The 60,948-nt window shown below is 37.8% G+C and overlaps 3 protein-coding genes across 6 annotated transcripts in view; 1 reads left to right on the forward strand and 2 right to left on the reverse strand.

Annotated features, from left to right (window-relative positions):
- LOC117411471 (heterogeneous nuclear ribonucleoprotein L-like) overlaps positions 1 to 14,791 on the reverse strand; it is a 32,801-nt gene extending 18,010 nt beyond the window's left edge. The window contains exon 1 of the mRNA XM_059025061.1: positions 14,365 to 14,791. Within this exon, the coding sequence (XP_058881044.1) occupies positions 14,365 to 14,586 (222 nt within the window). The 5' untranslated portion in view covers positions 14,587 to 14,791. The remainder of the gene's footprint in view (positions 1 to 14,364) is intronic.
- A 9,262-nt stretch (positions 14,792 to 24,053) lies between these two features.
- Positions 24,054 to 44,823, forward strand: galm (galactose mutarotase). Its single transcript, XM_034017099.3, has 7 exons — positions 24,054 to 24,550; positions 25,656 to 25,810; positions 32,226 to 32,432; positions 33,071 to 33,152; positions 36,462 to 36,615; positions 39,124 to 39,298; positions 44,643 to 44,823. The coding sequence occupies exons 1-7, from the start codon at positions 24,364 to 24,366 to the stop codon at positions 44,718 to 44,720; spliced, it is 1,038 nt and encodes a 345-aa protein (XP_033872990.1). The 5' UTR covers positions 24,054 to 24,363; the 3' UTR covers positions 44,721 to 44,823.
- Positions 44,824 to 50,910: 6,087 nt separating this feature from the next.
- LOC117411185 (serine/arginine-rich splicing factor 7-like) lies at positions 50,911 to 59,811 on the reverse strand. Of its 4 annotated transcripts, none has more exons than XM_059025062.1 (9): positions 59,710 to 59,810; positions 56,210 to 56,390; positions 53,642 to 53,818; positions 52,606 to 52,680; positions 52,318 to 52,392; positions 52,077 to 52,124; positions 51,735 to 51,779; positions 51,277 to 51,312; positions 50,911 to 51,145 (listed from the first exon to the last, which is right to left on the reverse strand). In XM_059025062.1, the coding sequence occupies exons 1-9, from the start codon at positions 59,798 to 59,800 to the stop codon at positions 51,091 to 51,093; spliced, it is 783 nt and encodes a 260-aa protein (XP_058881045.1). In that variant the 5' UTR covers positions 59,801 to 59,810; the 3' UTR covers positions 50,911 to 51,090. The 4 variants fall into 4 exon arrangements, with proteins under 4 accessions (XP_058881045.1, XP_033874346.2, XP_058881046.1 ...); XM_034018455.2 differs by having other exon boundaries at positions 52,077 to 52,130; positions 59,710 to 59,809; XM_059025063.1 differs by lacking the exon at positions 51,277 to 51,312 and having other exon boundaries at positions 59,710 to 59,811.
- Positions 59,812 to 60,948: the final 1,137 nt, after the last annotated feature.

Genomic DNA, 60,948 nt, shown 5'->3' on the forward strand with positions numbered 1-60,948 from the left:
TATTTTATTCATTGAAAATGTATTTTTGGGGCAACACAAAACTCAGCCATAGTTATTAATATGTCCATGTACAACTCCTAATATGCTTTTATTTTTAAAGTCTTACATTTTGTTTTTTATTCAGTTTTTTTCAAAGATTGCTTTCCTTTCGTGATTTTATTTACCGTTGTATCGGCTGAAAGTATTCGCTGTATGGGAATAATGAAAATCTATTTTCACAAAATACTACACGTCTACCTGTTGTTCTTATGTAACCTGGGAAAACCACATAGGGGTAAAGGGTCCTCAGTGCAATGAGAACCAGAAGGTAAGTACTCCCAACAGCATATGGACTCTCATAAAAATGGGACAGACGCCCTGCTTTTTCTTGCAGTACAGGGAGATCAAATGGTCTGATTGTGTTTTAGCAGTTCAACAAAAATGAACGAAGGCCAATGCAACAATACCTACCGCATAACTGTAGCGATCAAATCTCATCATACACTGCATCTTGAGAGCAATGCAATTTACGATAAACCTAAATGTGGTGCGGCTATTTCCTATTCTATAGCTCTCCCCAAGCACACTAAATAAAAATCCATGATCTTCCCTCCACTTTTATTTCTGACCATTTTTCAACAAAGAAAAAAAATTCAGTTGAGTTGCAAATGAGAGGGAGGTGTAAAAGTGCATATTAAAGATTATGACTTCTACATAATACTGTATTCAGTTAAATTATGTAATTTTATTTGTTATTAAATTCTTTTTACCATGGATAGCAGCAACAGTGCTAATATAAGTCACAATCTCATTCTACCTAAAAAAATAATAATAACAATTGAGTTTCTCTGGCAGTGATTTTGCAAGATGTAGCACGTAGCAGACAGTATGTTTGCATTGCATGCCTGTGTCTGTGTAACTACTGGATTAAGGTTCAGAGAAAAAAGGCTCTAATCCAACATTGTTGCTATGACAACATGTCCAGTACAGCTTTGTACATTTTTGTTTCCATCACTGAATTAACCTGTGATATATTGTAAATTATTTAGTAATTAATTTTGGATGGTTGCAAGTGGCAATGTAGTCACTGAATAAACAAACAAATAGATAGATAAATAAATAAAAAAAAATGGTGTGCATTAAAACGTTTTTCAATTAATCTTAGTGGAAAATGATATTATTTTGTTCTTAAATGTTACTAAATCTGAATCTGGTAAAGTAATTATTGTCATTACCATTAACAGCATCAACATCCCAGATCAGGTTTGCGATATCATTCTACAGTATGCCCTCAGCTTTCTCCTCGGGTTTAATGAAAAAATCATGAAGGTTCTTAGAACCTTGACGTGTTCCAACGCCTCGATTTCTCACCTTTCTGCCTCTTGTTATTATAGCCTTTAAATTATTTTCACATGACATTGATGACAATCATTGCTTTACCATCTAAAAGCAGAAAACATGGTCTATAGGTAGAATTGCACATAGTTGTTATTATTATTATTTTTTTAAATAGTTTTTTGTATAATTGAGTGTTTAAAGTTGTGGATGAACATACACTAAATACAATACGTTCCTTTCTTAAAGTAAGTTAGCTTTAATTTCTCTTCACACAGGAGTGTCATACAATATTAATTTAGTATTTCGATAAATAAATAAATGTTTTGGGTGGTTTGAGAATTATTTTTTAAAGTATAGGTCTGCAATGTATTTATTACCACATAAACGTTTTCTACATTTTTTATTACTATTTTCAAAGTAGGTTAGTTTAGCACATTTGGGGCTACCCTTAGAATAATTTACTTTGACATGAAAGAATGATCAGATCTTCTTCTGGTATGAGATCTTCTTCTTCAGATCAGCTTTGAGAATTTTCTGCATTGCGATGTGGTCATCTGCAAGACAACCCCAAGCTGAACATAAAAAGTATTTCTAAAACTATCAATTAACCCCAAGCAGACAGGGTCCACCTGATTGCGATGAGCTTGCATTTCGGCTTGGGATCCTAACAAATACATGTGTGTGGATTGTAAGCACAACACTTCTAAAAACCTGCAGGCTTTTCAAAAGTCGGGCTGACTAACGGTCCAATTACCTGTGCGTTATTTCACATGCACTTCAAAGCGTTTCAAAGCAACTGTGGAAGTCGACAATCTGGTGCACTGCAGTGTGTGGAGGAATGTGTTCCACTGTTTACATGCATAAAGCCAGAATTAGTCCCTTGGAGAACATGCTGCAAGTGTAGCATTCACAGTTTTGCAACCATTAGTGTAGCATTCACAGTCATACAACGATAAGTGCAGCATTCACAACTGCAAAAAAAACAGCATAGAGTTAAAAACAGAAGAGCCACAAAAGATGAGACAGCCCTTTTCTCACAGTTATTTTTTAACTGGCAGTTATGAGTGATTCACATCACGTCATAAAGCTCAAGTTATCTACTGTGACACATGACCACTATACATTAGTTAGTTTGTTTTCTTGTATTTAAAGCAACAACTGGTGATCTCAACTTAGTCCAGCTAATCTAGATTTGTCACCACATAATTTGGAACAACTACCACTGGGCATCTTTGCAGACAGTCTAAAGAAAATGAGGCCAAGTACTGTATGAGCTGCAAGCTGTACTGCTGCTATGCATATGTGCTACTCAGGTTTTTTCATATGATCTTTTATCATACTTCCCAGGAAAATTATAATATTGTACGCAAGGTTCAGGACATCAAGAAAACACCCCTAAACGGAAGTGAAATAAACATGTTGTATTATTGTCTGCAACCCGTTTGGCTGAAGGATAATAAGCTGGTCATGTGGACGAGGCATTCATACCACTGCACGAAACAAAACAAAAAAAAAACACAATCGCTAGCAAAGGAAGAACATGAGTTGTTTTTTTGTTTCTAAAAATATCATGAGGACGAGGGTGCTATCGTGAAGATGGAGCTACATGACACACAATCTACAAACACAATTAGCTGAGACCATTTTAACTTCCATATTTGTGTTTGTTACAGTTACATGAATGCATTTTCACATACAGTACAGCTACAATTATGTACATACAGTATACAGCTTACAATTACACAAACTACATTATTGCAAGGCACAGAAATCCATGACTGAAATCAAAATAGAAATTAGCATTTTGTTATGGAGTAGGGTGTAAAATAAGGTTAATGTGGCATATTTGTACAATTAGTAGGATTTTTCTAAAGAGTTTTTGTGTTGCTTAATTAATTATTATTATTTATTTCTTAGCAGACGCCCTTATCCAGGGCGACTTACAATTGTTACAAGATATCACATTATTTTTACATACAATTACCCATTTAAACAGTTGGGTTTTTACTGGAGCAATCTAGGTAAAGTACCTTGCTCAAGGGTACAGCAGCAGTGTCCCCTACCTGGGATTGAACCCACGACCCTTCGGTCAAGAGTCCAGAGCCCTAACCACTACACCACACTGCTTAAGAGATCTTAAGTATAGAAACACTAAAATTAGGGGACAAAGCAAGACAGTGTTAAAAATAACCTAAAACAGAAGAGACCCAGTGAATGGGGGTGATAGTTTTGGTAATCCTTTCATTACAAATCGCGTTTAATCGCTAATAAGAAGTTACTGGACTGGCAAAGGACCCAGACGGCTAAAATTACACCAATAGCACAAGCTCCAGGAAGCATCTAGCTTTAATTATTAATCTTGTTCTTTATTTGTTATCAGATATCTCTTTGTTATCTCTTTGCTTTTAAATGAGGATATAATACAATACAAATATGAATCCAGAAGGTGCTAGTCGAGTACTGTACAGTGTGATTTGTAGAACAGCACTAGATGGAGAAAAAGCAATACTAGATATTTTTTCTCCATCTGGGAAGAATGTAGAACTCCTGCACCTGGGAAGAATGTAGCCTTCCTATAATGCTTGGTTAAGATTCATATTTCAGCATGTGGAAAAATGGGTGGAAAAATTTGCAACCAATAAATAAACCTGCAATTACTATTTTGACAAATCACATTGCAACATGTCCCGAATATGCAATAGACTTGTTCTGTTGCTGCTGTTTCCAACAAAGGGTTAACCACTTCAACAACAGGATCTGTATGAGCAGGTTTTCATACTGCATCAATCTCGTCAGCTGAAATATCTCAAATCATGCAGCTGCATGACGAGAGATAGCGAGGGGACGGGAGGGCCATTTCAAGAGAGCACAGGGCAACAATAATGAATTTGTATCGGATATACACTATAAAAGAAAACATGATTAGAAGCATTTTGATGGAAAAATCATGCGTTATGTGAAAGGGTACTACAGAACTGATCGCTAAACAGTCTGCATGCTGCTATCTGATGAGTAACTGACCTTGACAACGAGAATACATTTTGCCAAATCATTTTCCAAAATCATTTCCCAGTGGATTTTTAAAAATAGTTTATAGTTTCTATTTTTGTACACAAAATGTCCATTAAAATATTCAGTTAAAGCACAAACGTACAATGTATAATTTTTATCAAATACAAAGATTGTTTATTTAACAAAAAATCAACTGTTTTCCAAAACAAGTTAAATGAGATGATTAGAGAGAGAGAGATAGGATACCATTATGCTATAGCCCAACTGAAAATATTGAACTTATTTTATGAGTTAGCCATGGCCTCTTCACCTTCACGAGTGGTAAAGAGAAGTGGGCCATCGCTAGGCTGAATATTTTTTTTCATGGTTATCACGGATTTCACGATTTCTGTGAAATGTAACCATTGCCATGTAATATGTAGTTCCATGTGAAAATATACATTTTTTTATCACTTAAAAACAAATACAGAAAACGTTTGCCTTATTGACGCACTACCTGTTACACTGCATTTAGTAACCTGGTAGCCAGTTTAGTTTGCTTCCGGTAATGACTGAACACACTGCATAGAGCTGCACGATTTCTTTAAAATGTCTTCAATGAAAAAGACACCAGCTGCATCAAAGATCAGAGTACATGAAGGGAACATGTCACGTGTCTGTTGTTATTTTTATATTTATTTATGTTTTGGTTTGATAATTCACTGATGGTGAAAATAGAATGTCTTTAAAGAGGTGGTTATAAAAAACGAAATATTCTCCATTTTAGCATTTACTGGGTTTTTTTAGGGAAGCATTTAAATATTGTGTAATTACTTCAGAGAAAATTTTTGATTTTGAATATGACAATGCTATTTTTTTCTGCTTTAACAAATATTTAATATTTAATCAGGAAATATCTTGAAATACCTATTTTCAGACTGTGAAATGGCATGAAAGAAGCAATTTTGACCACGAAAAAATACAGCCCCTACACATGGCTAACGTCTTAAAATATACTCTATACCTAAAAAATGACACCAAGATCAGATTAAAAAAATTCAGCGATTGCAAATTGAACTGACAAGAATGACAAAATCACTTTCTGTTCTCCTGCTCAAACACAACTAACTATAGAAATCTAGAATATATTTGCAGTAAAATAGTTATCCTTGTTTATATATATATATATATATATATATATATATATATATATATATATATATATATATATATATATTGTCACAAAGACGGCCAGAGTGGGTGGCGTCAGACCAGACAGGAATACACAGACAGAGACGGTGGTTGTGATGAGCTGAGTGCAATGGCTGCACTCAGCGTTTAATAACAAATAAAAGGTTTTAAACAGTACACAAAACAGGACACGGCACTATATGCCAAAATAAAAGGACAAACAAAACGGACTAGACAGTGCACAACACACAGACGAACAAACACGGTGAGTGAAAACACTTTAACTATTATTCTTCTTCTTATTATTATTATTACCTCCGTCTCCAATCCCGTTCTCCACTCACCGAACACCTCCCTGAGTGCAAGAAATGTGCGTCTATATATACTATTGTGCTGGGATTCAATTACTAATTAATTATTCACTTGAATCCCAGCACGTGAATTAATTCTGTGCAACCCTGTGCTCACATATTACATTTAACCAGCACGTGAAGTGATTTGTGCTCTCCTCGTGCCTAAATACAAATATACACTTTTTAAATACACGTGAAACACAGACCCGTTTATATCCCGTGTACCAATGACTATACACCAACATTTACACACGCAACATACAACACAACACACACAAATACACACAGGGGCGGGGCGCATTGCCACATATACCCCCCCTTGTGCGCAGCACACATGGCCTCAACGGCCACCTCCCCCCTTAAAAACCCAGCAGTCCAGGACAAAGTCTCGGGCTGGGAAGGGAGGCTTCAGTGGGCCCTTGGCTGGCAATGCTGTCAGCACCCCTGCCGGTAGTGGCACGGCTGACAGCCTGTTGGTCCCGTCCTGCAGCGAAAAAGCTGCGGGGGCAGGTGGTCCCCCGACCTCCCCCTTCTTCATAGCCGGCAGCTCCCTCCTGTGGGGCTCCGGCCACAAGAACTCCTGCAGCGAAACTGCTGCTGGGGAAAGTGGTCTCCAGACCTCCTCCCCCTTCTTCGTGGCCGGCAGCTCCCCTTTCTGGGGCTCCGGCCACCGTACTCCCTGCGGAGGTACGGGCAGCAGAGGCAGCTCCTGCTCCTCTGCTCCGGGCGGTGGTGGAGGCAGAGGCAGCTCCAGCTCCTCTGCTCCTGGCGGTGGTGGAGGCAGAGGCAGCTCCAGCTCCTCTGCTCCTGGCGGTGGTGGAGGCAGAGGCAGCTCCAGCTCCTCTGCTCCTTGCGGTGGTGGTGGCGGAGGCAGAGGCAGCTCCTGCTCCTCTGCTCCTTGCGGTGGTGGTGGCGGAGGCAGAGGCAGCTCCTGCTCCTCTGCTCCTGGAGGTGGTGGAGGCAGAGGCAGCTCCTGCTCCTCTGCTCCTGGAGGTGGTGGAGGTAGAGGCAGCTCCAGCTCCTCTGCTCCTGGCGGTGCTGGCTCCCTCTGCTGGGGCGGCTGGGCACGTGCACGCCGTGCTGCCTTCAGCAGCATAGCGAGAGGCTGCTGGGGGACACCAGCATCCTGCCCTTCTCCCCCCCAAAAATTTTCAGGGGGTTGAGCCTGTAACTCCTCCCCTTCTGGCTCTTGGGACGGCACCAGCAGGTATTCACCCTCTGCTGGTGGAGGTGGGACCAGCAGGCATTCTCCCTCTGCTGGCAGCTTGGGTCCTAGGGCTGTGGACGCACCGACTTCCCTCTCTTCGGGCTGTGGACGCACCGACTCCTCCCTTTTGGGCTGTGGACGCCCCGACTCCTCCCTGTTGGGCTGTGGACGCCCCGACTCCTCCCTGTTGGGCTGTGGACGCACCGACTCCTCCCTGTTGGGCTGTGGACGCACCGACTCCTCCCTGTTGGGCTGTGGACGCACCGACTCCTCCCTTTTGGGCTGTGGACGTTCGGGCTCCCCCCACTCAGGCGTAGGACGTTCGGGCTCCTCCCACTCAGGCGTAGGACGTTCGGGCTCCTCCCACTCAGGCGTAGGACGTTCGGGCTCCTCCCACTCAGGCGTAGGACGTTCGGGCTCCTTCCGCTTGGGCTGTGGACGCTCAGGCTCCTCCCATTTGGGCTGTGGACGCTCAGGCTCCTCCCATTTGGGCTGTGGACGCTCAGGCTCCTCCCGCTTGGGCTGTGGAGGCAAAACCAGCAGGCATTCACCCTCTGCTGGTGGAGATGGGGACAGCAGGTACTCACCCTCTGCTGGTGGAGATGGGGACAGCAGGTACTCCTCTGCTGGTGGTCCTGCTACCTGGGCTGCTGTTCCATTTATGGTTGCCTCCAGGTAGCTGAGGACAAACTCCACACCTTCCTCCAAGGTGTTTGGGGTGTGTTCCTGCTGATAGGCCTCCCATCTCTCACTGTCCATCATCCACAGGGCCCGGACGACCATGGGCAGAGACTGGGCCTCCAGCCCAGCATTCTCCAGGAACCAGCCCCGCAGTTTGATGGCGTCTTCTGCCATTATATATTTTTTTTTTTTTTTTTTTTTTTTTTTAAACAAAACCCCTCCTGGTCTGACGCTTGGAGGCGCGGCTATCCCACGATGACACCACGTGTCACAAAGACGGCCAGAGTGGGTGGCGTCAGACCAGACAGGAATACACAGACAGAGACGGTGGTTGTGATGAGCTGAGTGCAATGGCTGCACTCAGCGTTTAATAACAAATAAAAGGTTTTAAACAGTACACAAAACAGGACACGGCACTATATGCCAAAATAAAAGGACAAACAAAACGGACTAGACAGTGCACAACACACAGACGAACAAACACGGTGAGTGAAAACACTTTAACTATTATTCTTCTTCTTATTATTATTATTACCTCCGTCTCCAATCCCGTTCTCCACTCACCGAACACCTCCCTGAGTGCAAGAAATGTGCGTCTATATATACTATTGTGCTGGGATTCAATTACTAATTAATTATTCACTTGAATCCCAGCACGTGAATTAATTCTGTGCAACCCTGTGCTCACATATTACATTTAACCAGCACGTGAAGTGATTTGTGCTCTCCTCGTGCCTAAATACAAATATACACTTTTTAAATACACGTGAAACACAGACCCGTTTATATCCCGTGTACCAATGACTATACACCAACATTTACACACGCAACATACAACACAACACACACAAATACACACAGGGGCGGGGCGCATTGCCACAATATATATATATATATATATATATATATATATATATATATATATTGTAACACAGCAGGGAGGGGGTTAATCCTCCCTGCATGGAAGAAAACATGTGCAAATGCACATTTGTGTTAATTGTTAATTATCCCCTGCACCTGGTAATTATTGTTAAATTAGGACCAGGTGCAGGGTATATACGAGGTGCAGTCAGTCTGCTCAGGGCTGCTGTATAGAAGGAGGCAGATAGTGTGCTCTGTCTCCGAGCAGTCGTACAGAAGTAAGTGCTGTGTCAAACCTGTGTGGTTTTAGTTTGTTGGGTTTTGTTTGGTGGGGAAACGGCTTAGCCGTCCTACTTGTAGTCAGGGTGTTCCTGAAAGCTGAGTTAGTGCTCGTAAAGAGCTAGGTGTTTGTTTTTTATTTTGTTTATTTGATTGTGTTTATTAAAATTAGCGCAACCGTGCTGTCAAAATCCATTTCTGTGTGTTGGGTTTATTTTTAAAGGGGCAAAGAACCCGAGTGAGTTGCGAATATATTTATATAAAAATATATAAAATAAGCACCAAGGAATGTGTAATGCAGAATCACTTCTCATATTCTGTGTAATTCTACTAGAATTACTGACTTTAAAAGCAATGTTTTTATTGAGTTCCTCAAATATTTGCAAAATGTACTTTTTTTCCCTGTAACAGATAGTTCATTTGTTTTGTGCTAAAAAATATCTGCCTTTTATCAGAAGAAAGGAACTAATTAAGGGTTGTTCAATAATGGATTTTGTGACAATCCAAAAACAGGGCTGATTCAGACTGCCTGACAGAGGATGTCTACTGTAGAATCTCACATTGACAGACAGGTATGCTGCAGTGAACATCAAAGGCTAGGAACATTACAGCACTCCTGAAATACAGATACAATCAAGAGTTACTAAATCTAATAAGATAGTGTGCTTCTGAAAATATGCACACTTTCACTATATAATGAATTTCAAGGTCAATACAGTTTCCGCAGTAAAAACATACCTAAGCGAACATTTCTATTTAAAATGCCGCTATATTCTACAGAGTAACACTGTATTCATCTGGATCACATATGCTATTGTGACAGAAATACAAGTCTTGGTTGTAAATACGAGTCTTGGTTGTAAATCTCCCTCCCGACCTGTGAGGACGCTAAGCAGCGAGAACAGCGAGAGAGTTCTTTGGACGGCCTGGTCTGACAGTTCTTTCCCAGGGTCGGGAAGTCGGACAATCTGGATGAAGGCCAAGACTCCATTGCAAGAACGCATTGACCCGGAAGGTAAACGACGTGGCAGCCACAGATTGGAGAGGTGGTTGCACTCGTTTACCAAGGTCATGTGTGACAGCATAAAAAGGGGACGGAGAATCGTAATCTGTTCCTTCGTTTTGGGTAAATGTATTGGAGACCAGAAGGACCCATGTTAAATGTACCGTGAGTGTTTTGTCTTCATTTGTCTGTTACTTGTCTGTTTGTTAGACAGCTAAACACAAGTTCCGGAGCTGTCGCCAGAGGCCAGCACCCACCCGGAACATCACTGCACTAAAGCACAATATCGTTATATTCACCACTAGCACTACTGCACTCACTAAAGGACTGGTGACCAAGTAGGTTTTGTCTGTGTGTGTCTGTTTGTTTGTGGATTTGTGTGTTATCATTTGAGACTTCCCCGTGCATTATTTATACAGAGCAGTACCAAGCATTGAGTACAGCCTGTATTTCATTATTGTTTTCTGTTGGTCAGTTTCGACTATTGGATTTAAAATAAAAGAACCATCATATCACCAGTACTGTGTTTGTTTGGAGCACTGCATCACCTCTACACCTGTGCACTATAAACCACTTTGCCACAGCTATATATTAAGACAATGAGTTGGCTGAATGCTTAATCCTTTCTTCCCAGTTAGCACAACAGTTTTAGCAGGGGTTTTCGGAGATGCAACTCTGCTCTTATTTTTTACCTCACTTTTTATTTCCGTGGTTTCAGATTCACAGTAGTTCCAGTTTAACAAAGTATGAGGTGGGTGTTATTATCTAGGATATGATATATAAAATCAACTACAACTGAATAAAATGTCAAGATTTTCACTCCTCAACCAATGTACATACTGTAAAGCAATAAACGACTTTCTTACTCAACCATTAATTTGTGCAGCCCAGAAACAGACTGACTGATAGTATTAATTACGGATGGCAAGATGAAAGCACAGAGGATACAAGGCAGATTGAAGCAAATTAGCTTTTTGCATATCAAGCTCCCCTTACTGCATGCTTGGAATACATTTGCCTCTTTTCTCAAAACCCACAATCAAAGGACCAAGAATAGTACAAAGGCCTTCAAATCAGCTTCGACAGTGTACGCCACGCTTGCAATCAAAGACAATCAAAGACTGCTGGCGTTCTCTCTAATAACAGAATTTATTAGGCTGCTACAGTTTTAATCAGTGAAAGGTATACTTGTCCCTTGCTAACACATTGAATATGCCTCCTGTTCTTGTGAATCTTAGTGATCCAAACACTTTCTTAAATATCAGGGTTGTTTTTTTAATGCAATACCTTTTTTAATAATGCGTGTGTGTTTGTCAAGAAGCCCTGCATGATCTAAATGTTCTGAACCATTGCTAAAAATAATACAGTATACAAAGGAGACCAACCTAATGCCAATGAGATCCCAATTCTAATCACATGTGTGAAAAGCACTATTTAAACCTATACTGCTAATCAACCAGCAGCCCCACAGTACAAGTAAAACTGGGTCCCTTAGACCTTTGTTCTTTTTCTTACCAAGTGCGTGTGATTCGGTACCAGAGATATAATAACTCATCAAGATATGGCATTTTCCGCTGTCTGCTTGAGCTTATTTACACTAAAGATAGCTTCAGTCTCATTAGCGTAAGGCTAGCTGACTATCCAGCCAAAGCTGTATGAATGTGGCATCATCACAGGTTACTTTCCCTGAAACAAACTGTCATTTGAAAGCTAAAGGCATTCACTTTATTTTTCAGGAAACCTTGTAGCCTACCGTACATTTATTTATATTATATGTTCTCAGCAGAAGGGCTTACTCTTTGTTTAGAATTAATCAGTTTTACTTGGTACCATACTGCATGTCATTTCACCAAAGAATTGCTAAGGATTGCTTTAAATAGGCCTACACTTAATAGGATTCATTTATTTCAGACATGTATGATCTGTTTGTAGGTTACAATTCCTGACTTTGTATGCTATCATTTTCTCTTTTATGACAAATGTAAAAGCGATCATAAAACAGGTAATGGTACTGTATGTGCACTAGGAGACTAAGAAGTGAAACCCTGCATGACGATTGTACTGGTGAATGTATCTTTATTAATTGTAATGTAAAAAACAAAATCAATCATGCACAGGCAGGAGGTGTCGCTTTGCAGGCTGTCAGGCTATACAGCTTGAACTAATATAAAACCTTCACATATGATTTCCGCTACAGTAAAGTGAACAGCCAATAAAGAACTACAGCACACCAGACCTTCACTAATCCAAACTGATTTATAATTCCAAATAATGAAATGCATGCTCGAAAAAAATAAATGCAATATTGTAGTTCTTTTAATAAGGGTGTAAAATATTTATATCTCTCTGCAATATTTTTCAAAGGGTTATTCCTGATATTAGATGAAAAAACTAGACAAGGCATTTTTAGTATAGTACAGGTTATGAACAAATCACTACTGTCTGGTGGCAACCGATTCAGATTACGGAGAACTGCAGAAAAACTACATTTCTCCTACTTAGATAAGAGCTCTGAGGGTGTTTAGCAAGCTGGTTGTGGAGAACACCGTTTAGGCCATTGTCAGTGTGGCTTTGTCACCTGCTGATGGCAAAAGCTGTTCTGTGGTCCAATTTTATTATACACAGTAACGTCATCCAATTAAGGATATCATCTCTACCAATAAGAGATTCACACAGTTGTATAAAAATGAACAATACACTCTAAAAAGAAAATGTACAATTAAGGACAACCAAAACATGTTAATGGCACCACAGAAAACAATGAACTGTGTTATCTCACAGCAGTATTCCCTACCTTTCCTGGAGCAATTAATCAGACCTAAATGGGTTTTAAAATGATAAGCAATCAGTTGCCTATTATAATAATCATTGTCATCTGTGATCAGGCAGCACAGCACCTGCTTGGGGCTGAGGAATCAAAGTGTTGTCTAAGTGATTAGAGAAAGCTGATATCCAGTAAAACACTTGTGCAGCCTCAGCTGCAAATTATGTACTGTGGCACTTTGGGACGCTAATCCAAGTAATAGGCCCACGTTCATTGCTTCTTCGTAACTGAGGCGAAATTAAATTGGAAAACACCCAATTCAAAAGCTCTTAAAGGATTTTCTATACCTTAAACTACTGTACAGTATATGCTTGTGCCACCAAGCTGCTCTTTATAACATGTACATTTTAAAGCTTTGCACCAGTCAAATCAAACTAACTTGAGACTACAGTTTATTAAGGGTTTGTCTTCAGCCTTGCACTAAATGATTATGAAATACAGTAAATAATCCAATGTTTATGATACCACGCTATCATTAACTAACTTTGTGCACCCAGGAGAAGGACATTTTAAATGTTAGGATATGAGTAATTTATAATAGTCATTTTAAAAAACTTGATAATTATGGTTATTAGCTTTTATAATTTTCAAAAGTACATACATTTGTTTTATGTTTCAACTTGTATGTACTGTACAGTACGTTCAATTTTGTTGTTAATTAAATAAGCAGAAATGTGATTTGCCATTTTTGTTTCAGAATTGTATAGGCTTACTTAACATACAACGCATTAAAAATATCCCCCCACAGTGTGAACACGTTAGTACTGAAGATTGTATGAGCTGAGATACTTGCTTTAAATACTGCTTGTAGTCCAAGGAGGCTGTGAAAATATCCACCCAGTAAAGTCGTGCAGACGCGTTTTTACCATGACGCGAAGCCAGGTAAAAACGGAGGAAGCAAAGATCGTTGAAAGACGGAGATGCGATTGTGAATGATAATGCTAATATGAAGTCACTTCTATTTCCCCACAGGAAAACACAAAAAAACTCCCCAAAAAAACCGCATACCTCTTTGAATTAAATGCACTTAACCTAACCCCTTTGTGCCTCTGCGGCGAATCGAAGTATTTAAAGGGTTAATTCTATAAATAAGTGCTGTGTTGTTACAACAAAGCAGGGAAGGGTTGGACGACGTACACTGTAAGTGGACTAGTGCTAAAATATATGGAACAATTCTATTACATTTCCTTAGCTTCTTTATCTTACAACACAGATACTATGACTGTCTGCACAACCCTAGAGAAAGCAAAACGTTCCTAAGCTGAACACATTTCCCGTAGGAGAACGTTACTAGCAACGCTACTCGGAATAAATTCAACAGCATTTTAAAATAAGATTACTGAAACTAGAGGTCATACACAGTGTTATTTCATTCTAAACAATATAATCAGAAACAAGACTAACATAACAACCAACGTGATGATGGGACACCAAGGGTTTGCTGTGAATACTGTCGTTAACTGTACCGTTACCTATAAATTCAAACGCAGCTGTATTACAAAAGTTGTATCAAATATATTCCACTTATCTGTCCTATGCAATTATTATTATTATTATTATTATTATTATTATTATTATTATTATTATTATTATTATTTGTATGATATTCTTACAATACCGTTAACACCAATATGTTTTATTTGTATTCTTTTCTTACCCTTCTATTTGATCCATATTTTGATGAAGACCAATGGGCCTTTTTTTCTCCTCCACCTGCTAAGGGTGTATCATCGTCCCCAAGCAGCAAGCCAGGAGATGCTGAATCCGAGTCCTCTCCCTCTTCTAAGTCCTCTCCTTCCTCCAACTCTACCTCTACAGTCTTGAGTCGCTTGGCAGCTCTCTCATACTCCCCTTCTTCGTATTCCTCAACCACAGACATTCTTCTGCCAATTTAACAGCAAACAGCAAAGCAAATAAAAAGGTCTCCGCTGTGTTAAATCAATTTGCGCTGCATTCAAAGTTGCTAAGCGTCGGCTGCACCGTTTACTTCTTCAGTCAGTTCCCTTAGTTTCCACAGCCTTCACAGATATTGTCATCCAAGCGCCGCCAATGCCCTCTAACTATCAATCAGCTATGACTATTTTGTTCATATTAATGTACGGACAGGTAAGTCCCGCCTTTTGCCCTTCTTATTGGAGGTTCTCGCTTGTCTGCGGTTACACTCTCAATTCTAATTGGCAATCGCCGTTGTCAGAAGGTAGAGGGCGGGGAATCCGATGCTTCCTGTGCGAAATATTCTGATGTGTGCGCTGTCTGTCACAGTAGTCAGAATTCAGGACAGAAGTTGTTGAGGTACTTGCTTGGAAGAAATGCTCAGTACAACATCACAGAAGTGTAAAACCTCCAGGACCAACAGTTATTTACATAAGATAGAACTGCATAAAGAAAGCGCAACTCCGAAGTAAAAACTGATACCCGCTTCTTCCTGAAGTGAGGCGTTTACCATTATGAATACTGCGCATCTAGCTACCCCAAAATGATTCTTGCTTGGGCTTGCACGGGTTGTTTTCACCCAGTCTGAGTGCTAGAAGTTTAATTTTAATAAGTGATTTATATACTTGTCTTTTCTAAGCTATTGTTCATCTTGTTGATGGTACGCATACGATTACATGTCGGTCTTAAGGTGTGTACATTTACAAAGTACAAAGGTATACAGGTAGAACTGTTGTTCTGTTTGTATACCGGTATGTGTGTGTGTATATATAATAGTTATTCTAACATATTTATCGAGCACTAAGACAACCCATGAGGACATTATTCAATAACACCGGCGAATCGTTATTAGTTTGTTATCATCGTTGCATTTAAAGATTCTAATCAAGCAGCACAACACCTGTCACAAGGTAAGGTTACTTATTTTCCAGTGTAATCTAATTCAGAGTTGCAACTCCACAATAATTGGGGGTTGTATACAAATCGGTAAATAAGCATGATTTTTTGCAATTTATCAAATGTTTAAGAATACAATTGGAATTATTCTTTGGCATGTGTTATTATTATATCCCAGCTTACTAGGTTAATTGCATCTTCCCTGTTAATTTAGTAACTTCAGAGTTTGCTTTAAATCTGAAACAAAAACACATTGGAAATGTGAAAAAAATGCCAAGCTATCAAAAGTGCCCAGCCATTTAAAGTGGAGATATCAAAAACACAAGCCAAGTTTCAAGAAACCATTGGGGCAACCTTGGCCAGCACCAAGCAAATAGGCACAACTGTAAAAGCGGTGGGGGTCAAGGTTGCCCCAATTGTTTCTACTAACTTGGCTTGTGTTTTTGATGCAAGTTCAATCCGCTTTTATTGTGTCTGAAAAACACAAGCTAGCAGAAACAATTGGGGAAACCTTGACCCCCACTGCTTTGACTGTTGTGACTATTCTTTTGCATGCAATACGTGCGACTAGTCCATTTTAAAATATCAGTAAATCATTTAATATAAATGATATATACGCCACAATAAGTGTGTTCCCTAGTATATTTCCATGTTGACAAAACAAGTTAATTGTCATTAAACTTGACTGTCCTGTAATATACATATGCCTGGATAAAAGTGCCTGGGAGAAAAAAAATGACATTTTTACCTTTCTTTGGCGACTTATTTCTCTTAGTCTAGGACAGGTGTTGACTTTTTTTCTACATTTCACCTAAGGGTGTTGGGAACTACAAATTGAAAGTGATTTACTTTTGCTGCGCCAATACCCTGATAACACGTAAACTATCCGTGCTGTATAGAGAGTCTCTGGCAGTTCTTGCTGATAACTTGGCATGAGGAACTACTGTTCCTCTCAATTAACCGGTGTCATATGTGTACTCTTTTCTAATATGTATTCTTAGCTTGGGACTAATAACATGACTGTTTCACCATTTGGTCTATTGGTAATGCTTTCATTTCCTTTTCTGTTTTATGAGAAGACTCAGATCATTTCTCAACATGTGTGCTTTAATTTGCATCAGTAGTACTAAGGGGATGATATTATTATAGTTTGCAGTAGTACTAAAAAGAACATTAAAAAATAAAATAATAAAATCAGTGTATGTATAATGTGATATTGAAAAAAAAGTTATCTTATCCTTGAAGATGGTCAACATAAACTTTACATAAAAAGCAGATTCCTTACTAAAGTTGATGTGTAATTTTCAACATCCCGGGTCCCTGACCATTAAAAGAAGAAGTGACTATTCTGACTCATTCTTTCAGTTGCTGTTCCAAATGTAAGAATTTACTCCCTGAAAATAATCCAAATACTGTTGTAATCACCTAACTCATGCTGCAACTTGAAAAGGACAATCTTTCTGAAGGTTGTTTTTATCAGTTAAAGCATTTACAAACCCGTAGAAGCAGTTATTTGTTACATAATTTCAAAGCCTAAAAAAAAAATAAAAAGTAATTATGATACACTCAACAGTTTGACCAAAGAAGGTTCTTAGCAAATTTGAGTGCAACTGGAAAACCGTTTCTTTTGATAAACAGTATGCTACAACACCCCAGGATTATGATACACTCAATTATTTGTGCTAAAGAAGGTCCTTGGAAAGTTTAATCCCAAGTGGACAAGGTTCTCTAGACATATACAATACTCAAATTGTCACAGGCCATTGAAACATTTCTAGAATCAACCCTGTCCACTCACCCCTCACCTGACTGTACGCTGAAGCCTGCTGAAATAGCAGTCAACCTAGAAAACCTAGCTTAAGGTTTATATACTACATTTGCCTGTGCTTCACCATGATTTAACTTTTTTTTGAGACTATTAAAAAATCTATAAATTTCTGGTAAATTCACTAGACCTCTGCATGTCACATGCCTATGCAGCCTTTTGGCAGCAGCGTGGAGTAGTGGTTAGGGCTCTGGACTCTTGACCGGAGGGCCATGGGTTCAATCCCAGGTGGGGGACACTGCTGCTGTACCCTTGAGCAAGGTACTTTACCTAGATTGCACCAGTAAAAACCCAACTGTATAAATGGGTAATTGTATGTAAACAATAATGTGATATCTTGTAACAATTGTAAGTCGCCCTGGATAAGGGTGTCTGCTAAGAAATAAATAATAATAATAATAATAATAATAATAATAATAATAATAATAATAATTGGACACTACTCCTCAACTGAGTGTTGTTCATGTTTCTGAGTTGCTTGTCAAACCTTACAGGAAGCAAAACAAGTGATTTAGACATTTGATGTTGCCTGCTTGTCAGCCACACTACTGCAATGAGATGTGGAAGTGGGAAGTGGGAAGCGTTATATGGTCCAGCAAACTTGTATAAGTCATAGCTGTGTGTGTGAAATGATGTTTAACACTGAACTGTTTACTCAACAGATTTTTAAAGGGCCAATATATGTCTAAAAGTGTAATGCAAAAATAATGCCCTCTAATTAGTATGGTGGCCCTGAAGTGCAAAACGGAAATACAAATAAAAAAAACACACACAAATATAAATTGAAAAACATAAATGCAAATAAAAAAAGAACATACAAATCGAAAAGCACAAATATGAGGAAAAAACAAATACAAATAAAAAACACATACAAATCAAAAAACACAAATACAAATTGAAAAACATACAAATAAAAAAAACACAAATGAAAAAAAACTGAAAACACAAAAAAACAAAAGCACGAAATGCAAAAACAAAAGCAGAAAACACAAAAACAAAAACAGGAAACACAAATACAAAAAGCCCACAACACAACGGAAGTCATTTCACAACGGAAATACATACAATACGGAAGGTCAGCAGTGTGGAGTAGTGGTTAGGGCTCTGGACTCTTGACCGGAGGGTTGTGGGTTCAATCCCCAGTGGGGGACACTGCTGTTGTACCCTTGAGCAAGGTACTTTACCTAGATTGCTCCAGTAAAAACCCAACTGTATAAATGGGTAATTGTATGTAAAAATAATGTGATATCTGTATAATGTGAAATAATGTATAATGTGATATGTTGTAACAATTGTAAGTCGCCCTGGATAAGGGCGTCTGCTAAGAAATAAATAATAATAATACATCACGATGAAGGCCACAACCCATGATACCCCAGCACAGTCTCCACCTGTTTCTGGAGAAGTTGGAGCTGTTTAGAAAGCACACGTTGAACTTTTAGTTACTTAGTTGGCCGTAGTAGATTTCAGTATATAATAATGTAAATGGTTTTTTTCAGGGCTTTCGTTTTTGATATACCGTATGAAATTAGTGTTTTCGGTTACTTTCCAAAATGCTTGAGCGTTTTTTTTTTCTGTCAAAATATGTATAGTAGTAACTTGACAGTACTTGTACACTTAACTTGTACCTTCTTTCCATTGCTGTCCCTATTGTCACGGGCACATTCTTCTGTGGTTTTTGTGTGTAGGCATTTTTGTACATTTCGCCACAATTCTGTTTTAAATCCTCCGTCTCTTAACTGTAATACAGTTTGAAACCCCGCTAACAAGCCTCCATCCTGATCACCGTGTAACAATTATTTTTTTTTTTTTTGGTTCCTGGGTAGTAAGTGTTATTTCCTAATTGCTTATGCCTCAAAAGTATAGAAAATGGCTATTATTCCCCACAAACTTTGCTTTTGTGACCAGGACAGTGATATTTTGAAATTTACCTATTTTCCAGAACATTCCAGATAGATTCAGTGCTGATTAAACTTGGAGTAACTTCTAGAACTTTCTAGAACTTTCCAGTAATATAAATAGTAGTATAAATACAGGGGCCTTAAGCCCACCAGTTCAGTTTAGTTCCAGCTGCCTAAGTGGATACATATCTGCATTTTTCTGAGATGGCATCAAGGTCATAGGAGACTTCAAAATGGTGGCATTCCTGATGGGTCTCCAAGGCGGTTTTACCAGGTTTCCCTGCTATCTTTGCCTTTGGGACAGCAGGGACACCAAGGCGCACTACCACAGGTGGGACTGGCCACAGCGGACCGAGTTCTCTGTGGGGAGGAACAACGTCAAGTGGGAGCCAATGGTGGACCCCCGGAAGGTGCTGATGCCACCACTGCACATCAAATTGGGCCTTATGAAACAATTTGTCAGAGCTCTAGATAAGGAGTCGGCAGCCTTCAAGTACCTTCAAGACTTCTTCCCTAAGCTGTCTGAGGCAAAGGTCAAAGCCGGTGTCTTCGTCGGACCACAGATAAAGAAGATCCTGGAGTGCAATGAATTCCCCAAGAAGCTCACTAGTAAGGAAAAAGCGGCTTGGAACAGCTTTGTCGCAGTGGTTCGGGGCTTCCTGGGCAATCACAAGGCCGAAAACTATGTGGAGCTGGTTGAGACTCTGGTGAAGAACTACGGCACAATGGGCTGTAGGATGTCCCTCAAAGTCCATATCCTTGATGCTCATCTTGATAAATTCAAGGAGAACATGGGAGCGTACTCGGAGGAGCAAGGCGAGCGCTTCCACCAGGATATACTGGACTTTGAACGCCGCTACCAAGGACAGTATAACGAGAACATGATGGGAGACTACATTTGGGGGCTGATTCGTGAAAGTGATTTACAGTATAATCGTAAAATTCAAAAAACTACTCACTTCTAAATCTTTTGTAGTCATTTTTGTATTACTTTAGTATAAATACATGTTAATTTGGATTCATCTGTTGTTGTTTTCTGACTTTATGTGAACGAAAAGACACAAATTCGCCTGTTTTCTCATTGGAAATAGGTAAATTTCAAAATATCACTGTCCTGGTCACAAAAGCAAAGTTTGTGGGGAATAATAGCCATTTTCTATACTTTTGAGGCATAAGCAATTAGGAAATAACACTTACTACCCAGGAACAAAAATTGTGTTACATAGTGTTACTATAGAGTTAAAAGTAACAGTTATATTTCAGTGTTTAACAACAAGACATACATTTAAAACATGTATCTTGATTAAAGCCCACAGTGACAGTTAAAGTAAGTCCCAACCTGATGGCTATTTTTCATGATTGCCCAACAGCAAAAAAAAGGAGACATTGTGGTTTATGTGTCAACATATGCCATGCCAATTGTCATTGTTTAAAAACATCTCATGGGTTCGCAACTTTCGATGATTAGCTTAAAGGAGTTGTGCAAAACAAAGTTGATGGTTTTTGTCATTAAGTGTTTCGGCACACAGCGGCAGTGTGGCGGGGTGCCCCGCCCCTGTGCAAATTTTATGTTTATATGTATGTGTGTAGTGGTGCACGAAGTGTGGGTTATGTAGCACAGGTGATTTAAAGTGTATATTTATATTTAGTCATGGGGCTTGCACAATCACGTCATGTGCAGATTAAAGTGGGTATTTGTATAGAGTCACGGCGAGTGCACAATTAGTTCACGTGCAGACTGTGCCTGCTCAATTGAATGATTTAACAAGCAATTGAGCCAGGCACAGCTGCATAAAAGAGGCACACATCTTTCACTCATGGTTGCTGTGTTCAGAAGCGGAATGAGAGTCGGGAGGTAAAGCAAAGGAAAGCTTAGAAATAACAACTGCTATGCGTGCTGGTTTAGACTAGCACGATACTTATTTGGTTCCGTGTTCTGTTTTGTCTGTTTGTTTTGGCCATCATGCCTTTTGTTTTGTGTAAAGTGTTTTGTTTGTTTAAACCTTTTAATGCAGTCGATTAGCTTGATGCTGCAAAAGGAACACAATGTAAAACCTTTCTTTATTGAGTAATTCTGAGGTTTTCACTTGGTTCTCGGTTTGTGAGCTATACTAGTGACACAAGACAGCATGCAATACAGTAACTATATTCAAAGAGGCTGGCATTTGTCATCCACTTCCTGTTTGAAGTAAACCTCCCTGATCCCGCAGACATTTTCCTGCAGTACATACAACATAGAATGCAAGTGCAACAACAACAACAAAAAAGTCTATACATGGAGCTAATATCAGATCATATTTACAGAAATCTGTTTTAAACACATCATGGAAGTACTGTCCCCTTGTAGTTGTATGCTGTTTGCAATGATTCTGGGTGGTTCTTATTAAAATGACTTACATTTTTGTGCTTTCATATTTTTTGTTAAGTCTGTGTTGTGTCTTTGGCTATGAGTAGTAAGAGCTAGTGCCATCTATTGATCTGCCTTTAGTTGTGCTGGCAATACACTGCTTTAGAGTTGATGGCGGCAGCGCTTGCTAATCTAAGACACTTTGGCTCATCTAGCCTACGTTACATATGTCTATGGCAGTCAAACAGAACTAAAGAGCAGCTCCAGAAATCAAAGTGAAAGCAGCTTTACATAGACTTATCAAAATATCAAAATATATTTGAGTAACTGCAAAATGTTTAACAACTCTGAATGATTGCAAACATCATAAGGTAAGAGACTTTGAAAAAACGATATCATTTGAAGCTACTTTATCTTTTATATTGTTTAATGAACTACCTAATAATGTCCACCAGTCCTATCGATAACGTGTTTCATTGCTGAAGAAATAATAAAAACATTTTGAATTGTCATAGTGACATACAACGGGTGCGGTTTCCACAGCAGGAGTCCAACATGTTTACCTTACCAGTATAAGTCTGTATGGCACTGTTTAATGTTAACCTTAAACAAAGGTTATCGATTCACTGACTTTTTCTTAAATGACAAAATACAAAAATAAAACCTGAGAGTAATGCTTTGAAGTCCATTCATATATATATATATTAAACTTCATAGTGACCCTGCTCAATACATTTTCCTTTTAAACCAAGAGATCTGGTCTTCTTATTTTATTGACACATCATGGGTCATATATCTGTTAGAAACACATTTCTCAACTTTTACTTGTGAGCGTTTGCCACGAGAAAGATAATTTCTCTTAGAGACATTATAGTGAGTATCCAGATCATTCTCCCTTCAGCAACATTTTGACTGAAATGGGTGCATACAGTGGGGACAGAAAAAAACACTGGAGGGATCACTATGATGCTCATAAGTGAAATGATCAAATTAACAATTCTGTATTTCCACAATATCGGAATAAAAATATCAGGATATGTTGAAAAATATATAATTCCAGGCATAATACACTCTCTATTGATTCTGGATGTGCAGATGTAGATGGCATTTCTACATCCACAATCACATTCACCTGGACCACATCTGAAATTAATTCCACAAGCACTTCTGATATGACTACATATTCTGCAGAGTCAATCTAGTTGTCATCATGCTCTACCTCTTTCTATGAAGTATCATCAGGCAAATTTCCAATTACCATTATGTCCTTCATTCCAATCTCCACCCCCTCAGTCAGCTGGGTCTCTTTTGAGTTCCTGTGGTTGTTGGCATACTGTTATTCTCCATTTGCAGTTAAATGGTCTGATACGGTTTCCAGATGGGCATTTTGTAGTGTGGAATATGCAGTAATGAGCTGATTAACATCCAAACCTTTTCATTAAATCAGACTGTGCTGATGCCATTTCTTTCAGCAGCCATAAAACTGGCTGTAATAGGGTCCATTTCAATGGTTTATTTGTTCCTGTCATCGTTCTCTTTTGTTTTATAAAGAACAAAATGCATGTCCCCCAATAAAATAGTTTATAATATTTATTTTTATAATGTTGTCATAAAAAATTGTTATCTTCAGGTAAGACTGCTTACAACGTGGTTCCTATCTCAGAACAGCAAAAAATCTATGTATTGGATATATTCTCAATTTGTGTGCAGCATGGACTTTCAGATTTAAATAAAAGACAGGGCCACAATATTTTCATCATGGGCTTAATCATGAAAATGACCCAGCACATCACTAATGATAATATAGTATACTGTACTTAACCTTTTTTTTTTATATACTTTGTTTACCCCTCCAGGGATTACTTCCATTTCAAAGACATCAAAGGACGAACATGAATTCCTGCCAGACTTTTTGGCTGCATAATTGTGGCCTGCATTAATCTGTGTTTGTTTTTGCAGCAGGCAACGGTGAATCAACTTGCCATTTTCTGTTAGTCTGAATCATTGATTTTTAATCTACTGCTTTTTTTTTGCCAACATATTAATCTAATAACTGGTCAATTTTCATAATATTAAAATAAATAAATAACAGTTTTTTTTAAAGTGATATATATATATATATATATATATATATATATATATATATATATATATATATATATATATATATATATATATTGCGTACTGCAGGCCTAATAGTATTCCAAGACACAGTCTTATAACATGATGTTTTAACACATTTGTAAACCTTTTTTATGTTATGCTTGTTATGTTTTTACGACAGCGTAACTGTCTCTGCACAATTAATAAACTGTTTAAGTTTCTGTATTTATTATCATTTAATAACAATATCGTATCTGCACCAAATCAATTTTCACTACAGCCTAACCCACGCTAAAACAAAAGGGGCCTTTGTCGCCCCTTGATGACGTCAGACTCTGTCCGAGTCTTTGCCAGCAACTTCCGGGATTTCAAAATATGAAACAACTAAAGATTGTGTTTTTCTAAAAAAAAAAAAACAAAGAAAAAGAAAAAAACACACACACACACACGATATACTGGGATTTGGTGCGATATAAAGGCATTTGGTGCAGGTTTTTTTTTTCTATACTGAGAAAGCTTTAGACAGTTATTGCTGTCAGTGTAATCATTAACAATAGTCCAAGAAGTGAACTTATTTGCTGACAGCTCTAGAATGAGTACTAACTCTTGACAACTTAAACACGTTTTGAACAGTCTGCTTCTAACTTAAAAATGACAGAGGTAACAAAGGACGCATGTGAAAGTTTGCCTGGGGGAGGAACTGTTGAGAAATTCCAATTAAAATCTGAATCCGTGACAATGGAAATTATATCGCTTGGGTGCATAATAACTGCTTTAAAGACCAAAGACAAGACTGGGAAAATCAATGACATTGTGCTGGGCTTTGATAACCCAGAAGGTGGGTTCTCTGTGGCGTTTTTTTTTTAAATTTCTGTTACTGACTTATATTTTTATATTATTACTATTTTAGTGTTAGGTAGTGAAATGGAAGTGCACACAGTGAATCGAACAACAAACACAAGAACAATTCTAACAAGTCATAAAGATTGATTATATTTCCTTTTGAGAAATAAAAGCAGTATAGTAAGATCGCTTCGTTTGGTATGGAGCCTCAGTTCCTTGCTTAATTTCCCTGCATTACAAAGTAACTGTAATCAAATACGGTACAGTATTTTATTGCAGTACTGTAGTTTGTTTTTTGCAGTGGAATTGTTAGTACATTTTAAATGTACAGTCAGTTACGGTTCTCAAACGAATTATATATTTTTTTTATAATAATTAACAACACATTTATGTTGAAGCACGGTATCCAAATAACGTATGTGTTTGCCATTTTGAATAAAAAGGTGTTTGTTATCAAGTTGTTTTAAATTGGTAGCAATTAAAATATTCTAATTTAATAGGATATATTTTCGTATTTCGCACATAAAGGAGAAAAAAAAACACCTGTTAAAGTTATATAGTTAAAGAGTAAGTTGTCTCAGATGTCGTTTTATTTTTTCCTCTTACTATATGGAGTTTGTAATCATTATGGTTATGGGCTATATATCCAATATTACTTTATTATAATTATTTTGTAAATGTGCCTTGATCTGGCTTTGAAATTGTATGGCGAATCCTAAGCTCCTGGACTGAGCAGTCTTCCTTTTTCCATTGAATATATGGCATTGTGACCGTTCAGCCCTGCCAGTCCCACCTACTCTACATTTATATTCCCCTAATTAAAAAAATAGGGGAATATATGTCTCCTATGTCAGGAGTGAAATGTATCAAGGGTATTTCAGAATAGCATCTGAACTTGAAATATTAAGAATGGCAGCTTTTGCTGTACCATGAAGCTGCTTCCTTGTAAACAAAAAATATAGCTCTAAAAACTACAAGAAAGGTTTAAAATATTGTGAACTGTCAGTGCATCCTTTTAAATATGACATGCTTAAAATACCACATTATTATTATGATGATGATGATGATGTCTTTATTTTTTTCCTCTCATTGTGTTAAAGGATATTTGGCCAATCCCCGGTTCTTTGGAGCTGTCGTTGGTCGTGTAGCCAATAGGATTGCCAAAGGTAAATTCACTGTCAATGGGAAGGAGTACCAGCTTGCCATCAATAATGGGCCTAATGCTATCCATGGGGGACTGAAAGGATTTGACAAGGTAAATTTTACCTCGCAGTCCACTCACTAAAAGGTAATGATGGTAGCACTTGTGTGTGTGTGTGTGTGTGTGTGTGTGTATATATATATATATATATATATATATATATATATATAATATATATATATATATATATATATAATATATATATATTTTGCACACACAGTCGATTATTTGTCACAAGATTCTTGCTCAATGGCATTACATTTCCTCATGATCCTAAAGTGGCCATTTACTTTGGTTGAATAGGTTGATCCTTAAATGTGCTTTGGGTCAAAAGTCTCCAAACTGGCTTCCCGTAATGCATTGATTTTTAATTGGGGTGCAGGGTCTATTATATTAGCTCTTGCATGATGTTCAATATCAAGCTTCTTGCACAGGGGGAAGCATTTGAATCCGCTTGTAATGGCATTGTAACAAGTATTACCAGTGTTCTAGTATGGACTTCTATATTTAAAAAACTGACAGATAACGAGTGTTCTTTTGGCAGTTCTTTTGGACATTAGGCTATTTTAGTTGCAGTTATCTGATGTTCTAGTATCTGGTGGTTGCAAGCATTGTCAAAAAGAGAAGGAAATCTTTTATCAGAGAGAAATGCACTGTCCATTGTCGGACTGACATTTAACAGTTTAAAAGTCAAAATAATGGCTTCACGTAGGCAATATAATTCCCAGCTTGGCATGATTGGAGACTACAATCATCTGAAAGTGGCCCAGTAAAGTATAATTTCTTGGTGTCGATGTCTTGGTGTTTGAACTGCTGTACAACCTAGCATGGTTTGGCCTTTTGTGCACTCTACTTAATCAGAAAGCAGACTCTGTTGATAGCCTTATTTGGTTACAGTTCCCTAATGTAGATTTATCTGTATGGATAAGCTTCCTCCCCCTTTGAAACCTGGAAGCAACTAAAACTGTGAGCCTGCTGCTCCTGCATCTACATGCAGCACGAGGTTGGAAATCTTCGAGATTTTTATAGCTCTAAAAAGTAAAGTAAATTAAAAAGGGAAATGTTTTTTTTTTCTTACTGTATACTGATAATATTTGACAGGAAACAGAGTATTGTGTTTATATTTGTAACACAGACTTGGGTGGTTAAAAACACCCTTCTGGGGTTTGAAACGGGAGAATGGGTCATGGATAGTATTGATAATGCGCTAGTGAAACTCACGAGGTCTTTGAAATCGTTGATTGATTTTGGATTTGCAGTCTATACAGCAGAGGTCTAATAACAATGCATACGTTGTTCATGGACGCATTAGATGCTGTGTAGTCTGGAGCCTTGTGGCTCTCTATTATTACATTCAGGTCAATAAAATGCAATAAAAGGGTCCTAATGGCTTGGTAAATAGCACTCTCCTGTCCTTTGCTATGGATTGAGAGCTTCAGCTCCAGGACGTACGCATGTATGTGAAATGAAAGAGCACTTGCAGTACAATACCGTACCTGCGCATGTGAAAGTTTGCCATCTGGTCTATGTTTTTTTTTTTTTTTTGTTTGTTTTTTCAATCTGATCTCTTTGTATACATGCCTGTCAGGAGGTGAGTGGTGTGGTGACAAAGTGAATGTCCAAACAGTCTTACAATCAGGGGTGCTGGGGGTGTGGCAGCACCCCCTGGCTTTGCATGGCTTCCATTATATACAGGGATTACAGTTTTGTTCAATGGCTTTCAGCACTCCACTTTAAGAATTGTTCCAGCGCCACTGCTTACAATTACAAAAATAGTCAGTTTTAATTAATAATAATCACTGTACTGTGTTATTATTTTGTGAAACGTTTTTGTTTGGGACTGGAAACTTGCCATTGTAACCCCGTAACATTGCTGGTATAGGGGTAAAACAGCAGGTTTTCAGTCCCAAACTAAAAGGTTTCACAAAATAATAACACAGTACAGCAATACATAATTGCGCAGGAAACTGCTCCGGTTGTAGTACAGTGGTGCTCTGTTGTGCTGAGTTGTGCTGTGCTCTGCAGTGTTAGTCGTGCTGGCTCCGTGGCTGCAGCTCCCCACTCGCTAGTCCTCTGCTACACAAATAAACAAACAAAAACACAGCACTCTGGCTGTGTCCCCTTTGTACTGAGATTTGCAGCTCAGATCCCTTCTCTCTGTCATAATGCCCTAAGGCGTGTTAGTAATGTGATATGTGTTTTGAAGACGGGGAGGAGAGATCGAAATCATCAAGTGACTTTTTTATCCAATTGCTTTCCGTGCATCTTGAGTTGAAGAGGTACATATCGATGACTGAATCTAAACGTAACTGTGTTTGGTAAAAAGAGTTTGTTACTGCTTCGCTTTTTTCATTTCGTAATCTGTAACTCTGTTGTAATATGAGATACACATCTGAGAGTAACACTGGCTTGGCAGCCTATAAGTAAAATGATAGGCCAGTCTGAAAGCCTAATTTGTTGAATGGATACTTTTGACATTGACTGCTTTACTAATTTTACTGCCTTTGTATACAGGATATGACATAGGCTATATTTGACAAGTGTTCCCTAGTCAACAGCAATATAAGAATGTTGCCTGGAAATGAAAATGTCAGGGTAAGGTACATCACAAAAACCACATCCTGAATGTTTTTCTCACTTTAAAACCAGCATGCCTTGCAAGATTAATGGAGTACAAAAGAAAGTGTAACTGATATTATTTAACATTATTGGAAATAATAATAATAATAATAATAATAATAATAATAATAATAATAATAATTCTGTTGTTTTGGGGGGTGAGCTGATAGAGATAACAAAATAGAAAGGTCAGAGCCTCACATAGCTTTATGAAATGAGGAAATTGAAGACCGCAGGTCTTGGCAATGAATTTAGCTTTGAGAGACAGCTAAAGTTCTGAAGTCTTGATGTTTTGGGAACTAATTGAATCTCTTTTTGATTTTATAAATGACTAGTCTCTTTAGTTTTTCTTTGTTGTGGGAATGTTAGCCTCAGGCTAGTCAGTAGTTATGGAAACTAATCTCCATAAAGCTTGACCCTGCTACTGCTTGCAGCAGTAGTTGATTATAAATAGGGGTCTACTTAAATCGCGGTAAATTTACGTATTTTTCGCGGGTAGGTTATGGAATAAAATTAGGATTTCGCGGACCTGTTTAAACATTAAATAAACCTAAGTAGACAATATTTCAGAACACTATAAAAGCCTAAAAACAGTGCTACTTGCTTCCTTAAAACGGAGTGCTGTCATTTGTTAAAGGCAAGCATGCAACATCCCCCAGCAGTTGCTACCGACATTCTCTGTCTGGTGTGGACTTGCCCATACATTGAGACTGCACGTTCTGCATCCACTGAATTGGTTGGAAGTGTAAGGCAAAGCTTTGCCAAGTTATACAGATGTGGAAATCGATTAGAAACAGTCCCAAAACTCGGCTACCCAAGGGCATCTGGCATACTTTAATAAAGGCAATATATGCAGCACGTTCGTTGTCACGTTTGGTCCCATCTGACAATTTATTTTATTAGTACCGAGTCAAAACAAAGAAAACGTGCATATTCGGGTCTAAAATTCTAACTGTGTTTAAAAAGTAAGCAGCAGGTTGTTGAAGCGAGGTGGCTGTGCTAGATCGTACCTGTAGTACTGATTTAACTTGGCTACAACTGACAGGAATACTTTTTGTCTGCGCTGACTTGGTTTGTTTTCTGAAAGCTGTTTATTTTACGTTCTTCAGCAGTCTCTGTAGTAGCCTTTCGTTTAGTGTGTGATTCTGAAGCTAAATAAACGATTGATCGTATTTTCTCCAAAGACACATTACAAGATGTGCAAAACAATTACCTCCATCTGCATGTACAGTTTCTTTGGGAAATATCTTGACACGATCATCAGCTGAAATACACTTTGCTTTTTTTGCTTTGTCGTCCGTTTGTGGTATTGCACCTCCAATGCTGAAAACTAGATTTTAGCAACCTAAATCAAAACAATGCAGCACTGACTTTGTCCCACCCCCTACTGTACAGTACGGGTCACAGAAAAGCCAGTACAGATGCACGGATAGGCTGATTAAAACGTTGTTGTCATTTGAACGGTAAACAAGAACGTTAACCGCTTTGGAGTATTTTTTTGTAAATGTTATTTGTCTAAGGAGGTTTTTTGTTTTTTTGTTTGCCTAAGTGCAATGCATACAGGATGGCGATGGAATTAAAAAAGCCTATCTACAGAAGGAAGATACGTAGTTTGCATCGCTTGCGTTGTGCAGTACAGTAGTTCATTTAAACAAGGTTTCTTTTTTTTCTCCCAGTACTTGTCCGGTATGCATTTACCCCCTAAATTTCGCGATGACCCCTCAATTTCCCGATTTCAGCGAAATCGCAATTTAGGTAGACCTCTATTTATAAATGCTTTCCACAGTCAGCACAGTAGTTGTTTTCAGAATCATTTTTTTCTTGAACTGATTAATAGTATAAGCACGGCAAATAATGAACAAAGCAACAACCTAGAATACTACAGAACACACATAATGAAATGAGGTAATAAATTAAATGGGGGGATGTAAATATGAAATCCTGTATTTCATATCTATTTAAGGTTGTTTATTCACTAGTATTTAAAGTCTTTTCCATATACACATACATGTTGTACACAGTCTCATCCACTTTATTTTTGTAGTACAGTACTCTAATGGAGGGCTCCTCATAATGCCTTTTATATTCCCAATATGTTCGAACAGTTTAACTTGTTTAATTCCAAAGATTAAATGTTTAGGAAACTTAACAGGATCTAATATCCCTACTTCCAACTACACCTGTTGATCTTGGAGATTAGTGAAGGAATTTGAATTCAAGTGTTTGCGATTGCAGGCTGGCTGGCAATATTTGGAATCTCTGCCAGGTATCTTTTTTTTTTTTTTGTGGAATGGTTTTAAAGGGTGAGGGCTTGAAAAGTACCTGCTAAATATGTGAGGACTTGGCAATAAAAGGAAGAAAACAGATCCACCAGTTACAGGTGGTCCATCCCACCTATCCTTTCAAGCTGCTGTGAGCTCCAGGAAGTCATCAATCCCTCTGAAGGCAGTCCGTCTCACTGCAGGGACTGTAACAGTAGGAGTAAATTCAGCATGCGTTGGAATTAACATTTGTGAAATGTGCTGGTTATTTATTTTTTTTAATGCTGTAACCTTGAGGCTAATTTGACACTTCCAGCCAACTACATAATTGGCGAGTGCTTTCGTAATTTAGGCTAAAAATGAAATTCTTGAGTGTTTTAAAGAAGCATCTTTTTGACTGGAGCTGACGCAGCAGTGCACCAATACCATATGGTTTGTCAGGTCTAAGCAGGATTAACACAGCTATGAAAAAAAAGCAGACCCAGCCAACTCGCATGGGTACTTATTTTCCTGGTTAGTTGTTCATGCCACAGTTATTTTCTTTTAAAAGTATTTATTATTAAGTCATGCTTGTGCTTAATGATATTTGACAGAATAATCCTACAAGAGACCCTTTACTCTTGGCGCATCTACTGGATTTATACTGAATTTGCGCATGCTGTTTGAAAAAGTTAGAACACAGGACAGGGAGAAATTGGATTTGTTTACAGTAAGTGTGCTGTGCAGGTAGGTGACGAATTGCCAGTGGCAGCAGGGTGAAGCTGTGTTCCAATACTTTTTCTGGCTTTCTGATCCACTTAGTTTGAGGCAGACAGTATGGGGCATCTGTGTGCCTGCTAGTCACAGCTGTGCATAAATCATGTTACCTTATGAAATACCATAGGACATCCAATTTATGAAGAACAAAAAAAGTCACTACTTTTACTATGGACATGATCAACATTATTAGACAGAATAATGCTGTGGCAAATTGTTTCTCACCATTAAAATATTAATTGAATAAACAATTGGTAACTATATTTCTTTATTAATCCATTTTTTATTAGATACCTTTCAAACACAATTAGGCTGATATACTTCTTTACAGAGGTTGTATCAGGTGCGGATTCACCTACAGCTACTGCTTGTCAGTGCCCATTTCTAGTTCGGCAGCTGTGAATACTGGCTTGTTTGGGGTGCCGTATAGACATTTGTAATGTAGCCTAGATCTGCCAAAGTGTCTTTGTATTATCAAGTGCCAGTACCATTTAGTCCAAAGCTATTAATTAATAGCAATACAAAATAGAACTTAATCCAAAGTAGTTTATCACAAGATGGTGCTGGTAAGCACAGTGGCTGGGGAAAAATGGGCTTAACCAGAATGAATGTAAAAATGTAGACTGAAGACAATTAGAGGTTTAATGTTATGAAAAAAAATGTTTTTAAGATTTGGTTATCTAACCCTTAGGATCCCCGAGGTTCTGTTCACCACAGTTATAATATGCCGCACAGGTGCATGCGCAGGCATCTTCTCCTGTGTAGGTTTGGTCCTCTCTCTTCCACATGCCTCCACATGGCTCCTGGTGGAATGACTCCCTGTTGTCTTCCAGGCCATCTGGACCCCCGAAGCACTTCCAAGTGGCGTGAGGTTCTCACTGACAAGTGCAGATGGCGAAGAGGGGTTCCCCGGGGAGCTGAAAGTATGGGTGACCTACATACTGGAAGGAGAGATGTTGACAATTAATTACAGGGCACAGACCACCAAGTCGACTCCCATCAATCTCACCAACCATTCCTACTTCAATCTCGCAGGCCATGTAAGAGCTTTCAAAAAAATGTATTATGTGTTATTGATTTTGTGGAAGGTGGAGGTTTAACAGAACTGGATTCTCCTGTTTTTCACAGCAGAGTCAAATATAAGATGTATTTGTATGTATTTGCTTAATTATTTATAGCATAACTGGCGGCGCAGTGCATGCTGTTTCTGTGCTTTTACTTTATTAATATTATACTCATCAAACTGAATTTTACAGTGAAACATCATAAGATGCCTGGGTATAATATAATGCTATACAAGCTTATGTTTATTTATTATTATATTTTCTGTACTCTTACCTTATTTACATTACAACCCTGCACACAGGTACATGAATGAAGACTGACCACTTTTTCATTCCGTCTAGTCTTCTCAAATTGCATTAAGTAGCTGTGAACCAGAACAAAACACAGCACAGAATCAGTGTTTTTAAAGCAAGTACCTCTGGAAAATGGTTATGATTATCACTGAAATGACAGCATGAAGGGGCTACTCGGTTTGCAAGGTCATGTTTATGTGTTTAATATCTGTAGGCATCAGGGCCCAAATAAATTAAATATTTTAAAGCAGAACTCCGTTTTATTCCCTGACTTTTTTTTTTTCGATAACCAGAAGAGAATCCCTTTTTGTTTCGTCCAGGGAACCCCTGATATCTATGACCATGAAGTGTCCATCATGGCGGAGGCCTACCTGCCCGTGGACGACACTATGATTCCTACAGGTTGGTGAATATGTACAATATATGTAGCTTTCAATAGACTTTACTGTACACTTCCACTTTGGCACTAATGCTTTTTCATTTATCTGGACAAAATGCATTGACAGGGTAATCCTACATATTAAATATGCATAAACTAAATAAGGTCATTGGGTTTCCTTATTTACTTAATTACAAAAATGGATATGCATACTTGGATGCACATCTCTAGTCTATTCAAGAAATGGTATGTTTGTTTACAAAAACTATTGTTCTGAACAAAATGAAATGCATTTATTGCTACATTTAACTCTTAACTCTGCAAGCCAGTATACAGGTCTAGGACAGATCAGATCTAGTAGTATAGCAAATATTACTGCCCTCATAACTGACCAGGAACCTAATCAAAAATACTAATTAGTATATGTATACCACATTTATTTAACAATAAAATACTCAAACTAGTTAAATTGTTATCCTTGGTTAGTTATCCTTTCTGTACAGTTCAATATTGATAGCATAAATGGCTGCACATTGAATACAAAAGAAATGAGGATGCTTCAAATGGTGATTTGGGTTGACAAACCATCTTTTTGTGGTGGCCCTTATCCACGTTCAACAATTTAAGTAGCAGTAGAAGCCCCAGTATAATGCAAGTACATTCCCCAAAGATACAAGTGTGCCATGTTATATTTTTACACTGAAGTTGAATTCCTTGATATCTGTTTTCCACTTTCCTCCATTTCTGTGTCTTAAGGGTGATTAACTTTTTCAGAAAACTTCACACTGACATTCCACTTCTCAAAGAGTGCTGTTCAGGAAGTCCATAAGACATGCCACAGTGTAGTTTAAGACTCCCTGTGGCAGGTCAGAAGCTCTGCTGCTGTAAATAGTGTGTGGGGGAATGTAAGGTTGGCAGGGATGGGGTTAAATCTGTCCCTGTCAGCAATCACAGGTGTGACCATTCCCCACTTAAGTAACTGATGCAAACTGGGGAGTGGCCACATGTATAAAAGAAACAAAATCCTTTGTTTGCTGGAGGAGTTTGGGCGTGAGCGTTTGTGCTGTGGTTTTTGTATTGTTTTGTAACAGGGTAGTGAAGGCGAATGCCCAGCCTACAAGTGATTTGTTCTTTTGTTTGAACCTTTTATTTTGGCCCTTGTGTCGTGTTTATTTTATTCCTGTTTTTGTGTTTGTTTAATAAATGTGTGCTTTAGTGCTTGAACTGCAGCGTCTGTTCCTGGATCTCTTTCCTGCCGGTAACCAGCCTGGGCCGTGACACTATCCTGTCACACTCCCGTTGCCTAGCTGTTTGTGCCATTCCAGTTTTTAGTGTGAGCACAGAGCACAGATGGACCCCACACATCTCCCTTGTCTTGCCCTATCTCCAGGATCCCAATCCATTTCAAGCCAATTGGGTACAAATGACTGATACCTCTGAGTATGTCAGTATTTATCTATTTTTGACTGGTCAGTTTAGCATTAGAGGTAGAAGAATTAAACAATAGTTGGTAATGGAGTGCTGTGCCTTAGACCATTGAGGTAGAATAATTAAGCTATTCACCTTCCAGCACTTACATATTGATATAAACAGCATGAGAAATAATAGATTTATTTAAAGCATTTATTCAAAGCAAGTCTTGAATCAAGTATCCCCATGTGGGGAGCTGTATGTATTTGCTTAGGAAATGTGCCCTAAAGACAAATGTTTGTTCAAACCTGTAGCCCATGGATGTGGCTGCTGGAAATGTAAATCGCAATGGAAGTTGTTTTTTTTATTTTCTAAGGCCCAGTCAAGATGCTCTTTACACCTACGATTGTTGTTGAGCACGCTTATTATTCTACAGCCTGTTACTGTGGAAACAGTCTTTTTTGTATTTTTTTTATTTTTTATTTTTTAGTAATTTAGTTGTTGCCATTTTTTTATTATTTTCTCCCCAATTTGGAATGGCCAGTTATTTTTAGGCTCAGCTCACCGCTACCACCCCTGCGCTGACTCGGGAGGGCGAAGATGAACACACGCTGTCCTCCGAAGCGTGCGCCGTCAGCTGACCGCTTTTTTTCACACTGTGGACTCACCATGCAGCCACCCAAGAGCTACAGTGTCGGAGGACAACGCAGCTCTCGGGCAGCTTACAGGCAAGCCCGCAGGCGCCCAGCCAGACTACAGGGGTCGCTGGTGCGCGGTGAGCCGAGGACACCCTCCCCCCTGGAAGCTCCCGTCCTCGGTCAGCAAAGGAATAGCCTGGACTCAAACTCGCGACGTCCAGACTATAGGGCACATCCTGCACTCCACGTGGAGCACCTTTACTGGATGCGCCACTCAGGATGCGCCCTGTATTTGTATTTTTTAAACTGATCCTAGATACGGGTGGAAGAAAAAACTAGTGTCTTTGACTTGAAGTAGATGATCTATTGAGTTTATTGGGGCTTCTGCTGCCACTTCAATTGTAGAAAGTGGATAGGGGCCATCACACAGTCATTGACCAAGACTTCAGGCACTGGACGTCAGCCCACAACTTCCTCAAACATCGGTTGGTAATTGCCATTTGAAGCATGCTCGTTTAACAGCACTATGTAACTGTACTGAAAGACTACCCAAGCATAACTGTTTAAATAGTTTCTTACATTGTTTTGGTGAATTCTCCCGGTAGCCTTAATATCAAGAGAAGACTATCATAATATATCAGGTATATGACTCTGTCTGTCTGTCTGTTTGTATGTCAAACTTACCTGATTACATGTGCATACAGTGGATATGGGTCATGGTGAACTATTTGATTGTATTACTAATAGTGGTAATTTAAAATGTGCAGCTATTACAGGATTATTGTTGGGTCCCCGAGTGGCTCACCTGGTGAAGGCACAGATGCATGATTTGCAGGTTTGTGTCAAATGTAATTCCTGTCTCACTCAGTAACGTTGCAGTGCCTCGCATCCATCCTCTGTTTTATATTAAAATATAATTTCAGATTACTGCATTGTCACTCGTCTCTAAGGAATGGCAACATGATCCTAGTTGCAGTTCTGTCTGGGATACAGATGCTGTGCCTTGTATGGGCCCCACAGTATCATGCTACTTTCAAACCCTTTGTTTCTACTCATTTTACAATCATCTTACAACTCCTACCCCTAAATGCTAAAAAGTGGGTTCGGTAATACATCACACTGTTCAGCTGTGCATGACATTACCTCACGATGTTCTTAATAGTGTGTCTTGAAACATTTGTTACGACCCCTTTTCGGATGAGTCATGATAAGGCGGGAACCGACGTGTTTGCTGCGTAGCTTTCCAGATGGTTTCATTTGTTTATTTGTTTTTTGTTTCTCCAGGGGAAGTGAAGCCAGTGCAGGATTCGCCCTTTGACCTAAGGAAACCAGTACAGATTGGACAGCGCCTGAAGAAACTGCCAGGCCTTGGGTTTGACCACAACTTCTGCTTATCAACAACTAAGGAACAACAGAAGCAGCAGCAGCTTTGCGCAAGGTCCATTTAAAAAAAAAAAAAAAAAAAAAACAATTAATCATTACTTTTTACTTTACAGATACAGAAGTACAACTATAGATATTGTACAGCACATCCTGTGCTGTAGGTTACATGGTCCTACATTATAGGAATTAGGCACCAAGATAAGGCAGCAGCCATAACTTTTGACCTATAACACTATTTTAATATCAGCAGAACCCAAATCATAATAAGCAAATAATATAGCTTAAAACACTGGTAATCTCCCCTTTGAAGCCACTGATAATTGACATTATATGACATCAGAAGTGTTTTTCAAATGTTATCTGCCTCCACCAAGCTGCCATTATTAGAGCCCATTGGCTTGTGGCTGAAAACCTCTTGGGGCTGATTTTATAAAAAAGTTTTTTAAATAAATTACAGTGCCACTGTTTACCTGCATTAGTTCCTTGTTGTACTGCACTATAGTACGAGGGATATAATTAAACAGTTCACTTGTGTGGGAAAGGAGCAGCCTCATGTGGCTTGTATGTTCATGGGTTTCTCTCTTTCTATCCTAAGCGCTTGTTCAGCAAATCAGAAATCGATTATTGCTAAATAAACCACTTTGCCAATTTTTTAAGAATACCTCTATGTTTGTTAGTAGCCCCAACAAGAGGTACAGCTTTTAAACTTTGATCAACAACAGGGTGTCTGAATATTATTTCTAAACTTCTAGATTTATTAGCCAAAAAGTTATTGTGGTAAGGGATTGACGTTTTTTTTGTTTGTTTTTATTAGTCATCGTCAGCTGCAGAGACTATATATAGTAACACATCGGTTGTGTTGCAAACATTTCACATCATGTAAATCTCTTTGTAGTTTTATGAGAAGTGTAAAGGGAATGGGAGACTAACACAGGGACACGCAACTCACGGCCCGTTTATCGTCTGACTGCGGCCCAGTATATTAATTCCATTTCACTTATGAATATATTGTAAATATTGTATATATATATATATATATATATATATATATATATATATTAACTTTGTTGACTTGCTTTTTCTAATTTAAAAAATAAAAAGAATAAAAAGCAGCACACCATTTGAATTCGTACTGCAGAGGGTAATTGCTTCTCATCGCTTGTCTCCAACTCATTTTGAGTGTTCCTCTCCGCTGCATTGAAAGAACCCATTCCCAACATAGGAGGTTGTTGCTAGGGAAGTGACGTCACTGCCCTGTGACTTACTTTTTGCCCTTGCTGCCTGCTACAACTGAGCAACTCGTCTGCTAAAATAAAAACCGCTTCAGCAAATATATGTTTAATTTGCTTTGTATTATTGTGCAATGCGGGTGTATATGGTAGAACAGTAACGTTACGATATTCATGCTTTGTTTTTAATTGTTTTATATATTTTTGTTTGACGTATATCGTGCAGTACGAAATAAAATTAACAGTAATCCTAAACACTTTTTGCGTAAGATGAAATCAGGCGGGCTATACAGGTTATTAACTTTTAATGCTGTTTTTTGGGGATTGTTAACTATAACAATTACTTTATAAACCCCTGTGAATTAATGTTTGTGTTTTTCTCTGTTCACAAAACAAGTAAATCAATGTGGGCAAGATGACTTTGTCCTCTGGAGCCTTGGAAACCTACTGTAAATAGAAAACAATGTAATTATGCCCTAAACCCTGTCCAGTGATAGTCTATATAATAAAGGAATGGTTGCTATGAATTTAAGATCAAAATTAGACAAGGGGTATGGATTGTGTTTTCAAAGTTTTTGTGGAGATCTCACAAAGGTTACTAGACAATGTGTATAACCATTTTCTTTGTTACCCAAAGCGGCCTTGTGTTTCAATAACCCTTTGCAGATTAGTTAGTGTAGGAGGACTCACTGCTTTACACAGTCATAATTCCTGTGCTAAAGATTTGTAATCAACAGGGGTAAATTAGTTATGTGTCTTGCAGTGACATTTCCTGTTGGATTTTATATTGTTATGTTCTTATTTTTCTGGGGTTTATGATGGAGCAAGAACTGTTGTGGAACAAAAGGTTAGAAACATTCAAACTTCAAGTCAGCAAATGTGTAATTATTGGGGTGGCAGAAAACTTTTGAATAAGGTCAGATTGATTTAATAAGACATCTGAAACTGGCAGCTCCACCCATTTTACTTTTTACAGTTCATACTGCATAAAGCATTTACTGCCATGTGTTAGCCTCCATTTACCTACTGCATTTACCTCTAATAAAATTAGTCATTTATCAAACAAACACATGCAAGCCACAAACAATATAATGAACAGGTTGTTTAAATATTGTTAATATTGAGAACTTTCATTTACACAGATGGCAGTATGATGATCGGGCAATAAATGCACAAGTAAATAAAGCATTTAAAAATAAGGAAAGGGTTTTATTTACTGTAGAGGCACAGCCATAAGCAGCACCAGTAATCATTTGCTGTACAAGCTCTAATATTCATTACAAATCTACATGTTTTTTTCCACAGTGCTTGACATTTTTTTGTGTTTGCTGTAGAGTATACCATCCTCCGAGTGGTAGAGTTCTGGAAGTGGGGACCTCACAGCCTGGGGTTCAGTTTTACACCGCTAACTTTCTGGACAGCTCTCTGAAAGGAAAGGGGGGAGCAGTGTACCCTAAACATTCAGCGTTCTGCTTGGAGACACAGAACTGGCCAGACGCAGTCAACAAGGTATGTGCGACACAGTCTGAGCAAAATAAAAATGGAAAGATCAGTAGTGTTAACTGTTCATGATACTGTCACCTATGGTGTGGTAACATGGACTTTCTTAAACATCTCTGAATGATATGTACAGGCTATGGACTAGATTCTCAAAGCTCCTTACTCCAGATTGTTCAGAAAGGAAAAGAAAAAACACCTAATAAAAAGTTACCAAACCAGCAATAAACTACTCAAATATTTAAATGATGGGTTTGTAAAGGGTGTTTTTTATTTTTTTAATGTATTTTAGAATTGAAGTTGGTGTTTCGTCCTTTCAGAAAAAATAGCACCAATGACGATTTGGAGTAAAGAGCTTTGAGAATCGAGCTTTGCGTTTTTATGTACAAGATGAGCAATCTACTAAGATTATAGCCCTCTGGTGTGCATTATGTAAGGGATTTAACCTATTGCTGCTCAGCCTTGTCAGGATGCTACGTTGTGAAAATGAAAGCATGTCATTAGGGGTATATGTATGTTACTGACATATCTCTCATAGAAAAAGAAAATGATCCAGAAAGACTGTAATATGGTAAAAAAAAAACAAAAAAACAGGCATTATCAATAGCATTAGATGTCAATACAGAGGTTAACCTCTTCACGTTGCTTGCAATGATTATCCTACTGGCCCAATTATCATCCAGCTAGCATGTGCTGCCCACAAGTGCAGGTGAGGCATAGTCAAACCTTTTCCTATCTGGTACTTGAGCATGGATAAGTATGTGAATGAGTGTTGATACCCTCTGAAGTGGATTTGAATTGTAAATGTAAAGCTGGTATTCACAATGCACTTCTAGCATTAGCCAAATGCCCACATTCAGTTAATTATTTTGCTAGTGACTGTGTTAACCCTTGCACTGCCAAACAGTGTCCTGCTTCAGTCCTAAAGTTACCACCGCTGTCCCACCAAGACAGTCTGTTGTTACTATTGTTTAAGCTGCACTGATTTAATCTGGAATGTAGAAAAAAAAGCCAGTTTTATAAAAAGAAAAATGATGTCATAAACATGTTTTCCAAAAAACGTGTTCTATTTTCTGCATACTACGTTATTTCATAGTTAAGGCTTTTGTACACTCTTGCTTTATCATAAAGAAGACCTTGGTGATAGTCGAGTATGTTTACATTTCCAAACATTCTAAACTTGCTTTTCACTGTGTCACTCTGTGAGACAAGTACTACCTGTAGTAGGTCATGCATTACATGGATATACATGAAATTTGTGTTATTCTACTTTAATAACATGCCATCTGCTGATTTAAAAAACAGGAAATGATTTTCCATAGAGTGTTTTTGTTATGCTGTAAATATTTGAAATGAAACGCCTTTTAACCTGAGAGATAAGGCTATTGAAAAACACAAAACGAGTTGTTCTAATACGGTCACAATATCGATAACGGGTTAATTCAACACGCTTTACCTATTTGAAAACCTTGTGTTTAATGTGCACCTTTTTTTTTTTTTTTTTTTTAATTTAGTCGTTGCCAATTAGTTTTTATTATTTTCTCCCCAATTTGAAATGCCCAATTATTTTTATAGGCTCAGCTCACCGCTACCACCCCTGCGCTGACTCGGGAGGGGCGAAGATGAACACACGCTGTCCTCCGAAGCGTGTGCCGTCAGCTGCCCGCTTCTTTACACACTGCGAACTCACCGTGCAGCCGCCTCAGAGCTACAGCGTCGGAGGACAACGCAGCTCTGGGCAGCTTACAGGCAAGCCCGCAGGCGCCCGGCCAGACTACAGGGGTCGCTGGTGCGTGGTGAGCCGAGGACACCCTGGCCGACCTAACCCTCCCTCCCCCCGGGCGACGCTCGGCCAATTGAGCGCCGCCCCCTGGAAGCTCCCGTCCACGGTCGGCTGTGGAATAGCCTGGACTCGAACTCGCGACGTCCAGGCTATAGAGCGCATCCTGCACTCTAGCGAGTGCTTTTACTGGGTGTGCAACTCGGGAGCCCACTTAATGTGCACCTTTTATTTGATGTTTCAGTGACAGAAAGAACCGTACATTTAAATAAATGGAACTGTCTGTGGGAAACGACAGTACTTTCTTAGGGCAATATACGGTAATATTAAATGCAACAAAAAAGTCTTTACAAAACAATTTTTTACTGTGACTGAAATCTGCTATGATCTCTTCGCTCCATAACATTTTGTAGATACAGTATACACAGTACAAGCAACCTTCCAGCTTGCCACTTCCTATTCAAGAAGTCTTGTGTTGAGTGAAATCAACCTTCAAGAATTACTGTAAAAATTGCTCTGAGTAAGTGGAGTGTCTTAATCTCAGCTGCAACTTTTATATACCAGTTTGGCTTAAATACTGCTTTGATTTAGAGTTCAAAACATGGTGCGGTAAATTTATTACAGGAAGCATTGATAAAATAAAATAAAATAAAATAAACTCCTGAACCAAAGAAAGATTTGGTGTAGTTTGCTGTCTTTTAGAGGTTACTGTATTCCTTTGATTTTAAGACTCAGGCCAAATTTCCCACCCTCAATTTGAGGGATAAAAATAAAACCTAAAATAAAGCTGCATTTACAAAGATACAACCTCAATAATGCATACAAGAAAACGACATATGGGGGAGTTTGCAGCTGTCTGCTGTCATACAGAGCAATACAGTTATGCACTGCTTCACATTTCTCGCACCTGTTTTTCTCCCTTTTTGTGAACTTTGGCATTGCTTGGCATTTTGAAAAATACGGGGATTTGATCAGCGTTTCCGATCTGGCCAAGCTGGGACTGTTTGTTAGAACGGAGCCTAATAACGAAACGCTGAAATTGTAAAAACTTCTCTTCGAATTCCTCAGGAAGCTAATGACGCTTCTTTGAAAATGGCTGCCTGTATTTCAGGGATGATTCGAGATCGGGCAGTTCTTACGGTGCCTCCAAACATTTACATAAAGCCAGAAAATAAATAAACACAAAAAAACCACACATACATATAAACTATATTATGAACCCAATCTAAAGCCCATTTCACTGCTCAAATGTTGATTAGAGCAAATGCTTCCTGCTGCAATCTGGCTCATGGTGTGTCTCAAATCAACAAAAATCTGGCTAAACAGAAATGTTCCTTGCGGAAGTGAAACCTTCACGCAGGTGTGACTGTTTGTTATTTTGTCAGCTTATGAACTGCCGTCATGCATTTTGTCTCGCTCGACCCACACCGTGAGGTGAGTCGCTGCAACCCAGGTCAAGCTGGGTACGACCCAGGTATGTGGTTTCACACTACGTGGGATTGTGACCCGGGTAGGAGTGCCACTGTGAAAGGGGCTTAATTTTAAAAAGCTAGTTCCCAAGATTTTTTTCCCCATACTTTCATAACATTTGATTTGATACATTTGTATGCAACTGAACTGTATGGCGACAACTTAATTGTCCATCCACACTCACATAATCTATCCTCCCACTCTTCCTTCAGCCCCCCCGCCCAAAGCCTCAGTTTGTGTCATTTCAACCTTTTCTCCTCCTTATTGCTCATCATTAAAATGTAACACTAGTGGCAGTTAATGGAGACAAAGCTGGTAATTAAGCAGAGTATCATGAATCACATCGGTTTTCAAAAATGCTTCCCTAGAGAATCCATTTCAGAGCAGAACGATTCTAATATATGCAAATTCCGTATTTTAAAAACGATGTACGGAAGATGTGGGAACGTGTGTTGGGGAGGGGGATGGGATTTAGACAGGAGAAAAGCTGATTGCAAAGGCACCTTTTCAGGTTTTCTTTTTTCATATAGTTTACACAGGTTAGTCTGCTCAGCTAAGTATAATATAATGCCCTTGTTATACATCCCTGACCTAGAGCATTAAGCCTGCGTTGATTTAATGCACATTGTAAAAGAACAAGAACAGCAAAAAATAAAAATACCCTTATAGTTTGTGTATTGCTCACGTGCCATTAACAAAATGCTCTGGAAAATTAAAGAAAATAATTAATGAAGGGCTGTAATGCAAGAAAAAGCTCAACATTGAACACAAAACCATTACCGTACCAGTCAAATCAGAGTGTCTAAATAAAGTTTTAAGTCAACACAAACAGATTTTTTTCATCTGATGCATCCCAAACATATATTTAATTACATTGTTTACCATCAGGAGTTTAAGGATGATTTAATTGAGCAAGATTCCCCAGTTAAGCCCCTTTCACACTGGCACTCGTACCCGGGTCCAGACCCGGATCCTGGCTAACAGGTTCATAATCCCACGTAGTGTGAAACCACGTACATGGGTCGGACCCAGGCTAACCTGGGTCCCAGCAACCCACCTCAGGATCTTTGACCCGGGTTGAGCGAGACAAAATGCTTGATGGCCGTTCGTAAGCCAACACAATAACAAACAACAAGCTGCTTCCGGGGCATTTATAAAAAGCAGTGTGAAATCGTGTACCTGACCCGCATGACAACGGGTCATGCCCGGGTAGGTTCAGACCCAGGTAGATCATGCCAGCATGAACGGGGTGTTAGATGATGTACCGTTACCATAATGAAAAACAGTAATGTAGCGTAAGTTTTATACTAAAGCAGGGTCAGCTGTTGCACGGAAAACAGTGTTTATTTCTCAAACTGACCATTTAAAAAATGTGAAAGCAGAACACACAGAAATACTTTGGACTGTAATTAGGAAGTGTACTATGTACTGCAGTAAAAAAAAATAAAAATAAAAATAAAAAATAAAAAACACCATTCGCTAAATTTAGCTCTCAGTGCTAATGAAAATATCTAAAATATATGACAATGTGCTTGCTGTGGTGTATTTAATATCGTAAATCTAGCAAAATGAAGTCAATGCTATATAAACTTGTTTTTACTGAAAAATAAACGGTATATAATCATAAGAGCTGTCTGTGTTACATGCTGTTACACTGAGCATGGGAGCTGCAGCATGTTACAACTGTATACAACTAAAGCTGCGGTCACCAATTCCAATAACAACACTTGCAAAATATTTAAAATATAAACATGCTGAGTTCATTGCAGTCATCAGCTGCATAGATTAACCATTCAGCAGAATGAGGCAACAAACATGAGTACAGACACAACAAACCTGGTGGTAGGTAATGGGGTAGGTCTCGGTTTTACAACAGCCGTTTAAGATTTCACGTAGGTACTGGTACACCTTCTGGTTCCTGCCTTGAGATGAAAAGGTTGAGAACCACTGGTCTAGAAGATGCAGATAAGATGTGGTCGTTGATGCCAACAAGCTAGAAGCCTGAATCAGAATTTTTTTGAAAAGGAAACAAAAAAAGTGTTGTGTATTTGGCAATCTATATTTCAACAAATGTGTGACCCTTTTATTTCTTGTTCTTTCAACTAGCCCCATTTCCCAGATGCTTTGCTGCAACCAGGAGAAGACTATAATCAAACTACATGGTTCAGATTTTATGTAGCCTGAAGGCATCATTCAACAAGAGATCCATGGGGAAGTCTGAGCAACAAAATAAAAAGCATGTCGGTTGAATCTGTGTAAGCAAATAAAGGCTGATACATGGGTGAAAGTGGCCAATGATCATTTTGACTGAAACTCCTGTGGCAAAACCAATCTTTTGGCCGGGGGTCTGGGGGCTGCCTAGGGGCCCCCAAAGCTCTGGGGTTGTACATGCTGTCAGACGCATTCTGAGCCATTTTAGACCACTTTCAGAACTTGACTTTGTAGATAAAGAAATTCATAAATTACTTTTTACATCTTGTCATCTTACCAGATGTATCAACCTGATAAATCACACAAGGCTAGTTGTGTGATTCTAAATAAATCATGTCATATGCTTTGCAGTTGATGCATTGTCGATGTTGCATCCTCAAAAAAATCAAGCAGGTTAGTTAGACACGATCTCCCTTTCCTAAAACCATGCTGACTGTCTCCCAGGATACTGTTACCATATAGTTAATTTTCCATTTTGGATCTTACTATAGTTTCCATTTTACCAAATGGATCAACCTGATAAATCACGCAAGGCTAGTTAACAAACATATTTTTTGAAATGTTACTCAAACTTTTTGTATGTGCCCATTTCACATATTAATTTTATAAAACCTCAGCTGCAAAAATAATGTACAATCTCTGCTTAGCTCAATCAGATGTTGTAAATACAGGGTTCATACAGCTTTTCTGATACAATTTTAAAAGACCTAATTTAAGGAGTTTGACAATTTTGTCTGACAACTAATAACCAACTGTAAAAATAAAGCATTTGCATTAATAGTTTATTTAACTGTATAATAACAAAAATCTAAATTATACTCACTTTGAGTATAGATAAGCTCTGGACCAATAAACTTTCTTACTCAGTAGCAATGAGTCAGTTTTGGTATAGGTGAGTGTTTCGTTCTTAAAGCAGTACAACAATTCAGTGCTTTAATCAATGTCAAGAGCAATGGGTGTTTGTTATTGCGTCGCTTTTAATCAAAGCGTGTTGATTCGCGTCCTGAGGTGGGTTGCTGAGACCTGGGTCAACTCGTGTAAAACCCAGGTAATTTACTTTATTTAAATTATGGTCACTGCTTGCTTAAAGTATCAGTAGATGCACATTAATAAAGCGATCTGCCAGGTTAATAAGTACATTTATTTATCACCATTTTCAGGTGAAATTGGGTTTAAACCCTGAATTAAATAATAATAATAATAATAATAATAATAATAATAATAATAATAATAATAATAATAAATAAATAACAAATTTGGTGAGAGTGTACAATAAGATCAGAAGCCTACTTCTATTTCTCAGCTAGTAGATTCTTCACTGAAACTATTAGGTTCAGTCCTGAATTTCTCAGTGCAAGAGCCCCACCAACTGGACTTACATTATACTTCCTCAACTCCATTCTTTGTATCCACTGCAACACATAACCAACCTAACAGCAACTCTTTCTCATTGTCACATTACTGTTCATCATCACATTTGTTTTATGTCTGCCTCTCTGCTACAGTTACATTGTTTACTCAGTTTGTTTGGCTTCCTGTGCTGTCAGATTCTTATTAATATTGTGTGCTTTTGAGAATACTGCCAAGGTACTGAAGATAATACAGTACTGTGCTTGTATTTGACTGCAAGAGGAGAATGATTATTTTAAACAGATAATAACCCAAGGAGCCTTACACCTAATGTACAATGGGGGGTTGGAAAGCCACACAGACAATACAATTCCTGTTATTATGAATAATATAATCTGTGAAAACAAGTAAAATAACTAGTATATTTTAAAATTATTATAAACAATAACAAGTTGCCAATAAATTTGGCACCTCAACTGCAAAAAAATGCAATGCTGCTGCTGCAAGAAAAGGCTGTAGCCTGCAGTGTGTGTATTTATATAAAATATTTGCATTCTCATGATATTCAGTAGCTAAGTTCAATGTCCACACACACTTTAATAGAATGGTTTCTTTTTAACCTATCAAGGTGGACAATGTTATGCATACAGAACCATTATTATTGTATCATGGGTTAAAGTGGCCAATGTTCATTTCTCCTGGGTCAAAACCAATAGGCCCCCCAAAGCTCTAGGGTTGTACATGCTCTCAGGTGCATTCTGAACAAACAAAAGGACTAACATTTATTATTATTTTACAATTAAGAAGCTCTAAACCTTGCTGTTGTGAAGTTACAGTTTTAGTAATTGCAAGCTGACAAAATTGGGCAGGTGTTTCAGTATGTACGTACTGACAACGCATTAATTACAAATACATGCAAGTAGCACCAAATGGCACAACCAGTACCAATGGTATCTCTGCACAGTGCTACACTTAGAATTCCCACATGTAGTTTATTAAAGGAAAGTGTTAAACAAACAAAGAAGCAAGTACAGCATTGTTGTTTTGCAGGTAAGTATTCCCTAATTAAGCGAGTTGAAAAAATGTCAGAAGCACTGGTTGACTATATAAAAAATTGACTTCACTCTGCTGAATAAAACAATCTCAACAGTGTAAACCTAGTTGCAGGAAGGACCAGTCAAGAGTTGTTTCTTGATTTATACCATTAAAATGGTCTTATTCCTCTAAGAAATTGTCACTGACTTTGTGCTTGCTTCTAAATATGGTACATTGAGTTAGAGGGCTCTACGGTCTCACAAGTTACAGTTAAACGAGAAAAAAAAAAGAAAAAAAAAAGTTTTCCATGATAAATATATACCCCTCCCAACCCGGATTTTTTTGGCACTTCTACACGAATCCTAGGACTGGACCTAGGAGAGACTATTTTGATGGAATTCTTTCATTCATAATGTATAAACGGTCAATAAATGCATCCAGATATCAAGCACCCTATTGTATGATTATACGACTCTACGGCCAGGCCTTACAGTGCGAAATAAAAGGTATTTTAGTGAACTTTAAAAGAAAAAAAAAAGACATTTTCATTCTTAAGCATTGCAAGCAATGATAATTTATGGCACTTGCTATTATTTGTGCCCTTTAAAAAGTTCAGGAAGTACACAGTAATATTTGGTCATTTTATTTTAAAGCTTATTATATATAGTAAAGCTTATTATATATACAGACATGCTCAAATTTGTTGGTACCCTTACAGCTCATTGAAATAATGCTTCATTCCTCCTGAAAAGTGATGAAATTAAAAGCTATTTTATCATGTATACTTGCATGCCTTTGGTATGTCATAGAATAAAGCAAAGAAGCTGTGAAAAGAGATGAATTATTGCTTATTCTACAAAGATATTCTAAAATGGCCTGGACACATTTGTTGGTACCCCTTAGAAAAGATAATAAATAATTGGATTATAGTGATATTTCAAACTAATTAGTTTCTTTAATTAGTATCACACATGTCTCCAATCTTGTAATCAGTCATTCAGCCTATTTAAATGGAGAAAGGTAGTCACTGTGCTGTTTGGTATCATTGTGTGCACCACACTGAACAGGGACCAGAGAAAGCAAAGGAGAGAGTTGTCTGAGGAGATCAGAAAGAAAATAATAGACAAGCATGGTAAAGGTAAAGGCTACAAGACCATCTCCAAGCAGCTTGATGTTCCTGTGACAACAGTTGCAAATATTATTAAGAAGTTTAAGGTCCATGGAACTGTAGCCAACCTCCCTGGGCGCAGCCGCAAGAGGAAAATCGACCCCAGATTGAACAGAAGGATAGTGCGAATGGTAGAAAAAGAACCAAGGATAACTGCCAAAGAGATACAAACTGAACTCCAAGGTGAAGGTACGTCAGTTTCTGATCGCACCATCCATCGCTTTTTGAGCGAAAGTGGGCTCCATGGAAGAAGACCCAGGAGGACTCCACTTTTGACAGAAAAACATAAAAAAGCCAGACTGGAATTTGCCAAAATGCATATTGACAAGCCACAATCCTTCTGGGAGAATGCCCTTTGGACAGATGAGTCAAAACTGGAGCTTTTTGGCAAGTCACATCAGCTCTATGTTCACAGACGAAAAAATGAAGCTTTCAAAGAAAAGAACACCATACCTACAGTGAAACATGGAGGAGGCTCGGTTATGTTTTGGGGCTGCTTTGCTGCGCCTGGCACAGGGTGCCTTGAATCTGTGCAGGGCACAATGAAATCTCAAGACTATCAAGGCATTCTGGAGCGAAACGTACTGCCCAGTGTCAGAAAGCTCTGTCTCAGTCACAGGTCATGGGTCCTCCAACAGGATAATCACCCAAAACACACAGCTAAAAGCACCCAAGAATGGATATGAACAAAACATTGGAATATTCTGAAGTGGCCTTCTATGAGTCCTGATCTGAATCCTATTGAAAATCTATGGAAAGAGCTGAAACTTGCAGTCTGGAGAAGGCACCCATCAAACCTGAGACAGCTGGAGCAGTTTGCTCAGGAAGAGTGGGCCAAACTACCTGTTAACAGGTGCAGAAGTCTCATTGAGAGCTACAGAAAACGTTTGATTGCAGTGATTGCCTCTAAAGGTTGTGCAACAAAATATTAGGTTAGAGGTCCCATCATTTTTGTCCATGCCATTTTCATTTGTTTTATTATTTACAATATTATGTTGAATAAAAGTCTGATTTCTATTAAATATGGAATAAACAATGGTGGATGCCAATTACTTTTGTCAGTTTCAAGTTATTTCAGAGAAAATTGTGCATTCTTCGTTTTTTGTGGAGGGGTACCAACAAATTTGAGCATGTGTATGTGTGTGTGTGTATATATATATATATATATACACACACACACACACATCTCTTTATCTATATATCTATAGAGCATCAAAAGAAACTTCTCACTACTAGAACACATTTATTTTCGAAAAAAAATAATCACCTAATTAGTGAGACAGTTGTTTGGACACTGGGTATGAAGTGATTTCAGCTGTTGAATTGCAAGCTTGAATAAAAACAATAAAGAAAATCACAGAAAAAAACCAGTAAGTCACGTCTGTCAAGAGAGCAGCGCCTTCGTGCAATCGGCATATTGGAAGCTGAACTTGGGCAGTGTACTGTGGCTCGCCATCTTGGGTGCTCACAGCCAGCAATCTCAAACCTGGCGAGACGGTATAACCAGACACACTGTCAATGACAGGACACGAACTGGGAAACCAAGATCTAAAACACCTGCTCAAGATCGACAGATCATTTTGCAGCATCTTCGTGATGTCAATTGTTAATCAGCACAATAAAGTCACTGCACCTGCTCTAAAACACTTTGTCATTTTTCAATCACATCTGGTGAATTTTATCCAAATATAAGTTATGTTTCTTTTGATGCTCAGTATATATATATATTATCACAATTACTTTCTGTATTATAGTATATTTACAAGTTAAGCTTTCATTAAAAGGGCCTTTCAATTTTAAGTGTTTACATTTTTCCACCTCATATAAAGGCCACTCAAATACTGTTCAAGTACATTCCGTAGACACTTCTATAAATAAACAATTGTCTGTATGTACTGTTCAAACTTCATTCTAGCTTTAAGTTTACACAAGACACTTTTTAGCATTCACAGTAAATCACGATGTTACGCAGGGATGCTAAATTAGTCATGAATTAAATTTAAGGCATGAATAAAATAAAATATTGACAAAAGAAACCCTAAATATGTAAGATTTAGAAAAAAGTATTGGTGGTAAAATGGTTAAAAAACAAACAAAAAAAAAAAAAGAGGGCTACATGTGCTTATCTATTTTGCAAAACACTGTTTTGGTATCCCTTAATTGATAACTTCAAGTCAACATCTGCACCTCTGTGGTAAACTTAACTTCATCTGAAATTTGTAAATAAATACAGGATTTATTCATTAGTTGGTTGTCATCTGTCACTTACGCAATTGAATAGTCACTGGATAGAATTGGCTTTTCCCACATAGCACTTTGTCTCATTAAATAAATGGCACAATACAGACTTGCAGTTGGGATATTTAGATGTTTGTATGATATGAGCAGAAGTGTGCTGATGGACTAATCCAAGATGCATAATATCTATAGCTCTCTCTCTCTCTATATATATATATCTCTGTATATAAATACTGTACATATGACAAAGACCATATTCTTTTAGAAGTCAAGATTTAATGCAGATACAAAAAAAGCCCAGTGCATTTTATGGTTGTTTTCTTATGCACCGCATGACACATTTTTTCTACGAGCTAACAAAACACTCAGCCATTTTCCAAATCTGTTTGCTTTATTTATTTTTTGACAAGAAACAATAAAAGAAAGGAACAAGGAATACACCTCAACATATTATTCAAAACACAAAATCTCACCATCAGAATCAACAGATTCCCTTATAATAATGTAAACAAATACGTGTTCCTTCCAGAAAGATTTGGTTTTATAAAAAGTTTAGTCATCTCTTTCGGGGGTTTCACTCCTGCGGGGACTTCCTGATGGCGAGCGGCTACAAAACAGAAAGAAGGTTTAATTAAGGTTCCATTGTCATACACTTTTTTCGGAGTGGGGGACAAACATACAGACCATTTCTGCCTTTGCTCTACTCAAAACTTCCCCCAACGAACTAAAAATCCTTACCTTCGCTTTGGAGGTGATGATCTAGGTTTTGACTGGCTGGGAAAGAGATACAAACTTTTAGGACACACTAAAGTAAGTGCCAGTTCTTAAGACCAATGGTCATGTTTAGGACCTTAGAAAAATGTACAAAAATAAGTATTTCCTAGGGACATAATTTACATATAGTGTGGAATTTATATAAAAACTACATGGATTCTGAATGAAATGTTATTTGACATTTGTGTAATTTACTGGCCCTTATAAAGTCCTTATCTATGAAGTGCTCTTCACTGAACTAATTTAACAATTCTTGATATATTTCCTGAGTATCACATGAACATACAGTATAATAATGTGTGTTCAAAGCCATTTAGCAATATTAACTGGTTAAGTTAGTACAAATGACTTTAAATTGGGTAATCAAAGACATCTACTAGGAGAACACTGTTAAGGGTTGGAGATGGTAATTCAATTCTCACCTCCTGGCTTGAGAGCCAGACTTCGATCTTGCCACAGAGCCAGACCTGAAAATGTTCACATGTAAATTAAAGTTTGTTTTATGCATTTAAATACATTCAGTTCACACAAATTACTCTCTTTGGAGCCATGCCCACTACAGCTAATTATTTTAATGCTTAAACATTTTAAAAGCACTGAAATGTCTGAATAAAAAAAAAACCTGAATTCACAAAAATCCATGTGCTTTGTATGGCTCTGTATATGCACACATTTATTAACTGTCTGTTACAATATAAAATGTGTATAATAAGCAAAAATGGGTTTCAGTGCAATGAAAAGTGTTAGTGTTGAATTCTTCTCACCTTCTCCTTGGGCGTGAAACCGATCTGGACCGAGATCTAGATCTTGATCTAGACCTGAAATACAGAAAGTAATGTTTCATGGCCATACATTGTAAAAAGGAGTACAGATCAGTGGTTATCTATCCAGTTTAAATGTTTGGTTAGAGACAATTCCATTCTAACTATGCATCCTACAGAAAACTCCTGAGATCTTCTGCTACATAAAATGAGAAAAACAAACAAACAAAAAAAAACCCTTCACCTGGATCTTTTAGATGCTGATCTAGATCTCCTTGGAGAAAATGATCTCGATCTGCGTGGGGAGAAAGATCTAGATCTGAAACGAGAGACACATTATGTTTGAAGCAGACTTTCATAAATCAACAGCTATCAGTTAGATTCATAGTTGCTCATAAATATTATGCATTTCTAAAATCTTTGATATTAATAACGAACAGTTCAACGACCAATACAAAATCAAAATTCTGATTGAACATACTGGTTTCAAGGCCAGCATCACATAACATCTATTAAACTACAAAAAACTCACCTCCTGCCCCGGCTTCTACTGCGTGAGCGAGTGTATCTCCTCCCTCCATATCGTGAATGAGACCTAGATCTGGACCTACCACATTAGGAAATAATTATATTAAAATAGGAGCCATTTATTTGCAAACTCTATTCTGCTTCCGACTGCCTCTGCAGGAAAATAATTCAAACTTCTATACTAGTAACAGTCTCAGTTTGAAAGAAAAAATATATTTATATAGATTTATATACAAATGTGTTTGGGGCCTAATCTCTATGCATTTTGTACAATTCATCTACATAAAAATAAATATGTTGCTTTTAAAAAAAAAAAAAAAAAAAAATGATACATAAACAAATAACATTTCTTAGATTTTGTATTTAACAAAAACACATTAATTGGTACTTAAAATAAACCTTGCAAGTTTGCAGGTCGACCCTCTTTGGACCCCAAGGTCTAGCAGATCTAGAAGTATCTATCAGCCGATCTCTGCATCTAGAAGTTTCTTCAATCTAACGACGATCAAACTGACAGCCAAATGAGGCAAGGTGAGGCTTGATTGATGCAAGAAGATTTGTCTAGTCGGGAATGTGGTCAACCTGGAGGTTCCTCTTTATAAACGGGGCCCCAATTCAAAGCCAAATTTACTGTGTTACGGCGATCACCTCGTCTCAACCAAAATGTTCTGCTCTCTATAGAATCTTAGGGCGAAGGCGCTCGAGGGGATCTGGCCTCATATGCTGATCGCCTCAAGGTCTAGGAGGATCTTAAATGACGAATTTGCTAGATGCCTCATGAAATCTTAAAGGCTCGTGACACTCTGAATCAAACGAAGAAACCTGAAAGGTTTTGACCAGGTGGATTATTAATAAATCGCAACAACATTTCAAATTACAATTAAAAAAAAAACATTTATAAAAATGTATATATTTAAATGGCACGTAAACCTGCATACATCTTACAAAAACAAATGTAAATGAATTATTTTCACATTACTAAAAATAAGAAAATATTATTTAAAAAAAACCAAAAATACACATAATATTGACACACTTACCTGCTCCTTCGTCGACGGCTATATCGATGGCAGTCGTAGGCATAATGGCCCTTGTCGCCACATTCATAGCACCTGTCATTGGGGTCGAATGGGCGACGGGCCGGGGGCCTGTCATAGCGAGAACGCCTTGGCATCCCTGTAGACAATTCAGCTCGAACCCGAGAGCCACAAATTACCCTGAAATCAAGAACTCTAGTTATTAGTACTGCACTTTCACAAAAAAAAGTAAAATACGTTCATAGGCGATAAAAAAAAATAAACACATTCAAGGTCAGGGTTGAAATTACAGAGAGGTTAATACAGGCGAGGCAATGGCATTAAAAAAAATAATACTACTAAACACAATTGGACTGTTGAGGGTTCGCAAAAGTTATCCTTTTGAAACACAGCCATAGCATTATTCATAATGATCATGGAGTCAGTCATCAGACTTCTTGGGCAAAAATAAATATGCTATCAAATTTCAAATTCCCCAATCATGTATTTTTATTTTTTTTGTTATTTTTTTTTTTTTAAACCACACACAAAACTACTAAAAGCATTTGTATTCTACATGAACATGACAGATAGATAAATAAATAAATGCAAACAAGCTTTTTGTACCACAGAAATATTGTGCCCCTTCAGTCCTGTCCTGATATTAGTAGTTTCCTGGTCTGCTTGTCAGATGTGGAAGACCAGTGCATGTATTAAAACAATAGTTTAATAGGTCATAGACACTGCACATTTAAACAATTTTCCTTTTTATAAAAACATACAATTTTGAAAGCCATATTCAAAGAAGAAATATGTCATACACTGTGCATGTTTTCTATATGCAAACCCTAATTTGTATATAACCATAAAAAGAGAACATGTACAATATTTACAGTGTATTCCTCTACTACGACTACTACTACTACTACCATGTGAAAACAATGCCCGCCAGAAAATGTGTGACTTTTTCATTGCCATACAAATTTTGTTTGACTTCCTTTCTTGAAGGCGGTGACTGCATGTTCTGGGCAGTCTGCACCTGACTGGCTTCTGCAGTAGCCTGTCACTCTTGATCAGAACAGATGGGGCTCCAGTGTGCTGACAATCCTCTTACTAACAGAAATAAGGAACAAACAGTATTGTGAATGCTGATGCAATATAGCCAAAAAAAAAAAATAAAAAAAAAAATAATAATAATAATGAGGGTCAATACTGATCATTTGGAGGAAAAAAAACCTCTCAAAACAGAATTGGCCTTCACCAGTTCAAAAATATTGATATATAAACCTGGTTTGAACTCAATACCAATACAAGCCTGCCTATCTCGTATTAAAATATCAGTTTAATTTTTTGCGGGTCTAAAAGGGCATGTTTCAGGTGTGGACAGGGTTTTTTTTTGTGTTTTATAAGTGGAAATGTATCATCGTTTGCATCATTACATTTTGATTACAATTTTCAAAAATGTAAAGCTTTTACTAAACATTTTCAAAACCCAGTAAATAAAACTTAAATAAATCACAGATAAATGTATAAATTCAAACTGAATAAAACAGGTTGATGTTCTTTATTTTTCTGTCAGTGAACCCTGCAGTGGGTTATATGTATCTTAAAATGCATCAAAATAAATCCATTACAATATTTAGGCTACAAGTAATATACAAATGGTTTTAATTGTAAAGTCTATGCAAGTACAGTAACGATGTTCAGTTCTTGGTTTACTACAAATATACTCCTAAAACTACAATCATTTCCACTCTGCAGATAAATTATTTCTCAACTACCAACAAGTGCTTCCATCCTACAGATATTCTGAATGCAAGTTAATTAAAGTACTGCTGTAACCTATCAAATTAGCTTTCCTGAAAAAGCAAAAACAGTATCTTATTTCTCCACTACAGTAGTGTGTAAATGAAAACCATCAATCCAAACACACTTTACATTTAGCATCAGGCAAACAATTAGATTTCCAAGTGTTGTATTTATAACAAACAAAAGTTTGTTATTTTTTTTTGCAACAGGCTACTACTTTTCCATGCCTAGGGAGAACTATTCTTTTCAATTTTAAATAAATATTTCAGAATGTGTTTCCATAAAATAAAATTGTAAATGAACACATATTTCAGTAATGTTTTTCAAGAACTGTGTAAAAAAACAAAAAAATGGCAAGTTCAACTACTCATTAAAATGAATAATTTTACTAAAATCACACACGTTTTTGCACTCTCTTATATGCAAGTCCACAAACACAACTCGGTTAAACAAAGCCTGTTATTATACATAAATCTGATGTTTGTTACTGGGCAAGAGAAAACATTTTAGTAAATGTTTCTACTGTATTCCAAAAGAGCAAATTACATCTCAATGGCTGAATTGCAAACATATTTAAAAAACTTATGAAGCCTCCAAATATTTAACAAAAACACAGTCATTGCATTCCTTGCAGAAATCTGTGCACTGGAAAAAATAAAAAAATTAAAAAAGTTATTTTTACTTTTTTTTTTTTTGAATGTCTTCATTAAAGCACATTCACTGCTACTGGAATAAAAGGCTTGGACTCTTGCATTATCTGGGTCTTTCAAACTATCTACTTACTTGCCATCCAGTCCACGGACAGCATCTTCTGCATCTCTGGGATCTTCAAACTCCACAAAGGCAAACCCTGGAGGATTCCTAGCAATCCATACAGTTCTCAATGGTCCATAATAACTGAATGCACGCTCTAGTTCTCCTTTCCCCGCACCTGTTCCAAGGTTACCAACGTAAACCTTGGTTTCTGGAAGGAAAAATAAAAAGGTGGCACTGCAACTCCAGAGCGTGGTTGTATTGACAAATCCACCCTTGCAGATTCTATCTCCAAAAAAAAAGAAAAAAAAAAAAAAAAAGCTTTCCAAATACCCTAACTGCAAAGAGAACTGTTCTTCTCACAATAATTCTGAGCATCTTGGGGGCACTTTATTGAGATCAACAGCTTCATTAGCATATCACTACCCTTTGGCAGTTCCATCATATGTTGGTTGTTTAAATGTACGCATTGGGGATTTCTACAGAAAAACTGAGTCAAACCGTCCACATGCATGAAGTAGTGCAGCAAGAGAATATGCTTCTGACATACTTTAAACCATTCCCACTAGATTGTTCTAGTTCAGAAAATAAAGGGGTACTGAAAGTCATCTTACAGTGTGCAGCATAGAGCTTCACATTGTCTACCTCACCCCCAAGGTAGTAAAGTACAAGTTATGAGTTATGATCCGACTGGAGGGCAATGTTCGAAACCAGGCAATACCTCTAAAGCAGTGTTGCCAACTTAACAAATTTGTGGCTAAATCTAGCGACTTTAAGGGCTGACTTGGCAACAATTTGTGTCAAAAGCGACTAGCTACAGGATATTTCCAGGACAGTCTTCTGAGAATTTCAGAGATATAAAAATCGGCAAAATGTTTGATTATCCCTTATTAGCAACATCCTTTTAGAATCTGTGTCAGGGTAATTGAATTGAAATTCAATAATGCCCCACTCCATTTGAATATGCAAGGAAAAGTCAATGAGTCATTTGCTTAGCTTATAGCTTCTGTTATTGTTTTATTTTTTGTAAATATCAGGCTATCGTTTTTCTTTTTGTTAGCTTTTTTGTACAGGAGACATGGAATGACTAAAAATGTTGGGTGTTGTCGTTCATGTTGACTATAAATAAATGCTTCAATATTTGATGTAGTGGTGATGTTGCATTAACTTATCTGTGCTTCTGCTGTCTGCATTTTATTGTGTGCAGTTTTATTTTTACAATAGTAATGCTTAAAATGTCATTGCAAAGCTAAACATGTATTTTCAATGTATGAAATTTAGTCCGGGGTGATGGGCTGTACCATTTTCCAGGGGAGACAATTGTGCGTGACATCAGGGATATTGCTGCAGAACGAAGGCTCCCACAGCGTAGCTCAAACAGGGTAGTGCTGCTTGCGCAACTCGTAATAGACGTCATCATTATATGTTACAGCCCGATCACATGATAAGGGCGATGAATTTACGTACTAAAACTAAGTTTATTTCAGAACAATAACCTACCCCTAAACCTAAGGATCGTGGGGTACTGGCCCTGGATCACAAATTAATTCTCACAGGGTAATCACTATGTTCAGTGTTCTCCCCTCCCATACCCTGTTTATCGTCACGTTGTAGCGGTGTTGAGGATGAATGAAGCACGATGTCAATTACGAGTTGGGTTCGCAGCACTACCCTGTGTGAGCTCCCCTGCGGGAACCTTCGTTCTGCAGCCATGTACTCGGCCTCTAACACTCCCCCTTGCTTTCCGGTACTTCAAGATTTAAAACTACACCCCTGCATACTACGTGTGGTTGTTGGTGTGTAGGTACTATGATTGTTTGACGACTTTTGCTTTAAAATAGCGACTTCATGGCCAATCTGGATCTAAAGTTGGCAACACTGCTCTAAAGTATGCGAAATAAATACCATTATGTAAAAAAGTTTAGTGGTGTGTAATCTCATGGTTTCCATGTTATGCCCTTTTAAATATAGTATTAAATTCGGTCAAAGAATAACCATTCAAAATAGAAGTATTTTTGGTAAAGTAAAAGTTATACTAATTATACAATTTAGAATCTTCTAGTGAAAAGTCCAACATCTTGTAACCGCAAAGCAAAACATCTAAAAATGTACAGTCTAAAATACCTACGTTTGCAAACAGACAAAACTGCAAGAGTAATTTGCTCTTTGAATTATAGTGAAACTTGCAGACCCCCATCCGTAATAAATAAAGCCATACGGTGTATGAGTAAACAACCAATTTCCTCTAAATGTGAAATTATATTATATTATATATATATATATATATATATATATATATATATATATATATATATATATATATATATATATATATATATATATATTACACACATATACTCACACACAATAGTCCACTAGACTAAGTATAAACAGTTTATTGGTATGATAAAACAAAAATGACTGAATCACGTTCGAAATATTGTGCGTAATATAAAGATATTTGGAATTGTATTGTTCTTTTAAGAATTAGTTTATTGTAATATTGTATGCACTTCAAGAACTGCAAGTTACTTTCATCTTCGGTTAAATCGATCAACTGTAATATTTCCCGAAACACGTGGTTTCCTTGCAGTTTTAGGCCTAGTAAATTTACTTTCGCTTCAGTTCAATGGGTAAAAGGGCCTGCTCTTATTCGTACAGAAATCAGATCAATGTCTAAATACTCCAACAAAATAACAAATTAAGTACTATGAAAAGTGCAGCTGAAAATGAACGGAGATAGTCAGCAACTAACAGATACATTACCCACATGACAACACTCACTCCAGTTACTGTACAAATAACGAAATAAGCGTTGCAGTGCGCGGCGATTTGAGACGACAGTATTCAGTTCTGCTTAAAAACATCAATAATTCTCATGTAACAACTTCGTGGTGGCATTGATCTGGTAATATCTTCCACTGGTCTAAGAGCTTACTCCATTTCAATATTAAAAATGAAGGAAGGCCTCAGATTAAAATAATAATAATAATAAATAAATAAAATTATCACTATTTTATAAAAACGTAACACGAGTGGTCGGAAACGTGAGATTATGTGTGTGTGTGTATATATATATATATATATATATATATAAATACACACACACACACACAGTCGTGCAGACCGACATTAACAACAAGGACCAGCACAGACAGAAACCAAAAACCAGAATATTCTTCGGAAATAAAATAAATGAGCACTTAAATTATTTGCGAATTTTAAATGTACTCGAACATGAAATACACACGTATTCATTGTAATTCATTTGTATTGACACCATCAAGCCCACCGCCCAGCCCCTTGCTTTCTCTCTGTGCAGACCCTGATCCTTTTTGCTGTGCGCACACACAGACGTCCGCCATTACAGAACATTTACCCGCCATGCAGCCACCTTTCAGGAAAGGAAATTCGAAAGCAATTTAAATACTTTGCTCCGTAGTTCAGATTTACCTCACGTCACACGACGATGCTAACGTATGTGCCTAATTTCCTTAAATCAAAAGTCTAACATTACACTAAATCCTTACCTCCTCCGTACCGTTCGTATCTGGACATACTCCTGCTTTCACCGCAATGATCTTCCCTCAGACAGCAGAGAGAAACAAATTCACTACGCATGCGTTCCAAAACTATTTATCTGCACGGGTGCATCATGGTAACTGTACTCTGCACGCGGGAGAAAACTCTGAAGAGCACGCATTTCGTATGGTCTGTTCTTGTAAAAACTATGGAACACATGTATATTTAAAACACTTTATTTTGTGACGTTGGATTCAATATTATTAAACTAAAAAAATGTATATATTTTCAATGTTGTCGAGTATCAAGTTGGTGGATGCATTCCCCAATAATGTAAAAAAGACACATGGTGTCTGTGATTAGTTTTTATGAATTTGAACACTTATGGCTTACCTTTTTTAATTCAACAAATGAATGCAAAAGTTGGACACAAAAACAGGAAATGCATTACTCAAACATGACACAATTAATAATGTACAAAACATGAATAAATGTCATATGAAATATAATTTCTTGCATAAAACATTACAATTATATTTGTATTGTGAATTTAGTATTTAGCCATTTCCATGATAATATTACAGAATGTACTAATAGCCGTAGGAAGTAAATAGCCTGCAATGCATCGAGTGTGTGAGTTTTACATACAAAAGAACACTTGGGATTAATTATTATTATTATTTTTTAATCACACAAAGTGGAATTTAAGTGGCATAATTATGTAACGGGAGGTACATTAAAGGGGATTATAATTTATCACAGCGCCTACAGTGTTTAAAATCTGTAAATTACATTATTATTACGGGAGGGTCAGTTAAAAAATGATCGTCCAAATGTGGTGAAACATAGTATATATAAAAAAGACATTCATTTTTAATGTATTGTTTACCCGATTGTTTGGACTAATCAACAAACTGTGAATGTTAATGGCAATGGTACATACAGTACACAATGCATTTACACTAGCGTTCCGGAATCTTTCCGATAAGATTCTGGGACAGAGTACCGGAACGGTGCGTTTACACTTGCTTGAAACAGCAGGGGGGTACTTCTCACAGAAGCAGACTCTCAGCATGCGTACTTTGAGAAAAAAAACAAAAAACCTGACGCCCTCCTGTAATGACGACATAAAAGAGCGCCATCATTTGAAAATATCTCCAGTGTGATATTTTCTGCAGTCTTTCCAGAGTATGTCCTCAGTGCGTTTACACTGAAAGAAAAGTGACCGGCATCCGTCCTCTTGTCCT

Source organism: Acipenser ruthenus, chromosome 6 (assembly GCF_902713425.1).
Source record: "Acipenser ruthenus chromosome 6, fAciRut3.2 maternal haplotype, whole genome shotgun sequence".
In the NCBI taxonomy this organism is placed as follows: Eukaryota; Metazoa; Chordata; class Actinopteri; order Acipenseriformes; family Acipenseridae; genus Acipenser; species Acipenser ruthenus.

Bases quoted from the DNA above. Each gene is read 5' to 3' on its own strand.
- galm (XM_034017099.3), top strand. From the start codon at position 24,364: ATGACAGAGGTAACAAAGGACGCATGTGAAAGTTTGCCTGGGGGAGGA. The intron at 25,811-32,225 runs GTAAATTTTACC...GTTGTCTTCCAG, and splicing joins GACTGAAAGGATTTGACAAG to GCCATCTGGACCCCCGAAGC. The intron at 36,616-39,123 runs GTCCATTTAAAA...TGTTTGCTGTAG, and splicing joins CAGCAGCAGCTTTGCGCAAG to AGTATACCATCCTCCGAGTG.
- LOC117411185 (XM_034018455.2), bottom strand. From the start codon at position 59,800: ATGCGTAGTGAATTTGTTTCTCTCTGCTGTCTGAGGGAAGATCATTGC. The intron at 52,681-53,641 runs GTAAGTGTGTCA...CTAATGTGGTAG, and splicing joins AGCCGTCGACGAAGGAGCAG to GTCCAGATCTAGGTCTCATT. The intron at 51,146-51,276 runs GTAAGGATTTTT...TCTGTTTTGTAG, and splicing joins TCATCACCTCCAAAGCGAAG to CCGCTCGCCATCAGGAAGTC.